General features: G+C 35.1%; 1 protein-coding gene and 1 pseudogene across 1 annotated transcript; one reads left to right on the top strand and one right to left on the bottom strand.

Annotated features, from left to right (window-relative positions):
- Positions 1-40,853: 40,853 nt before the first annotated feature.
- On the top strand, positions 40,854-42,110 carry LOC138354187 (S-adenosylmethionine synthase pseudogene; annotated as a pseudogene).
- Positions 42,111-42,516: 406 nt separating this feature from the next.
- On the bottom strand, positions 42,517-43,925 carry LOC138354186 (uncharacterized). Its single transcript, XM_069308080.1, has 2 exons — positions 43,825-43,925; positions 42,517-42,982 (listed from the first exon to the last, which is right to left on the bottom strand). The coding sequence occupies exons 1-2, from the start codon at positions 43,923-43,925 to the stop codon at positions 42,517-42,519; spliced, it is 567 nt and encodes a 188-aa protein (XP_069164181.1).
- Positions 43,926-72,089: the final 28,164 nt, after the last annotated feature.

The following is a 72,089-nucleotide window of genomic DNA, read 5'->3' as shown; positions in this document are numbered from 1 at the left end:
TTATACAGTGGAAGGCATTGGGAAAACAACCAACTCGGTTACACATTTTCGTCTTGATCATCTTTAGAAGTCTATAGAGACAAATTACCGTCTTCATTACTGTCGAGAAGTGGACTAGGGACAATTAATTAAAATATGTTTTCTAATAACACCTGTGGTAGGGATGACATCTTTTAGACTGGAGTTTGTATTGATTTACACATGATATATAAAGTGTTCATCAGTAAAAATAAGTAGTTAGGTAGTAGTATTTTTTTTATCTGGGACGTGAATTTTTTTTTTTTTTTTTGGGGGGGCGCCCAGGTTGAGAAAAAAATCTGTGTAAAAAATGTAGTAAAATTTCCACAATTAAAATTTCTATTTTTATTACAGAATTTCCACTTGGTTCCCTATATTTTTCTTACCATTATTTCAGCTTTTTACTAAGGGATTTGGTAAAGGATTTCAGCTGATAAACTCTATAGTCCCAATTTTAAGTCTATGAGTCAACAGGAAGAGGAGGAGGAGAAGGAGGAGGAGGAGGAGGGGGAGGAGGGGGGAGGGGGGAGGGAGATTGTGTATTATATAAAGATAGAGAGAGAGAGATGCCTCTCTCAGTCACTAACTAGTCAGTCTAATACAACACTCACATTTTGTTTTCATAGCAATGAGAGAAGAAAAAAATCGTTTGGAGATTTTTAAGGACTGTAACTTCAGTGTAAACAGTCATGTACTTGCAAAGGCGGGTTTTTATTATACTCATAGAGCAAATCTTTTAGAATGTTCAATGTGCCATTTTCAAATTGATGTCACGAACGTAAACCAAGATAAAAATAGAATCATTGCTTTACATAAGAAAGAGAAACCAGAATGCACATTTAATCAGAACGTGAAAAGATCTATTTCTAAGAAGTTTGATTCATATGACAGTTTACGGTTTGAAAAGGAACGTTTGAATACCTACATAGATTGGCCACTTGAATGGTTAGAACCATCTGATTTGGCTCGTGATGGCTTTTACTACCTGCGAACAAATGACCACGTTGCTTGTGTCTTTTGTCGAGGTATTGTTAGTTCCTGGGAAAGAGGAGACACTCCCAGAGGCGAACATCAGTGGCACTTTTCCCATTGTCCATTCATTCGAAACCAACCAGTGGGAAATTTTCCACTGATATTTAATGAAAAATTCGAGGGTTATTCCGTTCCACTGAGAAATAGTAAAAATTCGTCCTATAGACAAGGAATAGATGTCTGTGGTCTAAGTCCTATGACAGACAATGGAGTACACCAGCATACCATCGCCAAGCGAGAAGACTACTTAACTCTTGAAAGTCGCCTAGCAAGCTTTAACAATTGGCCTGAACGTGTAACACAGAAACCAACTGAATTGTCAGAAGCTGGATTCTTCTATTGTGTTTTAAGTGATCATGTGCGCTGTTATCATTGTTGGAATGGACTTCGAAATTGGGAAACTGATGATATACCTTGGGATGAACATGCTCGCTGGTACCCAGAGTGTACCTTCCTCTTCTTGACGAAAGGAAAAGAATTCATTGATCAGGTATGTCAGCTACAGTAACTTGAAATGAAGGTTGACTATTATTATAATCTTTATAAAAGCCATTTGTAACATTAACTTTATTCTTTTTTTTCAGGTTCAAGGGGAAAGGCCACCTTATGAGACAAACCCTTCAATAACCCATATCAATGAAGATCAACACAAACTTATTAAGGAACTAGACATAACTAAGCACCTTATTTCAATGGGTTTCCAGGAAGATCATGTGATGACAACGTATCATAATCAACTCAAAGAGAAGGGGTTACCTTTCTTTAACATTGAGCCATTTATTGAAGCAGTCTTACAGTACATAGAAGACGAAGTTAGAAAACGTCTAGTAAATAAATTGGCATTGGCTGAAGTTGATGTTGTCCCAAGCCCACCAATGTCTGATGGAAATGAGTTGGCTTCTGACACAAACCAACAAGTAGAATCATCTACAACTTTAATACAGGAATTGGCATTGGCTGAAGTTGATGTTGTCCCAAGCCAACCAATGTCTGATGGAACTGAGTTGGCTTCTGACCAAAACCAACAAGTAGAATCATCTACAACTTTAATACAGCCTATAGTAGATGAATTGGCATTGGCTGAAGTTGATGTTGTCCCAAGCCAACCAATGTCTGATGGAACTGAGTTGGCTTCTTACCCCAATCAGCAAGTCCCGAAACGCCCGAAACGCTTTGCGTAATAGTGGCTTTAGGCATTGTATGTACTAGCTCTACCTATAAGTCAACCAATCCTTGTATAAATTTATTGTATGTATGTACCTTACCTAAATAAAATTGTATTGTATTGTATAAGTAGAATCTACAATAGTTGATGAATTGACATTGACTGAAGTTGATGTTGTCCCAAGCCCACCAATGTCTGGTGATTCTAACCCACAACCATTATTTGGTAGAATAACTGATCAAGTTGCCGCTCTCCCAAAGTCAGAAGGTACAATTAGACACAGAGTGATTGAGTGTAAGATTTGTATGGAGAATGAGAGAGAGTTAATGTTTTTACCTAGTAAGCACATATGCACTTGTTTCAAATGTGCATCAAACATATCCACATGTCCAATTTGTAGAGCTGAGATAAAATATACTATTAAAGCAATTATATCATAGTAAAGAATGTTTTAGATGTGTGATAATGATATGATATGTACGATTCGAGAGCAATACTGCAAAGCCTAACATGTTGGAATTAATGGAAATGAACGTACAGATGTGCTGGCAGCTGAAGGTGCTGAGGGAAACCATATTGATAATACTTCATACCCAAGACTCTTCTAAGAAATTAGAAAACATCATCGTCAAGAAAGTTGAGTTGGATACAAAAATATGTCCACACCTACAGTAATAAGGATGATTTTAGACCATTTGCATAACATAATGTATCCTATCTATCAACCCGGCTGGAAATATATGAATTTCAAATCTTATTATTCCTATAATAAATACCTTATAATTATTATTGACGAAATATTATTCCTTTCCCCAGATATAATCTCAGATGAGGAAAAGTTGTAGTTTAGTTATACCAATGTGTGTGTGTGTGTGTGTGTGTGTGTATCCTTTCAAAATAGATATATTTTTTTTTTTTTTTTTTTGTCTTTAAGGTAGTATAAAAGTGTCACTAAGGTAGCCTGCAGCAGAACACAGTTTATGGATTAATTAGTGGTAGAGTTGCAATCCAAGCACACTACACTACATACTACCTCTTGATATAACTTAGTAGACAGTGAAAGTAAACAAACAAGCAGTGGTAGTTGCAGTACTACTCAATCTCTGGTTGAACTGAAGAAGCAAACAACCATCCCACAAACTGGTCAAGCCAATCAACCAACTTGTCTGTCAACTGATCTACAACCACCCAACCAATCTGTCCATCAACTGGTCTACAACCACCCTTTTTCTGTTGGAAGTTTCTTTCTAGGGAAGTGGATAACAATTGATCATATAAAATAAGAGAGCACATACTGTTTTTCATAATGGTTGCACCATATGAATTTGATGACATGCAATTGTCAAGGTCTTTAGTACGTGTCTCAGGCAGCGCCTATAACAGAGGAGTCATTTTAGACTTAAGCAGAACATCCACTTTCGCTGCTACAGTTCCAGTGGACCCATTGCCTCCGAAATTAGCAGGACCCAGAACACAACAGCAACTATTACTGAATATTAATAAGCTGAAACTTGAAAACCATATTATTCAACAAAATTTGTCAGTTTTGTATAAAATGTTTAAAGAACAGGAGAGACAAATTTCTATGTTGAGAAGGGGTATAAGGGAATGGAGCATCCAAAAAAGTTCCTTTTCCGAAACCACTATCTCCTCCTACTTACTCAATACACCCACCATCTCCTCCTCCTCCTCCAATTAATTCTCTCAATCCATCGTCCCCTACAATTTCTATGAGAATCAGGTAAATAAATAAATAATTTCTTTTATGAAAATGAAGCCCCACTCATCCTTCTTTTTCTTGCTTAATTTTTGTCACCTGATCGTAGAATTATATTAAATCAATAATTTAAAAAAAAATGAGTGAAATTGTTAAAATAATCGTGAATACTATAACATTCCCAGAAAATGGTTCCTCGGGTTTGAGAGAACGTATATTCATAAAAACTCTTATTAACAATTTTGTTGTTGTGAATGATGATGATAAAAGAATAATTCTATTATTGAATAAAATGCTTCATTTGTTTACTATCTCTGATCGATATATTAAATTAATAACCGAAACATACCCTCTTAAGAGTCAGAATCAACAAAAACAAACAATAGCTCTTTTGAATAAAAAATGTAATGAATGCGAGAATGAAAAAAGTGAATTAGAAATTAAATGTGGAAATCAAGATGCCACAATAACAGATTTAAATACAAATGTGAGAGATTTAGAACTTACTATTGTGCAGCTTACAGAGAAATTAGGAGACCAAGAAAATGAAATAGAGAATTTAAAGAAGGAAAATTCAACTCTTCAAGATAATCAAATGAAGCTTAGAATCCAATACGATGATGAAAAGAAACAGTATGAAACAGAATATGCATTTATGTTAGATGAGAAAGATAGACAAATTCAACATATCTCCGAAGACAAAGACAAACAAATAAAAGACTTAGCTGATGAAAAAGAAAAACTAACTGATTTAATAAATTCAAATAATACTAGTATAAGTCATCAACAACAAGAAGAATTAAATAGGAAAATAAATATAAATTTAATGTCTCTTAAGGAATACCAACTAAAATTAGCCGCATGTGAAAACGATATAAGGTTCCAGAATATGCAATTTCTGGAATGCCAACAAGCCCTACAAAAATGCAAAGATGATAAACTATCAGAAAAAGAAGAATATAATAATTTATTAGTATCCCAAAACCATTATGTTCAAGAATGCCAACAAAAACTACTAGATTGTGAAAATTCTAAAAAAATAAAGTTTGACGAATATAATACATTAGTAAAGAATATAAATGAAGCAAATAAATATAATATTGAAATATTAGAGCGACTTTATACAAAACCTACATTATCGAATAGCGATATAATTCATTGTTTTTCAAGCATATTTCCTTTAGATGATGATAATGAATCGAAAGCAACAGGAAAATCACAAATTGAAGCAATATTAAATAAGTTCATTCATCAGTTAAATACCGAACGTGATAACTACATTCACGAAGAACGTGAAAAGGACATTAGAGACAGGATTTCCCGTTTAAATTATATTAATAATAATGATCCACACCAAAATAATAATATTCTTAATATTTTTACTAACGAGGAAGAAAGAAATTTATTTAATCAAATATTAGAAAAATTTAAAACTAATATTATCGATGAAACAGTATATGAACACGAACGTCAAATAATACCTTATGTAAATGAAAATGATCATTTAAAACGCCAATTAGACGAACCTAATTATGTTGCTAAATTGTTAATAGACGCGGTGGCATCAATAGTTTTAGTTAAAGAAATTATAACCAAACGAATTGTTGACCTGGAAAAAGATCATAAAGGAACGAATGAGGAAGTTATAAAAGTTTATGCATTCGTTACTATTCTATATACATTATTCCAGAAGGAAATAAGGCAAGATTTGAATGCAAATAATGTACAACGCTTTTATTACATTATCTTGAACGTGATTCGTAAGTCCCCTTCTGATAATATTCATGAAATACTGGCTTTACAACAACAAAATGATTTACATGGCAAGACCTTACAAGAAGAAAATGAAACAATAACTTCTAACCTGTTGACCATTCAACAGACAAATGCTAGTCTCCAGGATTCCAACAAACAAATGCTTTCAGAATTAAGTGAGACAAAAATGCATTTGTCGATGATTAACCATGATGAGACTTCGGTGGACCCCATAGAATATGAAGAAACTCAAATGAATAAATTCACATTAATCATCCAAGCTGTCACTACTCAGCTCGATGCTTACTTGGCCGGGACATGCAACAATAAGTATTTAAGATCAGCATTCGAAAAACTCTCAATGAGAAAAATGTTTTGCAAGAATGAAATGGCGAAATCTGAAATGATGCAATTATTTATTTCACTTTCAAATCATATCTTCAAATTTATATTCTGCGCCCAGTTCTATAAGAATCTTGTCACGGTAATAAACGATAATATTCTTTGGCGTTCCATTCAATTAAACCTTTATTTTTCAAGAGAAATGTATAACCACCAAGATATGCTATCTGAAATATTGAACATACCGGTGATAAATGAAGCTATAGAAATAGCACCCGTTTTCCCAATTCTATACAATATTAGTAAATTAACCCTGGTAAATGGTACGTATTCTATAAGCAACAATGAGGATAATAATCAAATAGTGTCTATCGATAACGAAAAGAAGAATTTAAAATCGATTGCGTTATTACACGAGGCTAATATGGAAGCAGAAAAATCTTGGTTCCTTAAAAACCTAAAAGTTAAGTACGAAAGTGTATTGGGTGATGACAGCATTTTAAAAGCAATCGCCTCTCAGAAAGTTTCTTCGCCTGAAACTGTTGAGAAAACAACCACACAAAAAAGAGATAAAACGAACTTAAAAGACGCAAAACAAAGGGCGAAAGATAAGACTCAAGGCAGGCGACAAGTCGAGGCATTAACAGAGAAAAAGAATCTAAAGGATAGACATATAAACATTATAAGGGGAGGAATAGTTGAAAATAAATAAGAGGATGTCGATGGCAAGCAGTCAACTCATTAGAGAAAGGAATTTTGTAAATACCTCCCCCCCTCAAAAAAAAAAAAAAAATAAGAGACATCAGAGATTGGAAAAGGGGTTCAAGTTCATAGTAAGTGTGAGTTTGTAAAGATTTGCCACCATTCTCCAGCGTGTAATAAGCCAAATCAACTCGATGAGGATCTTTGGTGTTATGGCCAATTTTCACACAGGCATTACTAACTTTGTAATTAACCGAGATTTCAAATGACAAGGTATATTTTAATTGTTTTGGATTTCATCTAGATCAGGTGTCTGATACTTTTGAGAAAAAATAATATATCATATTATATTTGTATGAGGAATAAGCTTACATTCTAATTCCATCTGAGGAAACAGCGTGAGTTCTTTCTGAAGAGAGCTTTTCGTACCACTTTTTTCTCTTTGGAAGAGCAGCGAAGAGTGTGTGGCTGGCCGTCAGTGGATGGCCGGCGGCCACGAATACTTATATATGGCTCAGCTGACACAGTGCTTAGTCAGAACTGGGACTTTACGTGGTACTAGTCTAAGGAAGATCAGCAGGCAATTCCCAAAAAACAACGAAAACATTGTTGATATTTTCACACTTTATTTTATGTCATATCCTATATCAAAATGGCAATTGTATAAAATGATGATTCTTCAGTTATCACAAAAATATATTTATTATGAAAATGAACATGAGCTTCTGATCAATCACATCCATCGTAAAGGTGAGCTTATATTGTCGATTACTTTAAAGAAGTTATAGCCAGTGTAGTTTTGAAGATGGTATGGCGGCATTCAACTAAGCGACTCTCTAATTATTGAGTCACAACTGCAATATACAACAATGCTCAGTTGGGGGATGAGGGGGGGGGGGGCTAGAAGGGCAAAAGATAAGCGAGTGATGGTAGGTGGCGACGGAAATACTGCAGTTAGTCTTACTCAACTCCTGCTAAGAGGTCCACACCTTCGGGCCAGGCTCCGCATCATATCGAAAGGTTATTATAGATGGCTCTCTCAGCTACAGAGATATTTATTTATACTAATGTATGTGTCTTATCCTTTTTCAAATAATTTTTTTTTTCTTTCACGGTAGTAACCTGTCCATCAACTGCTCAACCACCACCCAACCAACCTGTCCATCAACTGGTCTACAACCACCCAACCAACCTGTCTATCAACTGGTCAACAGCCACCAAACCAACCTGTTCATTAACTGGTCTACAACCACCCTTTGTCTGTTGGAAGTTTCTTTCTAGGGAAGTGGATAACAATTGATCATATAAAATAAGAGAGCACATACTGTTTTTTCATAATGGTTGCACCATATGAATTTGACATGAAATTGCTAATAAGGTCTTTAGTACGTGTCGGAGGCAGTGGCTATAACAGAACAACTGATGGTTCGGTTTGTTTAGACTTAGGCAGAACATCTACTTTCGCTGCTAGAGTTACAGTTGACCCATTGCCTCCGGAATTAGCAGGACCCAGAACACAACAGCAATTATCTAAAAGAAGCAACATTGGAGTAAATTCAACTTGAGCGGCAACTCCATCATCTTCCATACTAGGTCAGACTGTTGTTGCAACAACTTCCCATGAACTCAGTGCAGAAAATGCCAGTAGAAGTGTAAGACCCGCCAGACTCAGAACACATGGACCTACCAGTATTTCCCAAGGAAGCGACATTGGAGTAAATTCAACTGGAGCAATAGGTCAAGAAAATGCTGGAAGAAGTACCAGACCCACCAGACCCAGAACCTATGGACGTACCAGAATTTCCCAAGGAAACGACATTGGAGTAAAGACTGTTTCAACTTCCCGAAAGCGTCCTTGTCCCCAAGACCCCAGTGAAGAAAATCAACCCATAACAACAATGAAGGAAATTCTTAGTAAACGGTCCCGTATTTTAATCTTGACCCACCAACAGGTTCATCAATTACTTGCCAATACGTTGACCCCAGAACAACTTATGCTGGATATGAATAATCTGATCCAAGAAAACAATGTTCTTCAACATAAAGTGTCACTTTATCAGGAAATCTTTAGAAACAAGGAGAAATTAATTTCTATTATTAAGAAAATGGGAATAAAGGTTGCATAAATAATTATATGAATATTTAAGATGATTTTTTTGAATTCATAACATGATAAACTCTGTCAATGTTTCCGAGGTCTATAGCATATGTTATCACAGAATACTTTATGCTGTGTCATATATCTTACTTTGTAATGTGAATGTGGATTTGTGTGTATGGTTCTAGTTGAACCAAGTTTCATTAATAGTATATAAAAAAAATATTAATATGCAGTATATATATCTGGGCAAACTATTCCAGATTTAATCGATATAACCAATAAATTTTTTTATATTTTTCCCCCATCATCATATTCCTCACCTTTTAATCAAGATATGAAAAATATTATGGCTTGTGTGAGTATTTTAGTTCAAAAATTATTTAGTGAAGCTAATGTAAATCAAGCAAATATATATGTCATAGATAATAATGATAATAATGATAATAATAATAATAATAATTATAAAACTCTGCCAATAAATATATTTAATATAAATTCATATGTGGAGGTAGGTTTACTAAGAAAAAATAAAGAATCAACCAAATTAAAAATACATTTTTTAATTACTAGTGATGAAATAAAAGCTATTTTAACTATTCAGTAAAAAGAAAAAAAAATATTTCTTTTATGTTGATATATAGAAGAAAAGACACAAGGATTAATCAGTATAAAAGATGCTGTGTATAGACAATGATTTAAAATACGAGCAAGAGCGATTAGAAACATTTATTAATTGGCCTGTAAGTAACCCAAAGCCCAAAGAGTTGGTAACTAATGGCTTCTTCTATCTGAAAAAAGGAATAGAATGCGCTTGTGCATTTTGTTATGTCTATGTAAATTCTTGGGATGATATTTTAAATAATGACGATTATTTCAATGAAGATATAATACTCATTTTAAATAACAACACTATTAAACTTAGTGAATTTCATAGTAGAATAAGCCCTGAATGTCCATTTTTGAAGGGCGAACCAGTAGGTAATATTCCTATTGAATTTTCATCTTATCTCATAGAACCCAAGTATATTAAGTATAATAATGCTTTGGAATTTGAATTAGATCAAAAAAACAAATTACCCAAGGGGATACTCTTGCATAAAACTCCACATCATGAAAAATATAGTGATGTTAGAGTTCGCTTGTCTAGTTTCAAAGACTCGTGGCCACTTTCAATAAAACATCCCAGCCCAAAAGAGTTAGCCCAAGCTGGGTTTTTTTATAAAAAACCACCTCGTGGAGATGAAGTAATCTGTTTCTATTGCAATATGCATTTTCGAAATTGGAAAGAAGGTCATGATCCATGGATAGAACATGGGCGTTGGTCAACACAATGTTATTATATATTGATCATGAAAGGGCCTGATTTTATTAAAAAAATACGTTCATCTACAATCACTAAATATCCCCCCAAAATATTTTCTAATGATATAATTATGCAAATGATGAACAAATTAGATATTTAATAACTTTATCTAAAAGTTACAAACGCGATATTGTTAAAAGAGTATTTAAAGACCTAGTAATACTCTATGGACGATCATTTAAATCATATGATCAAGCTATAACTATTATAACAAGATATTTATATATTAACCAAAGAAAATTTAAAAGGGTTAAAATCATAGAAGAAAATAATCAAAACCAAAAAGATGAAGTTGAAAATATATTTTTAACCTCAATGAATAATGACACAGTAACATTAACCAGGACTTATAATGAGCCTAATACAACTACTTATTGTATATCTGATCCCAAATGTGATCAGATATTGAGCTTTACTATAAAGAATTTAGGGCGTCAACAACCCACAGTTTCATCCGATTGTCAACATGATAAGAATTTAATGAATACACGCTGTAATATCTGCCAAGATAAAGAACGTTGTGTTCTCATTTTACCCTGCCAACATTTTTGTGTCTGTGAATTGTGTCCTTTACAACTTAGTAACTGTCCAATATGTCGCAATTTAATTAGTCACGTAACAAAAGTATATTTTTCTTAATCTGAAATAATTTAGAGTAAAGGAGTTATTAAAAATGAAATAAAAAATATATATCTCTTTGATTTATAAAACAACAAATGAAATATATTTTTTGGTTTAACTAACTAATCTTTTATAACTTTCGTTTTACTTAAAAAAAAAAAAGTCGCCTCATGCTGTAATGATGGTATTGTGGTAATTGATAATTCTCCAATCTGAACTATTCATTAAATTCATGGTGATGTCCACCTAAACTAAAGTTTCCGTTCTAAATAATAAGGTTGCGACATAGCTAGCTGGTTGCCCAGAGTAGATGGCAGCACTGTGTCAGCTGAACAAGAGAATATGAAATTTACGAACAATGGCTGGCTTGTGCCAAACACAGCCAAAAATATGGATCCATTTATTTAGAAATGATTATAAAGCATTTTTTCTTGGAATAATAGCGAATGTATTATTATTTTTTTTTTTGACCTGAAATCTTCAACTGTTTATGAAAATATTTCAAACTGGGGAAAAGGATAAAATTTTGGGGATACTGAAACCGAATGTTGGAATGTAGCTACTTTGCATAAAGAGATGGATACTCATAACAAAAATACATTTCAGTTTTTATAATTTGATTTATTATATACGATTTTGTACAAATTTATTATAAAATTTTTTAGCTATCAGATATTCACGGAAGCTACATGTGACTGATTGGCAAGTAATCGGCCCAGTATTATAGATACCATTTTGCAATCCTTGTTCAGTTGTCACAGTCCCAATAATCACATCCACATGAGAACGTTTAATTTGAAGCTGTCGTCCAGCAAGATGATTATCATGTAATATTACTGGATGACTAAACATGTAATCACCTTTTTCATTATGAGATAAAACATTCATTCTGGTGAGAGCGTCATATTTATTTATTTATTTATTTATTTATTTATGCATATACAAGAATGTACATAAGGAATGTGAGGATACAAATATGGTAATTACAGTCTTGTAAAGCCACTAGCACGCGCAGCATTTCGGGCAGGTCCTTAATCTAAAAAAAATTTAAGGAGGTAAATACTTGCAAAATTTATAGACAAAAAAATGATAACAGATTACATGAAATGAAAAAAAAAGATGAGAGAAAATTGTAGGTACAGTATATTAAAGCACATAGGTAGCTAAGATTGATTGCAATGACAGCTTAATTAAAATGGTAGTTGACAACAAATTGGTAGGCACAATACAGCTGAAACAATATAAGATTGATTGCAATGACAGCTTGAATGGTAGTTGAGAAAAATTGGTAGTCACAATACAGCATATGGCTAGCACATAAAAGAAGACAGCAATGAACACAATGATAAGGTTGTTTGATATTACATAAAAATTAGGAGATTGGGTAACACTAGGTACAGAGCAAATTTAAAGCTCAGTGTAGGAAACTAAGAAGATGAAGTTAGGTACTTTTTGGTTTTGCTTTTAAATAAGGCAAAAGTTTTACAGTTTTTCAATTCACTAGGGAGTGAGTTCCATAGACTAGGTCCCTTAATTTGCATAGAGTGTTTACACAGATTAAGTTTGACCCTGGGGATATCAAAGAGATATTTATTTCTGGTGTGGTGATAATGGGTCCTATTACATCTGTCCAGGGAGAGTTTCAGAGCATGGTTTGCATTTAAGAACAGGGTTTTGTAAATGTAGTTGACACAAGAGAATGTGTGGAGGGAGTTAATATTTAGCAAGTTTAGGGATTTAAACAAGGGAGCTGAGTGTTGTCTGAAAGCAGAGTTAGTTATTATTCTGATAGCAGATTTTTGCTGTGTGATGATGGGCTTAAGGTGGTTTGCAGTGGTAGACCCCATGCACAGATACCATAATTAGGATAGGGGTAGATTAGTGCATAATATAGTGAGAGGAGAGCAGAGTTAGGAACATAATATCTGATTTTGGAGAGTATACCAACTGTCTTAGAGACTTTCTTAGTTATATGTTGAATGTGGGTGCTGAAGTTGAGTCTCTTGTCTAGGAATAGGCCAAGAAACTTGCCATCATTTTTATTACTGATGTTAATGTTGTCTATCTGTAGCTGAATTGCATTTGATGATTTGCTTCCAAATAAGATGTAAGTCTTTTCGATGTTTAATGTTAGTTTGTTCGTTGACATCCATAAGTGGACTTTTTTTAATTCATTATTCACAACATTATTTAGTGTATGTGGGTTGAGGTTTCAGTAGATAAGGGTAGTATCGTCAGCAAACAATATAGGTTTGAGAATATTAGAGACATTAGGCAGATCGTTTATATATATAAGAAATAGAAGAGGTCCTAAGATGCTGCCCTGTGGCACTCCAACGGTAATTGGTAGAGTGGAAGAAGTTGTATCATTGATGGTTACATATTGGTGTCTGTCACTAAGATAGGATCGGATGTAGTCAAGGGCAAGGCCTCGGATTCCATAATGCTGGAGATTAAGTAAGACGTAGTTGTGATTAACAGTATCAAAGGCTTTTCTTAGGTCAATGAAGAGTCCAATCGGAAACTCATTTTTGTCAAAAAACTCATTTTTTTGTTTTGTCAAGTAGATAATGTCAAGGAAACTAATGATTGCATCGTTGGTGCTCTTTTGGGACCGGAAGCCAAACTGGCAGGGGCTGAGTATGTCGAATTTTACGAGGTAGGAATAGAGCTGTTTGAAAATATTTTTTTCAAATATTTTTGATAGAATGGGTAGATTTGATATTGGTCTATAATTGTTTATTTCCGCCGGATTGCCTCCTTTATGGACTGGCGTTACTCTTGCTTTTTTGAGGATATCAGGGAAGGTGTGATACTCTATAGATTTGTTGAACAGTAGTGCTATGGGTGGGGCAAGGGCATGGGAGGCTCTCTTGTACACAATGGACGGAATTTCACTGGTGTTCCCTGCCTTGGTTTTTAGAGAATGTATGATGGACACAACATCTGCCGGGCTGATTGGTGAAAGGAGAAGAGAGTTTGGATAGCTGCCTGAGAGATATGTGTTAATATGTGTCTGAGTCTGTGGGATTTTACTGGCAAGATTAGCACCAACCGATGAAAAGAAACTATTAAATTCATTTGCCATTTCTAAATCAGTTGACGGTATATCCCCATCCTTGTAGAGTTTTATTTGGTTATGTGAGTGTTGTTTAGTTCCTAGGATACTAGAAATAGTTTTCCAAGTGCTTTTCATGTTGCCTTTTGCTTCATTGAATCTATTCACATAATATGCAAGTTTTACCTTTCTTTTGATACTGGTAAGCATTGATGAATACCTTTTAGCTACTTCCTTTGAAACTAGGCCAATCCTAACTTTCTTTTCATATTCATGTTTCTTGTTGATTGAGTTGAGAATGCCACTTGTGAGCCATGGATTGTTTAATCTTTTGTCAGTTACTTGCTTGGTAAGAAGGGGACAATGAAGGTTGTAGAGGCTTAGAGTTTTGGAGAGGAAGAGGTTAGCTAATGAATTTATATCATGGGTATTATTGAATTCAGAATCCCAGTTAATATTGTAAAGTGCCTCTGTAAGATTGTCTAAAGCTGATTCACTGTGTAGCCTAAATGAAAGTTTCTTGCTTTTTGGTGGTGTTATGTCCATGTTCGCTATGAGAAAGGTAGGATAGTGGTCAGTTGTTCTGTCGTAGATTATACCAGATACAAGGGGAGCTGTTATGTTTGTCCATATGTGGTCCAAGGTAGTGGCTGATGTTTGAGTGACTCGGGTAGGTTTGGTGATTGTGGGGATTAGCATACAGGAGTTCATGCTGTTAAGGAAATAGTCAACTTGAGAGCAATTTTGTTGACTGTCATGTTCACAGAAAATGGTACCATCCGTTTTCTATGTGCGGCGGAGCAGACGCCAGAGAGTAGGAGGTAAACAAGAGAGTGTACAGGACGCCAGCCAAGCTTGGTAGCTACTAGTCATGTAATCATATTAAGTATTAAAGTCAGTAACCAAGTCATGACTTTACATCAACCCTACAACCAAGACTTCCTCAGTAACACACAAACACCACATTGGCGACGAGGATGAACTGTGAACGCAGGTATTTGTTCAGTTTCAAACACAAGGGAGAAGCATGCTGCCTGGAGGAGGAAGAGAAGCTGTGAGCGCCATACCCGATGCTGTATGCTAACCGATGCTGTGTGCTAACCAATGCTGTGTGCTAAACGATGCTGTGTGCTAACTAATGCTGTGTGCTACCCAAGCTGTGTGCTACCCAAGCTGTGCTGAAGAAACAGTACTGAGGAATCTGCCGACGTTGTGTACGAAACGACGCATTGATGTGTACAAAACCTGATGTTTGGTTACGAAACGACGCTTCGTGCTACAAAATTCATCACACTGAATTGACTGCTGTACAACTGCTGCACCAACTGCTGTACCAACTGCTGCTGTACCAACTGCTGTGCTGCTGCTGTGAGTAGGAACAACACATGTACACAAGGGCTAGGTAAGAAGTCAGTTGCTGCTATATTGTGCACTGTTGTGAACTTTTGCATTAAAATGCTTGTGTGCTTTGCAAAATTAAAGTAATTACAGTGAATTCTTGACTAACATATACAGTGCAGTAAGTGTTTAATATTCTGAGGAACATTTAAGTGATAAGTTTACATTTATTCAGTAAAAATGGCAAATATACCTCAGTTTCCTGCATTTGATCCTGACTGTGACCAGACAAACCTGTCACAGAGGTGGGTCAAATGGCTTAAAAGGTTTGAAAATTTGTTGATAGTTTCTGACATCAAAAGTGCTGAAAGAAAGCGTGCCTTTCTACTTCATTATGCAGGTGATAGAGTTTGTGACATCTTTGACACACTGAAAGACACTGGTGGTGCCAAAGATTATGACACTGCCAAAGCCAAACTAACAGAGCATTTCAAACCAAGGCAAAATACTGCAATGGAAATTATGCATTTCAGGAGAGCAAAACAACTCTCTAATGAAACTATGGATCAATACCACACACGTCTGCAGGGTTTAGCAGCCCATTGTGAGTTTGCTGATGTTGACAAAGAAATCAAACAGCAAATAATTGAAACATGCACATCTACACGTCTCCGTCGAAGAGCTCTAGAACTTGTTGATGATGAAAGTTCTCTTACCAAGATACTGGATATTGCTCGTCGAATGGAAGATGCTGCACGTGATGCTCGTGTCATGGAGTGCAGTGCCAATAACGGTGCTGCCACTGTTACTAACAGTGATGAGGTACGTAAGGTTCAGGGAGGACACCGTGATCAAAGAAGATATCATGGCAAACCTAACAGTAAATTTAGCCGAGAACCACGTCACAACTGGGGTCAAGGAACAAGGCTCAAGCAGTCACAACGACCCACATCAGAGGGTGTCAACAATAAATGTTACAATTGTGGAGGAGACTACCCACACCAAGATAATGTTTGTCCTGCTCAAGGTAAGAAGTGCTATGAGTGTGGAAAACTAGGTCATTTTGGTGCTATGTGTCGTTCAGCACTAAAGAAACCACAGTCAATGAATAAAAGCACTGTACGAGGATCAGGTCATAGGGGTCGAGGTGGTAAACACAATATTGCACCTCATATCCAGAATGTTAATAATGTACAAGACAACATTTCATTACAACCAGTCTCAGATGACAGTGAATGTGATTATACTTATGGAGTACAAGCAATCACAGAATGGAATGATCTTCCAAACAACCCAGAGACATGTGTATACATTGCTGGTATTTGTCTCAAGGTTCTCATTGACACTGGATCAAACATTGACACCATTGCTGAGTGCCACTATGAGAAATTTAAAAAACAGTTCCCAAAGCTTGAGAACTATAATGGCAAAGCCACTGCCTATGCTTCAAAGGTAGCCTTGCCAGTGATTGGAACTTTCACTGCAGAGATTAAGTCAAAGAATGCAATGCTCATTACTACATTCCATGTTGTTAGGAATGCAAAGGAGTCTTTACTCAGTTACAAGACTTCAACCAAATTGGGGCTACTTCAGCTTTCTAATGCTGTAGCAGTGGAATCTGCAAACAATGTTGATGGTATTGTTGCTGAATTTTCTGATCGATTTAAATCCATAGGTTGTTATACTGATAGCAAAGTACATCTGCATATCAACCCAGATGTAATTCCAGTTGCCCAACCACATCGCCGACAACCATTCCATACTCGCAAGAAAGTTGATGCCGAACTGGATAGGCTGATGGAACTAGATATCATTGAACCAGTAACAGGCCCAACACCATGGGTAAGCCCAATTGTCACTCCACCAAAGCCGAAGAATCTAGATGAGATACGCATTTGTGTGGACATGCGTGTTCCCAACAAGGCAATAATGCGTGAACGCCATCCTACACCGACTGTAGATGATATGATCTACCGCTTGAATGGTGCAACTGTATTCAGCAAGTTAGATTTAAACAAGGGCTATCATCAGCTTGAACTTGATGAGGAGAGTCGATTCATCACAACGTTTACGACACATCGAGGTCTGTATAGGTACAAGCGCCTGAGTTTTGGTATCAACAGTGCTGCCGAGGTATTCCAGCACATCATCAGCCAGGTATTGCAAGACATACCTAATGCTGACAACATGTCTGATGACATCATTGTTTATGGCCGTACTCAAGCTGAACACGACAAAGCTCTTCGTGCAACATTGCAACGCTTACGAGAAAAGAATTTGACGCTAAGCCGAGCAAAGTGTGAGTTCAATCAACATAAAATTGAATTCTTTGGACATGTACTTAGTGACAAAGGTCTGTCTCCAGATCCTAAGAAAGTTGCAGATATCAAGAATGCTGCACCTCCTTTAACGTCCACTGAAGTACATAGTTTTCTGGGAATGGCAAACTACTGTTCTCGCTTCATTCCAGATTTTGCTACCATTACGAAGCCTCTACATGAGCTCCTGAAGAAAAATGCATCATGGTACTGGAGCGATATCGAGCAAAATGCATTTGATGCTGTGAAAGATGCACTAGTAGAGAATGCGACTGCTGCATACTTTGATCCATCAATGGACACTGAGTTAACGGTGGATGCTAGTCCTGTTGGTTTAGGTGCTGTTTTAGCCCAACACAAACCTGGTCAACCAGATTCCAGAGTAGTAATTGCCTACGCCAGCCGTTCTCTCACAGATGTTGAGCAACGATACAGTCAGACAGAGAAGGAAGCTCTTGCTCTTGTATGGGGCTGTGAACACTTCAATGTGTATCTGCTTGGTGCGCCCTTCACCACGATGGTCACTGACCACAAACCGTTGGAGACCATCTTCAATAATCCAAAGTCCAAACCACCAGCTCGCATTGAGAGATGGGCTCTTCGTCTGCAACCATACAACTTTACGGTGAAATACAAGCCGGGTGCAGGCAATCCCGCTGATTACATCAGTCGACATCCTGCCAACAGTTTCACCATCACCAAGCATCAGCAAGTTGCCGAGGAATATGTACACTCTGTAACCTGTGATGCAGTCCCTAAGGCTCTTACTCTTGATGAAATCCGTACTGCAACCCTAGAGGACCCAACTCTGCAAGCAACAGTGGATGCATTGACTAAGAAAAAGTTTCCACGCATCCCACCCTCAGGAGTTGACCAAGATGCATTCAAAGCACTTGAACGCATCCAGACAGAATTAAGTGTTACGCAACAACGCGACACTGTGCTGCGAGGTACTCGTATCGTTATTCCAGCTGTTCTCCAGCAACGTGCTCTGAAGCTTGCACATCAAGGACACCAAGGTCTTGTTAGGACCAAACAGCTGCTACGAGAAAAGGTGTGGTTTCCTGGCATTGATCGTCAAGCAAAGGATATGCATGATGCCTGTGTCCCTTGCCAAGCTGCAGTGGATACTTCAAGACCAACACCTCTACAACCTTCACCACTACCTGCTGCACCATGGACGGAAGTATCGATGGACTTCTGCGGACCGCTACCAACTGGAGAGTACTTGATGGTAGTCATTGATGATCACTCACGTTATCCAGAAGTAGAAATCATCACTTCCACGTCTGCAAAGGCCGTCATCCCGAAACTCGACAAGATCTTTTCAAACTTTGGCATTCCCGAAGTTGTCAAGACAGACAATGGACCGCCATTCAATGGACAAGACTTCGTCAACTTTTCTGAGCATATTGGATTCAAACACCGCCGTGTGACGCCACTACATCCCCAAGCAAATGGAGAAGTTGAGAGATTCATGCAACCTCTCATGAAAGCGGTACGCTGTGCTCATGCCGAAGGACGATCCTGGAAACAAGCTATGTATGCTTTTCTCAGGAACTACCGTGCAACACCGCATGGAACACTGGGCAAGTCACCTGGTGAACTTTTATTTGGACGTCCTATGAGAATCGCACTACCCGTCATGCCAGCCGAGGTAACGGATAAACGTCTCGCTCAGAAGGATGCACTAGCCAAGGGCAAAATGAAAATTGCTCATGATCAACGTGCAAAGGAACAGTTCATAAAGGTTGGTGACACTGTTCTCGTTAAAAAGAAAAAAGAGGGAAAGTTAGATATGCCGTATGATACAAAACCATATAAAGTGATTAGTGTAAAAGGAACTATGGTAACAGCTAGTAATAGAGATCATAGTATAACACGTAATATGGCTTATTTCAGTGATTCCAACTAGTGTAGAAAATGATGAAGTGCAAAGTCGTGCAAAAGAAAAAGAAAAAAATAGTTATAACCCGACAAACAATTCATCAAGGGATGTTATTGCATTTAAGGACTCTCGTCCTAAACGTCATGTTAAACGCCCTACACGATTTGATGATTAATTGTGTTCCTATGTAATGAAAAGTATTTACTTATTGTGCTAAACTAAATTTAATATTGTTTGAATAATGCAGATATCTCATTCAATATTTTGTAACTTTGTATTACAGTTTCTTTCATGTTTGTTTAACATTGCATATGTATTTTTAACATTGAAATCCTTTGTGGAAAAGATTAAGTTGTTTAAATTCTTTGTGTGCTTAATTAATGTTAAATGTATGCAGTATCTCTTGATATGTTAATAACTTACTTTGTGTCAATAACTTTGCTTTGTGCTACAAGCATGGTAGACATCCTGTATTCATTCTTTTTAAAGAAAAGGAGGGATGTCATGTTCACAGAAAATGGTACCATCCGTTTTCTATGTGCGGCGGAGCAGACGCCAGAGAGTAGGAGGTAAACAAGAGAGTGTACAGGACGCCAGCCAAGCTTGGTAGCTACTAGTCATGTAATCATATTAAGTATTAAAGTCAGTAACCAAGTCATGACTTTACATCAACCCTACAACCAAGACTTCCTCAGTAACACACAAACACCACATTGACCTAGGTCAATATTAAAATCTCCTCCCAGAATGATGTGGTTTTTGTTGAGATTGTTGTTTATAATAAGATTCCTTAGGTTGTCTGAGAAAGAAGCTATGTTAGTATTGGGAAATCTATAGATGGCTCCAATAGTCTGGAGGTCCAATAGTCAATAGGCTCCAATATGTGTGCACTGGATCTCTCAAGTAAGACAAACAGGGGTTTACATAAGTATTTTGGGTTAAAGGAACCGTTGATACTTTTTCCCAATACCTATCTAAATTGAAGAGGTTATAAATCATTTTATCTCCTTTACCATGGACATTAATAAGCATGTCCACTATTTTCTTCACTTTGTCTGTAATTATTTATCTGAAGAATTTCTCATTATGGATACATTTTTTCTTGACAATTTTTTGTTGTTCTTTTTTTGATGATGATACCATGACTATTATGATTGCCTTGGAACTTCCTGCCTCCTCTTATACAAAAGTATAATTAACATAAATCTATATCAGATTCCTTAAATATATATGTGTGGTGAAAATAAAAATTGATTATCTTGTTTTAGCAACTGATGTGATAAAAATATTTTCATCAATAATATAGTTTGTATATTATTTTAAATTTTGAATTATATCCTAGTTAGTAGATGAATAATTGGTGTTTCAGGGAGAAAAGTAATCTGTAATCCCCAACTCATTATGATATAATTCAAATTGGGGAAAAGGATATAATTTATAGTTTTATCTTATAAGATAAAGGTATATTATCATCTCAGAGGATAAGTTATAGTTTGCACTCTGTAATTGTATAATTTTTGTAGTGATGCTGAAATAGACTGTATAAAGAGATTGATATACTCACACTCATTGAAGGTCCCGAAAATCTAGGAGCTGTGGAAGATTTAAAATCAGTAGTTAACAAGAGTAATAATATACACGATTTTTAGGATCTGGACCAGTGAACATGGATGGTAGTGTGAAGTAAGTGTGACCGAAGTTTATTAGGGGGTACTTCTTTCTTAATGTTGATGATGTACTCTGGGTCACCTGATCTAAAAAAAATAATAAACATTATGGCTGATAAGACAAGCTGAATAAGTCAACCTAAGCTCAGTTTAATATAAAACTCGACCAAAAAGATAGTGGAAAGTGTTCTTCACAACCGGACGCCCTGGAGTCTGGCTGAGGTAGCCTCGCTGTATATAAGATGGCGCGTGTCGCCGTCGTCGCCACCACAGTGTTAAAAACCACAGCAGTCTAACCAACATCCTACAAGAAAACTCATTCTCCTACAACAGCACCCGCTATTTGAGAGAATTAATTATCTGCAGTAGAATAATAAGAATATCCAGTTATTTGAGAGAATTAATTATCTAAAGTAGAATATAATAAGAATACCCACACCGTGGAGAGAGCAGGCAAAAAAAAAAAAAACTGCTCATACACGTTTGACAGGGCCGGCGCCTGCTACTCTGACAGCATCTCGTGCTGGGTTTTGTAGAGCATGGAAGGGGAAGTATTCAAGATAATAGTCTTGTGTCTACTAGTTTCCACGAGAGTTGCGGCTGACACAATGGTCGGTCCCGAGAAGATCAAGGTCAAGGGGGACACTGCCGATTACATCCAGATCTCTGCTAATAATGACCTCATTGTTGGACATCAGAACCAACAATCAGCTGCAGGTAAGATCAGTCATCCATATATACACACATACTCCAATTGAAAGTTTATTTAAAGTCAATAGTTATGACCAGATTCTTAGACACATTAAGTAAGATAACACAAATCAAGTGGTAATTTCTATATAAGAGAGACAAAATATTAACCTTACTTATGCCTTATTATCTGTTTTACAGGACTGTTTCTATCAGCAACGTATGATTCTGTCTCTCTGGTCAGTCACTCGGCCGGCTTCCCCAGTGCAAAAGAAGAAGAAGAAGAAGGAAGAATAAAATTATTTACCGATTGCATAACACACATTCTTCACTTACTCTAATTCTAACACAGGTTATTTCCTTGTGGCTAGAGCCAGTTTTTATAGCTGAGGTGATTTCCAGTCACTGCAGTTATTTTTCCTTGTGGCAAAGAACCAGTTTTTATAGCTGAGGTGATTTCCAGTCACTGCAGTTATTTTTCCTTGTCGCAAAGAGCCAGTTTTTATGGCTTAGGTGATTTCCAGTCACTGCAAGTTATTTAGAGAGCTAGTTTACTAGTGTCACAACAATTATTTCCCTGTGGCAAAGAGTCAGTTTAATAAATAATAAGGCTTAGGTGAATGTATATTATTAAACAAGCATATTTAACAATAACAATATTTTTTTTTTTTTTTTTAAATTTCTTCAATATTTACCATGGATGTACATTTGTATGCTAAGTTAATATTTGCTAACATTAAATCGTCATGATAACGTTGAAGGTATTTTGATCCACAGATAACTCCACTTTCATTTTAATTTTTTTCTGTTTCTGTTTCATTATTTGGAATAGTTTCCAATTCAATGTGTTTCATGTCTGAGTGTATTTGAGTCAATTCTGTATGAATTCGAGCAGCTCCTATACTACGGATTGATACAAGTTCCATGGGTCCTGTGGAAAGACCACCACGTCGTCCTCGAACTGGCGCTCCGGTCAGTTCAGAAAATACAACTTCATCTGCTGGTGAAGTGTGCATCGTAGCATTTGCACGGTGATTGGTAACACACATATAAGAACCTTCATATAAACTAGCTAAAACTGGCTCATTATCTCTATTTAAATATGGTTCACCCGTATAGGGATTCATAAGGATTCCAGTACAAGTTTTTCGACCCCACTGTAGATGTTCAATAACATTTTCAAAAGTGAGAGTAAAAGCTGCATCCATGTAATTCAAATTATCAAAGGTATTGCAATATAAATCTGGAGCTTGTCTTTTAAGTGAATGAGAGTTAACTAAAACATCAATGGGTACATTTGATGAAAACATATCACCCTGACTCATTAATTTAATGTAAGGCATATCCTGTTCACTAACTAATCGCCCAATTACACATTTTTGTGAAGTGGGTGTTTGTAACTTATCACCTAAAGATGGTATATATGGTGACACTGTTATCAGAGAAAAACGCCAACTTTGTAGTACTGGTAAATCTACACTATCTATTTTAAAGTACCTAAATGTAATGTAATTAGGATGATGTTCTTTAAAAGCTAAAGAATATTGAGATTTCTTCAACCGTTGTTGCCGTTCAAGGGAAGGGTGGTGTGGATCATTTACTGTAACTCGGTAGTCATTTCGACTCCCTTTTCCATTCTTCATCCCTGTGGATACTGGAACAGAATCGTCATATATAGGCTCTTTTAAATCCCCAATTTTACCATTCCAAATAAGAGCAAGAGTATTGGCATCTATGTGAACGAATTCTATTTCTCCATTTGTAAAATTAGGCAAACTATTATCTTCTTGACACTTGGGATTAACCCCTTTTAAAATTCCCAACTGAACACCACGTTGAAGTGGGGTATGCTGATCAAAATAGGTCTGACAAAAAGTTGGTAGTGCATTCTGTCCTGATCCATAATTATATCGAACAATTGATGTTTCATAAGAAACACCTGAAAATAACCCACGGTCTATACTATCTTGTTTTACTGTAATACTGTCTTCAGGATTGTGCCAGTTTACTATTGCCACCATAGGATTTTGACAAGGAATGGGTAAAAGTTTACTCATTCGAGATGTTGTGTATAATGTATGAATAACTGTCTTTTGATGAAATTTACCTACAGAATGAGTATTGACAGAAATACCAGCATAATGACGATACGATTGCAGACTGTTACTAATTCGAGGGGGATGGGCAGCATTAGGACGGCTAATCGCTCGAGCATTTGGCCCCATAATATTAGGTATTTTTTCCCGGTCATAACCAATATAGAGTAATTCAAAATCCTCTTTGAGATCATTATTTTCTTTTCTGAGAAAAATCTGAGGTTGCATTTGAGGTGGTAAATAAAAAAATGGATTAGCCTCCATTTGAAAAGTGTCTATTTCCTTAGACGTATAGAGTTGGCCATTGGGTAAAATTTTATAAGACATACGTGGCAGACTGGTGCATATCCACAGTTGATTTTTTTTGTATTCTAATAATTCTATACAGGCGATGTTTAATTTCAAAATATATTGAACAAATCGGTATAAATTGTCTACTCCAAATAAACAAACATATTCCCATTGAACTAGAGGCAAATGAGGAAAAAAATGTTGAGCTGCAGAACCATTCTTGATCGAATCTAATGGGAAATTAAACAGTTTATTATGAATAATTATGTAGACATATTTAGATTCTAACTGATCAAGTTGTGAAGGATTTCCCACTTGTCTTAGTTGAGGGAGATATGTAAATAAGAATTTATCAGGTTGTGAATTACACATGCTGGTAGAGGCGATTATCACATCAGGTATCATTTCTAATATGATACCACATCGTTGAGGAGTATCAGGTGTATTGAGTAAATCAATGAAACCGACCTCACTTACCGTTATAGAATTAGGGTCTTTGGCTTTGGAATCTTTAGGCAATAATTTTTGTAATCCACATGCCACCAGACATATATTGGCATATGAATTAGATGAATAATTCCGACTAAACCGACCAATTTTATTTCATTCATTATTCCCGCTATTATTAAATGAATTACCACCATTATTTTCATTTAAAGTATTTATACTTGCAGAATTGCTTAATATTTTTGTTTGCGTATTACTCTCATCAATATGACCACACCGAATAGCAGTGGCTTTAACTTTCAAAGGATTAATTGCAATCATAGCTACTCGTGGTCCTGATAATTTTAATCTTATATCATTGTTCCCTTCATTCATATTATTATTATTGGATGTATAATTTTCCAGAATTTTAAGATTATTTTTGTTGGCATCGCTCCTTTTTAATCGATAATATTCCATTAAAACTCTTAAATTTTCTTGAGAAAGTGAATGGTTAAGATCTTTCAAAATTTTAACCACCTTGTTATGGAGTAGTGTAGCATTTACTTTGCGTATAGCTAGATTTAAAAAACAATTAATAAATATTTCACCAGTTATAAAGATTGCCATATTTCCTAAATGATTAATATCCTGGTTTATATAGGAAGAGAGAAAAGGCCATTTTTTAATCTTAGATTCTTCATAAATAATAACTGCTTTTTCTTTTCTGCTAAAATGAGGACGTCGACGATCTGGCCATATTATCGACTTGATGGAACATACAGATTCACTCACAATGAAATTGCCCGGATAAACGTCAAAGGGGAAGTTTTCACATATAAGACATTTAAACGGGAAATGTGTATTTGGGGGGATTAGGCGATTACTTTGCCAGCACTTCCATTGTTCATAATCAATAGGTCTCTCAGGATCTTCTACCAACATTTGCCACATTTGACCACTTTTCATTACAGGCACTGCAAAATTATACTTGGCATAATCTGCTAGTCGCTTGTCATTATCCCATTCAGGAAGTTATAGTCCTACCCCTAGTACCAATTTGCGATCTAGATAATATTTTATAAATTGGGATTCATCACTTTTGGATTTTAGTAGATATGGTTGATTACTCAGATGAAATGTTATGCCAGGGTAAATTTTAAATAACTTTTCAAAACTATCATTTTCGATTTGAAGCTTATTGTAGAGACTGTGTCTAAGAAATAATTCTAATTCAGCTTCGGCTGAATCAATGATCAAACATTTAGGACAGGGTTTAAGGTTTCCACCAGGTAAAGCCCATTGTCGATGCCGATAATTGAAAATACCTCTTGTGTTAATCATTATTATATAATAATTATATGGAAATGAAATGTAATTTATATTTTAGTTAGTAAAAAAAAATATATATTGTAAGTATCTTTTATCCCTGTAATTGAAATACATAGTAAATAGATTTTGTTGAGATTTTTATTACAACAAAAGTCTTAAAACGTAAATAAAATAAAAGTGTAACAATTTAATTTTAATTCGGCCTATAAACAATTATGTATTTTTTTTTTTTTTTTAGTCGTTCCGATTTGAAATATCAATGAGCCATCCTGCTATTATTTTACTAAGGATAGGTTTAATAAAAAAATATAGTTAGTAAAATAATTATTCCCAAAATCCAATTATTTTCCCAAAGACTTACTAAAAATAGAATAAAAATAATTAATAATATTTTTTCCATCTGATAATTTATGTATGAAGTTATTTTCTTTTCATTTAATGATCTTATTTCTGTTTTAAAAGAAGGAATTTCAGTTTCTATTACAGCATTTTCATGGTCACTTATAATTTCAGTCTCTAATAGATCTTCATTTTCTCTTGATGGTGATGAAGATTGTGTGAGATTTCTTTTTCTTGTTCGTATAGAATTTTCATGGATTAAATTGGGTGGTATACTTAGTGTGTCCAATGTCATTGTTTTCCTATTTTTTATAGTATAAAAAAAGTTACATAGAACCCACGAGTGTGTGTACGGATGGTGTGAGTGGTGGGTAGGTAGGAAGGATACAATGAGGAAAGTAAAGTTTATTATTTAGGTAGAACCCAAACGAGTGTGTACTTGCTGCAGACAGGAGGGATGGTGTGGGTGGTGGGTAGGCAGACGGGATACGATGAGGAAAGTTAAAGTTTATTATTTGATTATACTTCCAAAAAACTTTCTTCTAACTTTTGAATACCCAATATAATATTAACTGTTTTAAGTGGATTCGCTCGAGATTTATCTGGGCGATGTCGGCAAACCTTTATAATGTTTCTGTTGTTATTTAACAACACCTCATATATCTCACCATCATGAAAATTTTCAAATGGTAATGATGGGGATATTGATGGTTTGGATATGCTTGATTCCCCTTGAAAGAAGATGTAATAAGGTGCTAAATCATTTCTAAAATGGGCTCGTAATACTTGTAATATATTCATCCTTTCTGCAGCATTAAAAGCCATAGAGACAATGTCTATAATGGCAACTGGTCGATAATTATGTACCATAAAGGAAGATGAATTGTTGTTTATAGAGTATAGATCAGTTTTTACTGTAAAAATGAAATCGATCAAAGAATGGAGAATATGTTGGGGTATTAAATGTGGATGTGATGTCGATAACATCAGAGGATTTGAAATAACAAAATGACTTGGGTAAAAACGTAAAATTCCATTATTACCATCCAACTTAGGGAATATATAAACAGGAGATTGATTCCAACTCTCAGACGGAGTTGGATGATGGGGAGTACTATCTTCATGAACATGTTGATACATACTAACATTTAAAGGAAGTTGAGCTTCTAATCTCCAAGAAGTATACCAGTAAATTGAAGTTCCCGAAGGCGGTGATATTGTAGGTACACCCTCAGTATTCATTGTTAAAGCAGGTTCCGTCTCGCTTTGTTGTAAGTCTTCTGTTTCTAAAGTGAAAGGGAATATTTGGGTATGATCATTAGGAATGTATCGATGATATAGAACTGTTTTGGTTGAATAATCTAGGAGGTAAGATGTTTTTATACAAAGGTCACTTCCATCAAGAAAGCTAGCCATACCTACAAACATTCTTTCCCCACTGCTATCATCACTACTATTATGTTGTATATACTGGGCATCGTAAAAAGATTCCCCTTCATCACTAATATAAACAAATTCTAATATGAGGGAATCTAAACGAAAAACCACTTTTTTGTTGCGGAATTTCTTATATTGAATAAAATATCTATTCTGTTGTGGTTCAATAATTAGGCGATAGTCTCCAATCTGCATTTCTAAAACCCTATAAATATATTGCATGGATGGTTCACCCAAGGGAGCTAAATGAGCTTGAATAAGTGGATGTGCAATATCCACATGACGCCGACATTCACGTTCTGCTACAAAATGAGTATTTTTACAAATTAAATTTTGGTCAGTATTCTGTCTTACCGTCATTATAGCCTCAAATGAAATAAAAATTTTATGAGGGGGTAGGTTACGATTAGTCTTGATACATGAATGTATAATTTCCGTAGCAGAATACAATTTACCATTGTTTTTAAACATCGAATATTTATGAGCTGCATAGGCCATTAAAATTTTATTTTGTAGAATTTCCCTACCATTCACAAAAATAGCATTTGCTAATATTTCATCGATTATTAAATTACATTTAACTTTCATTTTCGGGTTTAATTTTAATATCAATACAATTTTGAATTATCCAGTTATAGACTAGTATACTTGAATGTTTAAGACACTCTAACAGCTGTTTAATATCGTCGCTTGATGATTGATGTCTAAGAAAATTTTCAAATAAAAAATATGGATAACTTTTAGAATTAACTAGCTTAGTTAAATCTTCACAGAGTTTTATTCCATAAACTTCTGTAATTATTTTATGTATTGTTTTCAAAAGGTATTTCAAAACGGTTGAATGGAAGGAATTGAAGAGTTTGATCATATCTACAGTTTCATCGTCCTTTAATATTGGTGGTAACTGTATTTTTTGTTTTTTTGGTGATTTTGATTTCATATGTTGATTTACAATACTATCCTTAATACGATTATATTCATTATGAAGAGAAAAAATGTTTAAAACTGCTTTCACTAAAATTTCAATTTTAATTAATTCATCCTCTTCATTTGATAATATGTTTTTTTTTTATTTTTATTTTGGGTGTTGGAACAGTTGACAATGGTACATTTTGACTTCTATTATAATAATAGTCTAATATATTATTAGTAACAGAATCCAGTAATGTATTTACAAATTTATTTATTTATTTATGCATATACAAGAATGTACATAAGGAATGTGAGGATACAAATATGGTAATTACAGTCTTGTAAAGCCACTAGCACGCGCAGCGTTTCGGGCAGGTCCTTAATCAAAGAAAATTTTAAGGAGATAAATACTTGCAAAATTTATAGACAAAAAAATTATAACAGATTACATGAAATGAAAAAAAAAAAAGAAGATGAGAGAAAATTGTAGGTACAGTATATTAAAGAACATAGGTAGCTAAGATTGATTGCAATGACAGCTTAAAGTGGTAGTTGACAACAAATTGGTGGGCACAATACAGCAGAAACAATATAAGATTGATTGCAATGACAGCTTGAATGGTAGTTGACAAAAATTGGTAGTCACAATACAGCATATGGCTAGCACATAAAAGAAGACAGCAATAAACACAATGATAAGGTTGTTTGATATTACATAAAAATTAGGAGATTGCGTAACACTAGGTACAGAGCAAATTTAAAGCTCAGTGTAGGAAACTAAGAAGATGAAGTTAGGTACTTTTTGGTTTTGCTTTTAAATAAGGCAAAAGTTTTACAGTTTTTCAATTCACTAGGGAGTGAGTTCCATAGACTAGGTCCCTTAATTTGCATAGTGTTTACACAGATTAAGTTTGACCCTGGGGATATCAAAGAGATATTTATTTCTGGTGTGGTGATAATGGATCCTATTACATCTGTCCAGGGAGAGTTTCAGAGCATGGTTTGCATTTAGGAACAGGGTTTTGCAAATGTAGTTGACACAAGAGAATGTGTGGAGGGAGTTAATATTTAGCAAGTTTAGGGATTTAAACAAGGGAGCTGAGTGTTGTCTGAAAGCAGAGTTAGTTATTATTCTGATAGCAGATTTTTGCTGTGTGATGATGGGCTTAAGGTGGTTTGCAGTGGTAGACTCCATGCACAGATACCATAATTAAGATAGGGGTAGATTAGTGCATAATATAGTGAGAGGAGAGCAGAGTTAGGAACATAATATCTGATTTTGGAGAGTATACCAACTGTCTTAGAGACTTTCTTAGTTATGTGTTGAATGTGGGTGCTGAAGTTGAGTCTCTTGTCTAGGAATAGGCCAAGAAACTTGCCATCATTTTTATTACTGATGTTAATGTTGTCTATCTGTAGCTGAATTGCATTTGATGATTTGCTTCCAAATAAGATGTAGTAAGTCTTTTCGATGTTTAATGTTAGTTTGTTCGTTGACATCCATAAGTGGACTTTTTTTAATTCATTATTCACAACATTATTTAGTGGGATCTAGTGGGATTTTAGAGGGATCTTCTTTCATTTTTAAAACAATAAAATTACTATCAACATTTTTATCAGACCCAGAACCTAGATTACTTAATGGTTCAATCACCTCCTGAACTATGTCATCAACAAGGTCTTTACAAATTTGTTGACGTCGATTCATTGTTAAGTTTTATAAGACTAAAAAAAAAAAAGAATTAATCTCCTTTTATGCCCTTCTAAAAAAAAAATACTATAGAAATTTAGTTTTCTATTTACCATTCCAAATATAATTATTTAGGACAAAATTCCAATAAAACCATGATTATATATGTTCATTGCCATTTATTTAAATTGTTCAATTGTATTACACCAAACTGCCGAATTTTATATTGCTTACTAAAATACAATATAACTAGGATGTGGAATGAAATCAGTCTCTCTATTTTTTCAAGCTCCTTCTCTCATATATTAAAAATATTTCTATCAATCTTAAAGTACTATACAAAACAGTATGTTATCATTCAAATAGCCATTGATTGAGGTGCTTATCAGAGTCAGTCTCTGAAAAATCTTCAAATCAAGTAACATGAAGAAAAACACCATAACTAAGTATTTACAATCACATATAGTTGGGAGAAGAGCTGCTACTGTGAAGTTCGGAAAGACTGTTGTTGGACTTTACATCTTTAACTTCATCTGTTCACCAATCCCTGAAAATTAAAATACTGAATTTATGATTTTTCAAGGATTTTCGTAAACCCATGAATCCAGGAACATTCATTTTTAATAGCTTAATTTTCAACAAATTTCAAATAATAAATATATTTGGATGTCCAAAACTAAAACTAAAATTCACACTTACTTACCACAACCATTTCCTTCTGATAAACTTTCTGTGTCTGAATTCCATAATATCAGTGACGATGAATCTTCTTGGGTCTCTGGCGCAGGGAGAGGGTTGTACTTATCTGATTAATATTGCTGTTGTTTGATGCTTTATGTAAGGTTGTGACGAGCTGCAATGTAAGGTTTTTGGATAATGAAGCTGTCGATTGAAGGTGAAGATCATCATCCTCCCATTCATGAGGGGATGAAGGTGATGCAGAATTGGTAGTTTTGTTAGAGATTGGGAAAGATCTTGGCACCTTCCCTAGCCCTCGTTCAATGATGATAACTTAGAAGATGAGAAAGAATATTTGCATTGAGCATCAGGAGTACGCTTGTGCTGGAAGAAGGATGGTGGATGGTTTGTTGTCCAGGGAGGAATCATTGTGATTTAATGAAATCCATAACTATAAATAATTTTCATTATTATACTCCATATTAATACAGTTTAGAAATTATATTCCTAACTAGTAGTTAGCTAGCTTAGTCGTTTTTTTACCATATTCGACAATATGATATATGTGTGATTGGTAAGAGGAAAATCATGACGAGTCAGGTGAACATTTTCATGACGGGTTTGTAAGAAAAAAAAGGGTGACTGGTTGCAGACCGGACCCAGGGGTTGCTGGGCCCCGAGGTTGTCCTAATATCGCCTCAAGCAATTTGACCACCACCACCAGGACCAGGACCTTCAAGAACAATACTTCCACTACTAGGACCAGAACCTCAAAAAGCACCACCACCACCACAACCAGGACCAGAACCACCAAGAGCATCACCATTACCGCCAGGACCAGTGCATCCAAGAGCGCCATCATCACCGCCGCCAGAACTTGCGCCTCCAAGAACAACACCACTAAGGCCATCGCTGCAAGCACCAGCTTCTCCATTGTAATCTGTGATAGAATGAGAGAAAGATATTCTTTATCTGTATATTTTTAATGGTTTCACGAAATTAATCACAGATTGGATGGGGTGGAGAGCCAAGTGCAAGTACCATAAAAGAAGTATCTATCTTACATTGTTAAGATAAAATTTGGGAAAATCATAGATACCACTACTCACGCTATATCTAAACCAGTGACAACTCCTACCAGAACCCCCATCATCATCTTCTTCTTGTAAATCATCGCTGTTGTTATTTATTTGAAAATTATGCAAGGATTTTTGGTTTCAATTATATACATTTAAACTTCCCACCTATGTCTTTTTCTTCCTCAAAATGTAACATATTTTTTTTTTAAGTGATTGTTTCTTATAAAGAAAAATCTATTGTAAATGGGATATAAAAAAAACTATGAATAAAAAATATAGAAATATTCCTTTTGGAAAATTTAAGAGTAAATTAGAATATCGTGTATATAAATACACGATATTTTATCATTTAACAAAAAAACAAAAAAATAATAATATCAAAGTAGATATAAACAAAAGAGGACTATTAGACAAACTATTTGAAATTGATATATATTTCTCAGATTTACAATTAGGTATACAAATTCAAGGTCCTACTCATTATATAGACATTGAACAAATTAACAGAGATTTAAAAAAAAAAATGTTTAATAATATTGGGATTATTTTGTTATATATAGGATTTAATACTGTAAAGCATGATATACTAACTTGTTTAAATATTATTACTAAAAAGATAATTAGTTAAAAAATAAGGTATGTAAATCAAATCATATATAGATTTTTCAAGGAAATCCGGCTGTCAGTCCATTTATCAGCTGGGCAAGTCTATTGTGATGTATATGATGACAGGATGTAAGAGAGATACCCACACTGTCTTATGCATTCTAATAAGGGACGGAGAGGAGATATGTCGGTCTGAGCTGGGTTAAGAGTTATTCCAACACACATCTTTAGCTAATCCTTAAAATCATCTCTCGAAGGTATTGTATGACATTTACATTATTTATATTAAAAAATCATAATCTTGTTATTTACCATTGTATTATATATATATTTCTGAGCTTATAATATACAAAGACCTATTTTTTTTTTGTCATTTTCAGATAATTATAAAATGATGGTGATGTTGGTGGTATTGTGGGTGTTGGTTATTGGAACTGTAATCAGTCAATCTTCATCTAACAAACAAGATGTGGGAAGTAAATCAATCAATGAAAATGAGATGATGTGTAAAATTCACAAAGTTTTGGCTTTGTTAATAATTATTATGTTGATATATTGGTGTTATAATAATGGTCAGATGGATAACGAAGACATGATCAATATAATATAATGTTAAGACATATTGTCCTAGTGTTAGGTGGTTGCCTGTTTTGGGAGATATGAATCTAAGTACAACTTTGCTTGCTTAACAAACTTTTAAATAGTTTAAATGATACAACCATTTCCCCCCCCCCTCTATACTACTAAATTTTATAAGATAGGAATTAAATAAAGGATATTTCATTTCTATATCTCTTTTATTCGCTCTAAATAAACCTTTTCTCTATGATCCTTGTCAAATATTCTTGCATCATTTAGTATTTTTGAAGTGCTCACACATCGCATCTTGAAACGATCCCGATCTGCAGCAGCTGTGTTTCACATTTTACCATCTATTCTAGCTTTCTGATAGGCATATGCCCATACATATAAATATCGTATCATTATATGTGGATTAAATTGAACTTCCTTTTTTCATTTTTTCTTTCTCTCCTCCATTATCCTCTATTTGACAAGTACACGTTTAGGTTCAGGTCTGAAAAGAAAACATAAATAAAGAATCACACTCCCACGATGATTGATTGATTGTGAAGAAACAAATAATATTTTAAACTAACACTTGGAGAGAGAGAGAGAGAGAGCAGGTCTAAATAAACCCTTGCTCTTCTTGTTGAGGGCAGTCACCTACTACTCAGGCAGTGTTATTGTGTTGGGTTTTTCTTTGACAAAACACATCCCAGTGAGCCATCCTCTTTTCTTCCCTTCATTGTAAATATATAAATATATAACATAGGGTAGGAGAAAGAGAGAGAGAGAGAGAAAAAAAATATATTCTCAAATGGTTATTGATCAGTTAAATAATTACAAAAACATAATGAAAAATACGTCACAAATAACTGAGGAAACGTTTTTAATTACTTCATGAGCATGAGCAAAAATAATCTTTTAAATATATAACTATAGCCTCTCAAGTCTGTATCAGTCTGACTGGATTGGTATATAAAAGAGTTTGCCAGGGTCTGCAAATCATTACAGGTTCGCCATACTTCATGGACACTTCATTCTGAGTAGTAAAACAACAATCACACAATCTAAAGCACATTCAACATTTAATGTTTCTTCAACCCCAACCCCATACGTATGTTGTATAATTTACTTAAGTCTATTATAACAAAGTTAATTATTAAGTAATAAAAATAAAGTATATCATATTACTATAATGTAATAAGAGTCAATGTATATATTATAAATCAGAATAATTATATAAATTAATTAATTTTGTTTTCTTTTCAGGTGGAAGTGAGATAATTCTCTTAGAGATGTCACTTGATCAAACAAAAACCCATACAACAAAAAACTTTTTTTTATGTGATGTATGTGGAAAAAAATATAGTACAATAAGAACACTAACAATCCATTTCACAACTCATACAAAGAAGACTATCCTTTTTACAATTCATACCGGTAAAACTCCAAAGTGCAGTGAATGTGAAAAAAACAAAAAACAACACATTAGAGAAAAATGGTTTTCATGTGAAATATGTAGAAAAAAAAATCATTAAAAAATGCGACTTGACTAGATATATGGGAACACACAGAGTAAAACGGTTAAAATGTCAATTGTGTGGGAATAGATTTAGGGATGAATATAACTTGACCCAACATTTGAAATCAATCCACATGATTCAGCCTTTGAAAACAAACAGTGAAAAAAAATATGATATATGTGAAAACAAACAGCAAATCAGTCCCAAATCTTTAAACAACTTTTTTACTTGTTTTGAATGGGGAACTGTATTTAAAAGCATAACCAGCCTGGATGAACATTTGTTGGAACAGTTTACCAAAGATATATCAGCTTTAGATTTGATAACTCCAGACATTCATTTTCAGACGTTTTTTTTGAAAACTAATAAGTGTATTGGAACATTGACCAAATCTTTAAACAACTTTTTTACTTGTTTTTGATGGTAACTGGCACGTCAAGGAACATATAAAAGGAGTAGAAATATTAATGAGATTATTAATTCTGTCGGAGTGAGAGTAAACACATATATATCTCTCCTACCCGAACTTCTTTTCTATTACCACCACATTTTCTTGGCTTATATTATATCATGTATAGTTGGAATTTACTTTTTTTTTTTAATTTATGACTTATTTATATTGAAATATATTTTAATTACCATATATATTTAAATATATTTTAATTAACAATCTACCTTTTGCTTCAGTGCTGCCTACGATGTTACTGTGCCAGCACAAGGAAAAGGTGTAATCAAGATAGATATTCAAGTAAAAGTACCAGAAGGTTGTTATGAAGAATAGCTCCACGATCTGGTCTTCCTTTTTTTTTTTTAATCACATTGATGTTAGAGGTGGTGTCATTGATGGTGAAATGTTTCTGTGGTTCTCTTCAATCATTCTAAAGTAGATTTTAATGTGAAAAAGAGAGATCGAATTTCACAACTAATTTGTGAACGAATATTTATTCCTGATTTGTTAGAGGAAGTTTAGGACATTGAGCATACCAAATGCCCCTGTGCCGCATATCGTTTTTTTTTTTTTGAATCAACAGAAATTAGTAGTAGTAGTAGTAGTCAAACAACTAACTAAATATACAGTGTGAATTAGTGATTCTCAACGATTACAGTGATAAGAGTGAGTAACTTGTGTGTTGACGAAATGACTGAGGCGGTCTGCCCAAGGAGGCGGTTGTTATTTCCTAAAACATGCCTACTGAACTTCAATGAAAAGATGGTGTGGACTGTACGTTTAGCTATGGAGTATTCAGATTTCAAACCAGTGTTCCAGGAGGGTCAGGGTCTTCATCAGCCATATATCACAGTTGGAACAGAAGAGGCCTTTAAACATTTAACTACAGATGGCTTTCAGAATATTGTGATGGTTGTTCCAGAAGAAGGTATTTTCACAAAGGTCATACTTTTCAAATATCCAACTTACTTGGATCCCGATCATCTCCTTTACAATGATAGTGTTGTTTGGGTAAAGAGAAACATTGTTCATTTTAAAAAACAAAGTCAGGTTATAGCTTTAATAAAAGGTGAGGGTCCTAAAAAAATTTTTGTACAAGGACTAGGCTATAGAAAAGTTTCAAAATACAAAGAGAAGCCAAAATTATGTCTGAAGTGTTATTATTGGGGGCATTTGGTTTGGAAATGTCAGTACGACCCCAGGTGTAAGTACTGTGGTAATAAACATGACTCTAAAGAGTGTACAAAGAAACAAAAATTTCCATTTTGTTGTAACTGTCGAGGTAAGCATACTCCTTGGTCTTATCTATGCCCCATGAAGCCTATAAATGCTTTTGCAGGGGGGTGGTATTCTGCCAGCTAAGAGGAAACAAACTAGCTAGGCCCACACAACTGCAACAAATATTAACAAGGCTCAGATTGAAAGTCCTAAAGTCTGTAGTATACAAATGTAACCTAATTACTACTATTATATTTATTTATTTATTTATGCATATACAAGAATGTACATAAGGAATGTGAGGATACAATTATGGTAATTACAGTCTTGTAAAGCCACTAGCACGCGCAGCGTTTCGGGCAGGTCCTTAATCTTAGAAAATTTTAAGGAGGTAAATACTTGCAAAATTTATAGACAAAAAAATGATAACAGATTATATGGAATGAAAAAAAAAAAAGATGAGAGAAAATTATAGGTACAGTATATTAAAGCACATAGGTAGCTATGATTGATTGCAATGACATCTTAAAATGGTAGTTGACAACAAATTGGTAGGCACAATACAGCAGAAACAATATAAGATTGATTGCAATGACAGCTTGAATGGTAGTTGACAAAAATTGGTAGTCACAATACAGCATATGGCTAGCACATAAAAGAAGACAGCAATGAACACAATGATAAGGTTGTTTGATATTACATAAAAATTAGGAGATTGGGTACCACTAGGTACAGAGCAAATTTAAAGCTCAGTGTAGGAAACTAAATAGATGAAGTTAGGTACTTTTTGGTTTTGCTTTTAAATAAGGCAAAAGTTTTACAGTTTTTCAATTCACTAGGGAGTGAGTTCCATAGACTAGGTCCCTTAATTTGCATAGAGTGTTTACACAGATTAAGTTTGACCCTGGGGATATCAAAGAGATATTTATTTCTGGTGTGGTGATAATGGGTCCTATTACATCTGTCCAGGGAGAGTTGAATATTGAATTTTTTGTAGTAAGTTTACTAAACTAATCTATGCCTTTGAGATATATATGTATGTATGTAAGCTTCTTTCCCATTCAAAACAATATATAATTAACAAATTACAATGTTCGATAATTAAAGAAGGATAATTGGATTAATAAAAGAAAACAAATTAAAATAAATATTTTTTATATATATATATTTTATTTATAGAGGGATATAAAAGATGATGTTCTCCTGTTCAATTCACTTGACACAGATGTTAGTAGCATATTATATACCTTGGGCAAAAGTTTATGTTGTGACCACCGGGCACACTGATTACCACTGTCGACATGAACAATTTGAGAAAGAATGAGTCAAATAAAAGAAGGTGGTTATCACTCAGACGAGATATGAAGCCAATCTTCATAGGCAGGATGAATGACTGGTTCAGGGAATACCAAATCCCAGAAGATATTGATACATTTGTTGATGACCTTAATCACCAAATTGAAAATTGTCTTAGAATTCAGCGCCGTACGACTCGGCGAAGACCCCCTCGGAAGAAAATGCCTCGAGGCAAAGATCCACAGAGTAAAGCTGAAGAATTAATTCACATGTGGAGTAAGGAAACATCCTCCTCCTCCCTCTCAACGGAAATCGTCATGGAACAGCTCCTGCTACACAATTACAGAAGAATCAGAATAGCGAGAGCACAGTCTAGTGAGGACGAATATGGAGAACCTATCACAGCCCAGGAAGTAAGGACGGCTGTGAAGAGAGGTAAAATTACAGCACCTGGTGAGGATGGCATTACCTACGACATACTTAATGCACTGTGTGAAGTGTCTGGGAATCCACTACTCCTATTGTTTAACAAATCATTCCTAAATGGAGTTCTGCCCACACAATGGAAACACGCCAAAATTGTTCCCATACCAAAACCCAATGACCCTGGCAATTACAGACCTATCAGTCTCGTGTCATGTACTTGCAAGATGCTGGAAAAGATCATCCTACAACGACTGTTGCACAAAATAGGTAGGTTTGGGGAAGGAGTCAATGGATATGTCAAAGGACGGAGCACAGCCAATTGTATAATTAATTACCTGGTTAATGACATGGCTAGGTACTCTGTATTTGTTGACATAAAAGGAGCCTTCGACAAAGCCCAGGGAATAGCGATCCTGGACGAGCTTGCATGTATGAGTGTCAAGGGGAGACTCATGAAATGGATTGAAGACTACCTCACAGGGAGGAAAGCTAAGGTCTACTTCAATGGAGCAATCTCAAGAACAATGAATATGGAACTCAGGACCCCCCAAGGAGGAGTCTTAAGCCCTACACTATTCAATGTACTTATGAATGCAATTGCCAATATTGATTTTCCTGAAGGAACACAACTATTGGGATATGCAGATGATGTCCTAATACAAGCTCCCACCTTTGATAAAATAAAACAGGCCATTGAACTCCTTGGAAGGTAATGTATTGAGCTCGGTTTCACTCTCTCCACAAACAAGACAAAAGCATACTCCCATCACAAGCGGAGAGAAAATGAAGAGCTGCAAATTAATGGTGTAACACTTGAATGGGTTGACCACTATCGGTACCTTGGCGTCACCGTCGGCTCAAACAAGGGAAAGAAAGAGGAGCTCAATCAAATCATAGGAACATGCAAAAGTCGACTCAGGGAACTGAAACTGAAAGCTATGACTTGGAATGATGGCCATGGAGCCTCTATTGCTGTACTTAAAATTATGTACACAAACTATGTACGCTCCATCATTGACAATGCAGCACCTGTTTTATGTACTTATTCACAAAGCGATATGAATAGGCTAGAAAGCATACAGGATGAAGCTATTTCAATCATTCTTGGAGTTCCAAAGAAAAAAACTGCTGAAATGTCCAAGCTACAAAAAGAGTTATCCCTTCCCAGTATTAAAGAAAGAATTGTGGAACTGAATGCTAAGCTTGCAATTAGGATTGCCAGAGATCCCCATTATAATGACATGGCTAAAAAAAAATTGAGCTCTGTGCTACTTTCAGGGGTAAACAAGAGAAGCAAAAAATGGCATCACAGAGCAGTCTGCTACCTTGAAGATCTTCACCTACTTCAACAAGCTCGTGAACTCATGCCTGTAGAAAGATTACCTCCCTGGGTTGATCCCCTGAATGACTCGTGCAGGATTATCATCAATGATATGGTAAAGAAAAAAACCAACATGGTACCCCAAGAAATAAGCCACAAGTATCTTAAGGAAATTTATAATGAAGCTGGAGATGAACTAGATCAAATCTTCACTGATGGGTCATCTAATCCTATTAATGGCCGGGCGGGTGCAGCATACACGGTAATTAAGAAGGATGATGTATTTTTTCCACCAAAAAATGAGGAAAAAACGCGCATTGAGAACTATACCTCTTCAACACAAGCAGAGTTAACTGCCATTGCTATGGCGTTAAGGTATATTATTGAAAAGAATACTACTGGTGCAGTGATTTGCACCGATTCGAGAGCAGCACTGCAAAGCCTAAATAAAGATCGGGACGAGAATCTTTCAATAGTCGCTGAAATTAAGAGAGTTGTGAAGGTACTAACCAACCAGGGAAGAGTTATCAAGTTCCTGTGGATTCCCTCCCATATTAGAATCTATGGAAATGAACGTGCAGATGTGTTGGCAGCTGAAGGCGCTGAGGGAGACCATATTGAATACTTTATACCCAAGACTCTTCTAGAAATTAGAAGTATTATTAGGGAACATCATCGTCATCTCAATCATTATGAACCAAAAAAAAGAGAATGTGGTGGTTGTGGGAGAGAATTAATAATAGAGAAAAAACGTCTTGGATACAAATGTCCACACGTACAGCAGCTTTTTGTTAACAACATATAATAAGGATGATTTGTAATGTATCTTATCTACCATTTGACAGAGGCTGTTTACCTTAGAGACCGGTTGGAAATATATGAATTGAATTTCAAATCTTATTGTTCCTTCTATTACATTTTTATATATGACAATTATATAACTATAATAAATACTTCTATAATTATTGATACAATATTATTATTATCCCTTTCTCTTTAGATGGAATTATGTTCATTAAGAGTTAAGGATTACAGGTTACAAAATTATACATTCTCTCTTCCAATTAGAATGAGTAATAATTTTCTTTTTTGTTTATAATCATTTCAAAATAAAATAAATGATCCATATTCTTTTTTGACCCACAGTTTTGTTATAAGACAGAGCAGCTGCACACTTGCTTTACAGTTGCTCAGTTGCTCTCTTTCCACGTGACCAGGTTGTGTTCTCTCTCTCTCTCTCTCTCTCTCTCTTCACACAACTAGGTCAATTTTTTTAATAATATTCCTTTACATAACGGATTTTTATTTAGTTAAAATCTAGCCAAGGAAACCTGGTCCCAAATTCAAGAGTATTTAGAAGTAACATTTTCGTTCCCCAGGATAGTGCGCTGAGAGCATGGATGGAGATCATGAGACGTTCCTCTTCACCAGTGAGAGCGTAGGCGAAGGCCACCCCGACAAAATTTGCGATCAGATCAGTGACGCAGTGCTTGATGCCCATCTTAGCCAGGACCCTGACGCCAAAGTTGCTTGTGAAACGTGTACCAAAACTGGTATGATCATGATCTGTGGGGAGATTACGTCCAAGGCCCAAGTTAATTATCAACAAATTGTGCGTGATATTGTTAAGAAAATTGGTTTTGATGATTCACGAAAGGGCTTTGACTACAAGACCTGCAATAGTCTTCTGGCCCTGGAGCAAAAGTGTGCGGAGATTGCTAATGGTGTACACATTGGGCGCAGTGATGACAACATTGGTTCAGGGGACCAGGGACTGATGTTTGGTTATGCCACTGAAGAGACCGATGAGTGCATGCCCTTAACTATTATGCTGGCACACCGTCTCAATCAGAAGATTGCAGAGCTGCGAAGAGATGGGACGTTCTGGTGGCCGCGACCTGACTGTAAAACTCAAGTCACATACCAGTATGGCTTCGATCAAGGAGCTGTTATTCCCAAAAGAGTGAACACTGTTGTCGCTTCTGTACAGCACTCGGAACAAATTACTGTCGAAGCTTTGCGTGACGAGGTTATAGAGAAGGTCATCAAGGTCATTATTCCTGAAAAATATATAGATACTCAAACGAAATACCACATCAACCCTTGCGGAGAATTCATCATGGGTGAACCTCAAGGTAACGCTGGGCTAACTGGTAGGAAAATCATCGTCGACACTTACGGTGGGTGGGGAGCTCACGGTGGGGGAGCTTTCTCTGGCAAAGATTACACAAAGATTGACCGCTCAGCGGCCTATGCCGCCCGATGGGTTGCCAAGTCACTGGTGAAAAACAAATTATATAGACGCTGTTTGGTTCAGGTATCTTATGCCATTAGTGTTGTGCACCCCATAAGCATCAGCATCGTCCACTATGGCACCTCACAGTACACATCAAAACAGCTTCTGAAGATTGTTAACCACAACTTTGATCTACGACTAGGACATATTGTCAAGGAGCTGGGCTTAAAGAGACCAATTTACAGTGATACCTCGTGTTATGGACATTTTGGACGGCAACAGTTCTCTTGGGAGCAGCCCAAGAAGTTGACCATCCCTGAATTTTACAGTCAAATAGTTCTTAAGGATGACTATGGCCAGTTTGCTGATATAGACAAGTATTGTTCGGTGGGAACCTTTAATTTTATATTCAATTGATAATTTTATATACTTTTTTGACGTTTTATATACCAGAGTATATAAAATCTCCGGGCCTTATATATCTCCGAGTAAATAAAATTAAAATGACCCTATGGAAGGGCCCAAAAATTAGAGGAGTATAACGACTATTTCTTTTCATTTGATAATTCCACGTTGACATCCATTTGTGGAAATCCAATTACACAATAGATTCCATCGTTCATGAAACTCTGTATGTAACCATTTCCACATATTGTAAGAGAGAAGGGGGATAATATTATTGATATATTATTATTATATACTTACTAAAAAATAGATAGAATTTGGTTTTATCTTATTGAATGTTTATTGTGTGTATACAAAGGAAAGGTGACTTAGCAGGGTGTAAGGTGGCATCAGCGTCATCAGAGAGATAACTGATGACCTATGGGTCAAGATTATATATAAAGAGTCCAGGAACGTTTTCTTCCTTGTAGCTGAATCCAGTTTTTATCTTTTCGGTGGGGGGTTCTCCTCCTACTGTTTGTGGTTCTCCTCCTTCTCCTCCAACTGTTTGTGGTTCTCCTCCTTCTCCTCCAACTGTTTGTGGTTCTCCTCCTCCTCCTCCTTCTCCTCCAACTGTTTGTGGTTCTCCTCCTCCTCCTCCTTCTACTGTTTGTGAAGTTTTTATCTTTTCTACTCCTTCTCCTGCATCTTGTAATTCTCCTCCTCCATGTGATTCTTTTGTTTGTTCTTCTTTCTTGACATAAATGTTAAATTTAATGCTAGCAAATGTATCTGAGGAATTAATATTCTTAGCCAACATTTTACATTCCACCTCATTATTACCATCTTGGAGTTCAAGTGTCATAACCACAAATGGGGGTAGTGAATTTTCTTTCATTGGGAAACTGTCCGAATAAAATCCACAATTAAATATATCGTGACTTGCAGCATGGGTACATGATATCAACAATTTGTTCATGTCAAATCGTTTTCTTTCCTTTTGTAATTTTATACGTGATGCATCTAAATTGTTCTTTAATTTGACGTCTTCTATTTCATTTAGATCTGTATAATTATCAGGTATAAAATTAAGGAAATTCCATGGAAATATTAATATAATTGGATTTTTTGTATAATATCCCCTATCAGTATTAGAATTTTTATATAGTTTATTTATGTAATATGCAGAATAACCATTGGTAAAGTATTTGTGGATTCTATTATAATAACTAAGGAATTCATCAAAAGGTTGAATTATTGTCTTGTCAGTTTCGGCAGTATTTTTAGGATTATACGAAATTGGTGGTTTGGGAACAATAAAGAGACCTTTATAAGTTTTTATGTCCTCGATAAATGGCGAGAATAATGATTCTACAAGTTTGAATTTCATAAGTTCAGACGAATCTGTTTGACAAACTAATTCTTTTGTTTCTTGGGCATATTCTTTTGTTTCCTGTGGTAGATTAGAGAAATCTGCTTGACAGATGGAGGATTGTAATAATTCTTGAAGTAATTCATGAGGTAGTTCGACGGATTCCATTTGACTGATGACGTGAGGAACGCCAGAGGACTCATTTTCACTTGTTTGTAATTCTCCTCCGCCTCCTCCTTCTCCGGCGTCTTGTAATTCTCCTACTCCTCCTCCTCTTCCTTCTCCGGTGTCTTGTAATTCTCCTCCTCCTCCTCCTCCTTCTCCAGCATCTTGTAATTCTCCTCCTCCTTCTCCGGCATCTTGTAATGCTAATACTCCTCCTCCTCCTTCTCCGGCGTCTTGTAATCCTCCTCCTCCTCCTCTTCCTTCTCCGGCGTCTTGTAATCCTCCTCCTCCTCCTCTTCCTTCTCCAGCATCTTGTAATTCTCCTCCTCCTCCTCTTTCTCCAGTGTCTTGTAATTCTCCTTCTCCTTCTCCTCCTTCTCCAGTGTCTTGTAATTCTCCTCCTTTTCCTCCTCCTCCCTCTCCATCGTCTTGTAATTCTTCTGCTCCTCCTTCCCATGTGTCATGTAACTCTACTCCTTCTCCTGCGTTGTGTAATTCCCCTCCCACTCCTCCTACGTCTTGTAATTCTTTTCCCACTCCTTCTCCTACATCTTGTAATTCTCCTCCTCCTCCTTCTCTGGCATCTTGTAATTCTCCTCCTCCTCCTCCTTTGACTGTTTGTGATTCTCCTCCTTCTGTTTGTGATTCTCCTCCTCCTCCTCCAACTGTTTGTGGTTCTCCTCCTCCGCCTCCTCCTCCTTCTACTGTTTGTGGTTCTCCTCCTTCTACTGTTTGTGGTTCTCCTCCTCCTCCTCCTTCTACTGTTTGTAAAGTTTTTACCTTTCCAACTCCTTCTCCTGCATCTTGTAATTCTCCTCCTCCATGTGATTCTTTTGTTTGTTCTTCTTTCTCGACTTCCACATAAATGTTAAATTTAATGCTAGCACATGTATCTGAGGAATTAATATTCTTAGCCAACATTTTACATTCCACCTCATTATTACCGTCTTGGAGTTCAAGTGTCATAACCACAAATGGGGGTAGTGAATTTCCTTTCATTTGGGAAACTGTCCGAATAAAATCCACAATTAAATATATCTTGACTTGCAGCATGGGTACATGATATCAACAATTTGTTCATGTAAAATCGTTTTCTTTCCTTTCAAAATTTTTTACATGATGCATCTAAATTGTTCTTCAATTTGACGTCTTTTATTTCATTTAGATCTGTATAAATATTAGGTATGAAATTATGGAAATTCCATGGAAATATTAATATAATTGGATTTTTTGTATAATATCCCCTATCAATATTAGACTTTGTATATAGTTTATTTATGTAATATGCAGGATAACCATTGGTAAAGTATTTGTGGATTTCATCATAATAACTAATGAATTTATTAAAGGGTTGAATTAGTGTCTTGTCAGTTTCAGTAATATTTTTAAGATTATACGAAATTGGTAGTTTGGGAACAATAAAGAGACCTTTATAAGTTTTTATGTCTTCGATAAATGGCGAGAATAATGATTCTATTTCATTTGGGATTTTCGAAGTTCAGACGAATCTGTGGAGGATTGTTATAATTCTTGAAGTAATTCATAAGCTTGTTCGACGGATTCCATTTGACTGATGACGTGAGGAACGCCAGAGGACTCATTTTCACTTGTTTGAGGTAGTTTAGAGGCCTCGGTTGTTAATGTTTCTTCAGAGGTCTCAGTTTGTAATGTTTCTTGAGGCAGATCGGGGGCCTCAGTTTGTGATGTTTCTTGAGGTTCTTGAGGCAGTTCGGAGGCCTCAGTTGTTAATGTTCTGCTGACTGATGTTAATGATTCTTGAGGTACTTTAGAAGCTTCTGTTGGACCGAGGGAAAATTGTTGAGATAGCTCAATGGACTCTGGTGTTGTGTCCAACGGTGTTGTGTGGTGTTGTGCTGATGGAATTGTAATTGTTTTCCTTTTTATATAATTTTTTAGTATTTTTAGATTTTGTCCGTGAATTAATGACTACTATAACTGTTAGGAAAATAATTAATATTATTAACATAATAATTGTTGACAGTAGATTATTCATTCTTAATTTTATCTTTTTTTAATTAAATGATTTTTAATTCAGATATTTTTAGAAAATAAAGTAATTATTCAACCAAAGTCAAATATGTTATTGTTTTTATCCTGTTGAGTAGTTTTCCAGTATTAAGTGATATTGGATATTATATTAAATATTGGAATACCATTCAATATTGAATGAGTAATTCAATGTTGAATGAGTAATTCAATGTTGAATGAGTCATTCAATGTTGGATTGTTTTCCGGTATCCAGCACTATACTATATACTCTATACTATGTCGATATTGATTAGTTTTCTGGTTAGTATCCAATGATATTGGATAGTATATTCAACATTGAACGTGTGCAGATGTGACAACAGTCACAAACACCCTGATGGATAGTTGAAAAAAAAGAGATTTGAGTCCCTGATTAAAAAAAAAAAGACTACTACTACTACTACCCTACTTAAATTACTTACTGTTTTGCTTACTGAACACTGTAATACAACAGGTGTTGATGCAAACTCTAATCCAAAAAATGTCGTCCCTACCACAGGTGTTATTAGAAAACATATTTGCACTGGTTCCATATCGTCATCATTTAATTATTTGTTCCAGAGTTTGTAAAATTTGGAGCCATGTTATTCTTGACTCGTCATACATGCCATTCCGCACTCTTTATCATCGATTAATATGGGATTCGTATACTCTTTTCCATAGTCCACTTCTACACAGCAATGAAGATGGTAATTTGTCTCTTTACAATGCATCCTATATTGTGGAACAATTATGTTACATCAAATACAACATAACCGATGGAAGATACTGTATGAGAGGCCTTCTAAAGATGATCGAGACTAAAATGAATAACTGGTCGAAAATGGGTCAAGAAAAAAAAGACTCTGAACTATTTGAGTTATTGAATGATCATCCTATGTTTACATCAACATTAAAAACAATGACGAGTGTTAATCATCCTTTAAAAGGTATGATAAACAAAAACAAACTGTGGTCTTTAGTGACAGCTATGACAATGTTCTCTCGGGATACAGATGAAATTTTACAATTGTTAAATATTTGTCTTCGAATGTATCCCACGTCAACTGTTCTGGATATTTTTTATGGATATACAGTTATTTTTCTTTTTTCTTTTCAAAACTTACAGCAATCTAATATTAATCATTATTAGGTACATTCTGCACTCTATCTGACCGAAAATATAATTCTTCAATCGTCAGAACAAACATATTATTGTGAACAGGCCCTTCTAATCAATCATGTTCCAAGTAAAGGTGAAATTACACGTGTCGATTATGTTCCTGGAGTGGATATAGTCAGTATAGTTTTGAAGATAGTAAAGCGGCATTCATCTTTGCAATTTTTAATTATCGAATCGCAGCCACAATCACCACTTGTACAACAGTTACCACAAAGTGCTATTTGTTCATTTTCTATGTTTAATTCTTTTTCTTTTTCTTTTGATGTATTGGTGCTTGTGCTAGATTCTTTTGACATTAATAGGGAGGAAGACTGGAGAAAAAAAGTGAAAGAAATTTCAGTAATCAAATTTAGAAACATTTTATCTGAACAAAATAAACCCTGTTATAATTTAAATATTAATGTATATCTACTAATGGTAAGTAAGAGGAATCAGGATTTATGTTGGATTATGTATTGTATTTTGGGACTACGTAACTTTATAATTCCTGTAAGTACTGAAATGTGTCAGGTGCAAGAAAGGAGTTGTGAAGACAATGTTTTAGTTATTTGTTCATCTATTTCAAGTATATATATGTACTGTTATGACCATTATTGTAATTCTTCTATGGAAAAATTTTGTGTTATTACAATAAATGGGAGTTTTGAAAGATTTCTAGATGATGTTCTCTCTATATATAATTTATATGACCGACATGAATATGATGGTGAATGCAATTGTTGGTTACCACCTCCGTTAACTTACAGTGAGATTTATAGTGCCTATGCATTATCTTATCATAGAACACCAGATTTTATATTTTGGTTAAAAACAAAATGCATCTTTAATGGTGAATATCATCCAAGTTTTAATTATTATATCATTTATACAGATATGTTAATAACATTTCAAACTATGCCAACATTTTCATTAGTTCGATTATTTAAAGGAAAAGATGTAATTTGTGAACATCATATGATTGCAACAATCACTAACAATTTAAAATTTGATGTATTGGAAATTGAACTGAATAATTCATTTGAAAAAGATATTAATACACTTCTTGGACAACAATTGGCGACATTTAATGAAATTAATATAAGTGAACGCCACTACTGTCTTCATTGTTCTAAGTCTCTAAAGGATGAATATTTTGCTCTAAAACAAAAAATCAATTGATGTGATATGGTAGCGGTAAGATTTACACGTTTTAATAGTTTTGATTTAATATGTGCTCAATGTGCAAATATCAATGATGAGGAATAACTGTATATTAATATTTTATTTCATCCTATTTTGTATAAAAAAATGCGCATTTAAACTGACCATATATTAATTATTATATTATAAATATAGATATGTTACAACAGGTTGTTAAACTATACCAACTAACTTTCTATTTTAGTTACCATCTCAATGAGGTTTATAGTGTTTATACATTATCATAGAACACAAATTTTTATATTTTTGGGGGGTTAAATTAAGTTTTGAGTCGGGGTCAAGGATGGCAGTGACAACACTTCACTGATGAAGAAGATGATGTGTTCATGGACGCTTGCAAAAATAAGGACGTCGACAATCTGGCCATATTATCGACTTGATAGAGAGATTCTTGGATGCACCCCCCTCCCCCTCCCCCACCTCCACGTCTTAGTCTCACTATATTTATGGAAAGATAATAATAACACATATGAGATTATAATATGTGTAATTATTGTATACCTGGGATGGAAGGTATATAAACAGGCAAACTATGAGGGTTTATAGACCAGTTCATCTGCTCCTGTAATCACAGTAAGTACTGTTACTGAGTGTAGTCGTATACCAAAAACAAATTTATTTACCATACCATTTGATTTTTTATTAAATAAAAAAATAATGGGAGATGTTATTACTGAATCACAAGTTAAAATTTTAGTTGGTAAATATTTTATTGATATATTAAATTATTCAATTAATCTTTATAATTATAATATAAAGCATATTTATTTGCCAATGTTTGATATGTTAGATAGTGAATTTAGTAATATTATATCAGTTATGTTTGACACATATATAGATATATGTCAAAATATTGGGTTTTTAATAATAAATGGAAAATGGGATCATTACCGATGTGAATTTATTCTTGATTTTATTCGAAGACAATTCAGTTATTATTTATACAAACTCCTAAAAAGAATTCATATTATCAAATTATTCATTATTCTCTTAGAAAATACGTTACGATATCAAGGATGGGCTCTTATGGAATCTATTTGGACTATACAAGGAAAAATACCTTATTCTCTAATTAGAAAACCTATATTGAATGAAAGATGTATTAAACCCATTCTTCTGTCCCATACCGATATATATGACCTAAAAGATAATTTAAGTAATGTATATAATCGATCACCTACTGTAAAATATGTAAATGAAGTAACAAGAATTGTTATTTATAATTTGTATAATTTACTTATGAAAAAATTTAAATGTGTAAATTGGTTAGAGACTATTCTTCTCTGTTCTCTCCCCAAACAAAATCTTAAAAGATTAAACTGCCTTCCGAAAACAAAATCTGAAAACAATTTAGAATGTTTAGGGGATATTCTTCGAACTATTGATCTTCATATATATAAAGATGGGGAAGTCTATAAATATAAGAAACATCGCTGATTTATGTATGTGTGTGTTGTATGGTGTGGAAATAATCTAAATCTATTTTTTTCTTTTGTCTACAGGATGTTTAAGTAAGAATAGACTTATTGATTGGCTTCCATCATCATCATTATCATCATGATGTTGCTGTTAGAAGATTTCATTTGGCAGCCACTTTCATATGAAATTCAACTGTATTTAGATGATGTTTACAGTACACACATATTTAACCTGTGGACAGTTCTTTGTGGTCTTTTTTGGTATCATTCAGGGCTTAGAGAAGTGAATTTTGTTGCACTTGTTTTTTGCCTAATATGTGAAAGAAACAGAGAAGTTTGCAGGAAGCAAGTTCAATATATGGTTATATATTTCTGCTTAGGAATTGGTATATGTACTATAGATGACACAAATGTCTTATTTCTAGTAGCATGTTTAATGATTACTTATTTTATGTGGAAATTAATCTATGGAGTGCATGGTTATTATATGGTTTTAAGTATGGGATTAATGTTACTCCTTTTTTTTATATGAACTGTTATCAGGTTATATTAACTTTATTTTATTTAATTATTCTATTTTACAGTACATATATCATAATAATCAAAGAATTTGCTGAAGGCAACCAAACAGATTTATTTCATGGTGCATTTTTACATTTAATAGTGTTAATGATACACCCAAAAAAAAAGAAATCCTCTCTACCTAAGTTAGTAAATATTGAAGTTGATTTAGATCACATTCTGTTGCAAGATCTTTCAGTTGCACATATTCCATTCTGGGGACATCATATAAATAATAAATTTTCACCTCAATTCCACCCTGAACTACCAATAGATGGTTATCCACGTTCATCTTTCTTTTCTGAAGATGAACGATTATCTTGGCAAGGTGAGATTGCTTATTTCCAGCCGAAATCTACTGTCTTAAATTGTGCATCAAAAATAAGATTAGAACATCTTCAAAATATTTGTAATCATGCTAACGATTATTATTGGCAAGAGCACATTTTTATTTTTGGAAAGCATATACTTACCAAGAAGGAACTTGATGAAATAATGAGTTTTATAAACCCAAAGGACACTGTTGTGTCTATTTATGCTCGTGGTGGATGGGTTGAGAGTTTTTTGCTGGATCGAGGTGTGAGCATTATTCCAACAGAAAACACAGAAAGATTAGAGTATATAACTGCAGTTAAATGGTTACCAAACGGGTATATTAGGCATATACTTAAAGAAACTTGTATTAATAAAGAATATTCAAATGCCAATATACTTATAATCAATGAACCTATTGGGAATTTTTATATGACTATCGCTAGTATACTTAAAAGTTTCAAAGGACGACTAGTGATAATGTTTGGTTTCAACTTTCCTATAGTTATTAAAAGTGTTTTAAATGAAAAATACATTCATGTACAAAACTCTAGTGTGCCCATTTTTATTAGGTCTACTGTTCATTTTTATATGAGAATAGACAATATCATATGATTATTGGAGTTGTTATTGTGTGGAAATATATAATAAGAATTGATGACATTAATAATAGTTTTGATTTTTAAAATTATGCACCCACAAAAAATTCCTGGCTTGTACTAATGTGAGGTTTAATTTAATAAGGAATTTATTTATAAGGTAAATAAGTTAATAAAGGATGATTCTGACTTTAATTATATACAGTTATAATTACCCACAACATCTCAATGGTAATAATGATTTAAGTAAAGCCAGTGACAAGTCAGTCAGTCAGGCAGAACAAGCACAGCCAGTGACAAGTCAGTCAGGCAGAACAAGCACACCCAATGACAAGTCAGGCAGAACAAGCACAGCCAGTGACAAGTCTGGGCTAAGTTTTTATAATTGCTGTTATACAAAGCTTAAAAGAACAAGAGGTCATAAATTTTTAACTAACTCAAAATGAGATATAAAAAAACATCATTACTTAAGTATTTATCAACCACACGAGATTTAATGGAACATTATTTTATTTTATTTTTTTTAATTTCACCAGGTCTGAAAATGAATGTCGGAGTTATCAAATCTAAAGCTAATGTATCTTTGGTAAACTGTTCAAACAAATGTTCATCCAGGCTGGTTATGCTTTTAAATACAGGGCGTGTCTCCATTATGATAAGGAAATACGAACACTGACATAAACCATTTGTGATGTGTGGACGTAAATGCTAGTCAATTCACACGCCTCACCCTGCCCGCCATGCAAGGCCCCACCCAATAGGCCAAGTTTTTGTGATGATTAAAATTTTATTAGAAGAGCTGTTTTTTGTAAGTTTGTAAAGCACGTTTCAAGGATATTTTCATCAATATATATCAAAGGTTAGAAGAGCTTTAATTAAAAATTAGGTAACTGTTACTTTAAGCACTGTAATCTGAATGAAGTTCATCTTGTGGGTGAGCTGATAGATAATTTATTACCAAAGTTTTCTTAAGACCTCTATCCTTAACAACTTTCCAAGTGGTTTTTTTAAAGCTGGTCTCCTTATTTCTTTTCGCCTGATGCTCTTTCAACTGCTGTACTTCGTCCCGTAGGTAATTTAATTCTGTCCTCAGAGCTTCAACTAAAACCAATAGTTCAATCATTAAAACATCCATAATGTATAATAAATAGCTTTAAAACGGAGCTTTGGCTAGCACACTCTCTCAGTCTAGGATGAAAGTAAATGTTCATCGAAAAAAAGGTTTCATTTTATTCTTTTGTAACAAAAAAATTTATTATATTCTCGAAACTCCACTACACCCAGCTTCTACATTCGAAGGACTATACAGCTCTATTTTTGCTGCATATGGTAAAAATATTTCATACTATTATAGTTGCACTTGAGCTTTAGCAGATTCCAATTCTTTAGTAGATACATTACTATAAATTTGTTAATTTGTACTAAAAAATATATACAGTACATGGTTTAACTGCACAATGCATCCTGTAATTCAAATTATTCTTTTATTTATTTATAAATCCTACTGACAATGAAGAAAATTTTACTTTCCATGTCTATAAATTTAACAATCAAAACCAACTAAATTTTAACAACTATTTTTTTTTTCTTTTTTTTTGAGGATGATGATGATGATGATGATGATGATGATAATGATGATGAGGAGGAGACTGACAAAGTCAATGGGGTTGGAGGTTCTTCAGATAATATTGGGAATGATTGTTTTATAGTTTGTATAACCAAATATTTTATTCGCTTTGCAGAAAGTTCTTCCTTCTTTCTCTTTTTCTCTTCCTTCTTCTTCTTTTCTTCCTTCTTTTTTTTCTTTTCTTCCTTCTTTTTCTTTTTCCTTTCTTCCTTTTTCCGCTTCCTTGTTATTTTCTCATCTTGGTTTGAAAGAGATAATAAACTCACTTCCCTTGTTATTTTCTCATCTTGGTTTGAAAGAGATAATAAACCCAAAGTGGATGATGAATTTCCAGATGTGGATCCTGCTCCTGAGATAGATGGTGACACTGTTGGTGGCAATGAATGTACATGCTTTAAATTTCCATCAGCATGTATCTGAGGTACATTGTAGCTTGTATTTGTATTTGAAAGCTGTTGATCTTTAGATACCAATAATTGTTGTTGTTGTTGTGGTTGATTAACATATACATTTTCATTCAAATCTGAACTTGAAATTGTAATTATTACAGGTAATTACAGTCTTGTAAAGCCACTAGCACGCGCAGCGTTTCGGGCAGGTCCTTAATCTAAGAAAAATTTAAGGAGGTAAATACTTGCAAAATTTATGGACAAAAAAATGATAACATAATAATAATAATAATAATTTTTATTTAGGCAAAGGTACATACATAAAGAGATTTTACAAAGTTAGTTGGCTTTAAGATAAGAGCTAGTACATACAATGCCTAAAGCCACTATTACGCAAAGCGTTTCGGGCAGGAAAAAGCACTACTGACTAAAGCTTAAAACTAATGGGTAAAAAGAAAAAAATGCGTTGAGTACAAATAAAAATAGAGGTAAAAGAGGGGGGAACATTGTTGAAAAAACAGCACAAATACAATTACAAATTATTACAGAAAATTACATTAAAACAGCGTTGAATTGTATAAAAAAAAAAAAAAAAAAAAACATACATGGGTTGACAATAGAGAGGTAAGGTAGGTTACAGGGAATTTATAAGGTATAGCTTCGTTTTTAACTTAAACTGGTTGAGAGAGGTACTGTCTTTAACATGGTTGGGAAGGTCATTCCACATCCTGGGCCCCTTGATTTGTAGAGCATTTCTGGTTTGATTAAGTCGTACTCTAGGAATATCAAAACTGTATTTATTTCTGGTGTGGTGCTCATGGGTTCTGTTATAACCTTCTATGAAGCTTTTGAGGTCAGGATTGGCATTACAATTTAGCGTTTTGTATATGTATAGTACACATGAGAGAATGTGCAGTGACTTAATGTCTAACATATTCAGGGATTTGAATAGGGGTACCGAGTGATGTCTGGGGCCAGAATTGGATATTGTCCTAATAGCAGCTTTGTGTTGAGTAATTAGAGGACGTAAGTGATTTTGGGTAGTAGAGCCCCAAGCACAAATACCATAGTTGAGATATGGATAGATAAGGGAGTAATAGAGAGTCACCAGGGCAGGGCGTGGTACATAATATCTGATCTTAGAAAGAATGCCCACAGTTTATGAAACTTTTTTTGATATGTTTAGAATGTGTCCCTGGAAATTCAGCTTGTGGTCAATGAGAATGCCAAGGAATTTGCCATCTAATTTGTTACAAATTTGGGTATTGTTTATTTTGAGATTTATTTGATTAGAGGATTTATTGCCAAACAGAATATAGAAAGTTTTGTCAATGTTAAGGGTGAGTTTGTTGGCAGTTAGCCACAGATGGACTTTATTTAGCTCAGTATTTACTGTGGCATTTAGAGCAAGGGGATCAGGACTGGAGTAAATGAAGGTTGTGTCGTCAGCAAATAGGATTGGTTTGAGGTGTTGGGAGGCATTTGGAAGGTCATTAATGTAGATGAGAAAGAGGAGAGGGCCAAGTATGCTGCCCTGGGGAACACCAATGTTGATGGGTAGGGTGGGCGAAATTGTATTATTCACAGAAACACATTGGAGCCTGTCAGTAAGGTAGGATTTGAGGTATTGTAGGGAGTGTCCTCTGACACCATAATGATGTAATTTAAGAAGAAGGTTTTGGTGGTTGACAGTATCGAAAGCTTTACGCAGGTCCACAAATAACCCAACAGGGAACTCATTTTTATCAAGAGCTGTATGAATCGAGTTAAGCATACTAATAAGTGCATCGTTAGTGCTTTTTTTGGGCCTGAAGCCATATTGGCAAGGGCTAAGTATATTGAGTTTGGTTAGATATGAGTAAAGCTGCTTATAGATTAGTTTTTCAAAAATTTTTGACAAGTTTGGCAGGATTGATATAGGTCTGTAGTTGTTAACATCTGTGAGATCACCACATTTGTTTACAGGCGTTACTCTCGCTTTTTTTAGAATATCTGGAAAGGTTTGGAGTTCAAGTGACTTGTTGAAGAGCAAAGCAATAGCAGGGGCTAAAGATCTGGAGGCTTTTTTGTAGATTAAAGTTGGTATCTCCTCAAGGGCACCAGACTTGGTTTTAAGGGAAAGGATTATCTCATTGACGTCAATGGAATTAATAGGCTTTAGGTACAGAGACTGGGGATAGTTCCCTGTAAGATAGTCCTTAATGTCAGTACTGGAAGATGGAATATCATTAGCAAGGGATGAACCAATGGAAGAGAAGAACCTATTGAACTCAATAGCAGAATCAGAGGCTGAAAGCTGACCATCGTTATTAGACAGGAGAGTCGGTTTGTTATTTAAAGACTTTTTTGATCCCAATATTTGTGAAATTGTTCTCCATGTTTGTTTAATGTTGCTTTTTATTTGGGTAAATTTATCTTCGTAGTATTTAGTTTTGGCTCGTCTAATTATCTTAGATAGCAATAATGAGTAATTCTTTGAGAATTCTTTGGAGACAATCCCTAACCTATACTTTTTCTCAAGGTCATGTTTTTTATTAATAGATTTAAGTATTCCCTTTGTAAGCCAGGGATTGTTAAGCCTTTTGGTTGTGACTTGTTTTGTAAGCATAGGACAGTGGGTATTATAAAGGCTAAGAGTTATTTGAAGAAAAGATTGAACTGCTAGGTTGATGTCCTCTATGTTACCTAACTCGGACTCCCAGTTGACATTATCAGTAGCAGTTATAAAATTGTCTATAGCAGTTTCATTGTGTAGTCTAAAACGTATCTCTCTTGACTCAAGAGGTGGTTTGCTAATGTTAGTTAAGAGAAATGTGGGGTAATGGTCTGTAGTGCTATCGGTGATTATACCTGAAGTAAGCGGAGAGGTTATATTTGTCCAGATGTGATCAAGAGTCGTGGCAGTGCTATCAGTGATTCTAGTTTCAGTCACGCTCGAACGATTCTAGTCATCACGCTCGAACGCTCATCCGCTCCTGACGACCCTGCTCCCCCTCCAACTTTATCAGCTGCTCCTTGAGCCCACAACATCCCTAACATGATGTAACAACCCCAGAAGGCAGCTAAGTACCCAGTGACCTAAATGTGACCGAAATATTCGACAAAACCTAACCTACTACCTCATCTCGACCTCATTAGTGTTGCTCCCTGGAGGAAGCTAACCTGACGTTTGCTGCTGCCATATCAACAAGTCTACCCCATCTGCTGCATACATCTCTGCTGCTACCATGCTAAACAATTCTAAGCTCGGCAAGGCCGTAAAGAATGATAGCACACCTATCAGGATGAACCCAACCATCCAAGCTAGCAACAGGAATAATGCGGCTGTCTCCCCATTAGGGGCTACCGGGGGGAGTACCGACCCTCCCTGCGTCAACAATAACAAACCTTCCCAGCTGATTGAAGCGTCGTCACTGACTCGAGCCTTACAACAGTTATGTAACCATATGGAGCAACTTAAACGAGCTGCCTCCCCATGTACTGACTTTAAGCGTCCCGCTGATAATCCATGGCTCAGATTATTGACTCAAATACATGACGACCAAAAGTCTATAATCCGAGAGCAGTCGGACCTGATAATGAAGCTTCAGAGTGATGCTTTGGCAATGCACAAGGCTAACCAAGATCTGTCTGCCAGAGTCGGCCACCTCGAACATGAATTAAGCTCTCTTCGGATCTCGGTTACTAACTTTAAACCAGCAGAAACCTCTAAGAAGCAAGAAGAGATGTTACAAAAGTTAGAGAACCACTTTAACTCCCTACAACAGCAACACACTGCAACCCAAGACGAATCAGACCAACTTAAGCTCCTTGATTCTGTCATCATCTCATCACAGGATTTTCCCCATGAAACTGACAGAGAAGACTGTACTGCCATCGTGATCCAGGAATTGCGTACTAAGTTGAATTATTCAATCGAAGCAAGAGACATTAAGTCAGCTTATAGAGTGGGTACCAAATCATCTGGTGCAAACAACAGAAGGATACGCGTGAAGTTAGATAGCTGCTCCCGCAAGTCAGACCTTATCACTGCTGCAGTCGCTAGGAAATCCAATGTTTATGTGAACGAATGTCTTACCAGATTCAGACAAAATCTCTTATTTAAACTACGTGGAATTCGCAATAGATCCACTGCTATTAAACATTGTTTTGTGCGCGATGGTAAAATAATAGCTAGGAAGACTGACTCTGGAAAAACTTATGTCATAACCACTGAAGCACACCTCACTTCTTTCCTGGATGACTGTGGGATATCAGCTGAATAACCAGAACATAATTTGTAGTCTCACATACAACCAAAGTGTACTTAAGCTCTGCCTTTCCTTTCCAAAGGTGTTTATTTTTATTTTTATTTTAATTTTTACTTTATTTTTTGTTTGTCATCTTTGCCTGTTTTATACTCTTAATTATTTGTTCTTAGTTAATCCCCTTGTCACTAAACCTAGGGCTTTTTATTTCCCTGTTAATTAACCATTACTAAGCTAATTATCTTCAAGATCATTTTTTTTTTATGATTATTATTTTTTTTATTTTTTTTTTATTTTACATTTATATTGTCAGTCTCTACAGATTTTTTGTGTTTTATTTTATGTAACTTCTGTGTCCTCCCTGGCTATCTATTGGATCTTTATTTTACTTCTAAATTGTTACTATTTTATTGTATCTGCTCTTATTCTTGTGTTTTGCTTTATCGTGTATCTTGTATCGTGATCCCTCTGCATCTCTATGCACACTGATATTGATCCTGATCAAAATCTTCTGTCTCATATCTATACCAACCAGCACATTGATCATCATTATTGTAAGTATTTCACAGCACACCAGGCTAAAAACAAACTCCAAAATAGCACCTGTCTATCAGTTTATAACCAAAATGTTAGATCACTTGGTAAACATTTTGACGATTTAAATGCACTACTCACAGCACTAGGTACTAACCTATCGTTCATTATTTTAACAGAAACTTGGCTAAATAAAGACTATACCCAACTCTACAACTTAGCTGGTTATAAAGCCATTCATAACTGTAGGCCTAATAAAAAAGGTGGTGGCACAGCTATATATTACCGAGATACATTTATCTGCAACAGTGTTATTAGTGACAGAGATGACTACTGTGAATATACTTTTGCTCAGTTTACAATTAAATCCCTTAAATCCTCTTTGACTATTGGAGCCATCTATAGATTTCCTAATACTAACATAGCTTCTTTCTCAGACAACCTAAGGAATCTTATTATAAACAACAATCTGAACAAAAACCACATCATTCTGGGAGGAGACTTTAATATTGACCTGGGTCAACAAAACTGCTCTCAAGTTGACTATTTCCTTAACAGCATGAACTCCTGTATGCTAATCCCCACTATTACCAAACCTACCCGAGTCACTCAAACATCAGCCACTACCTTGGACCACATATGGACAAACATAACAGCTCCCCTTGTATCTGGTATAATCTACGACAGAACAACTGACCACTATCCTACCTTTCTCATAGCGAACATGGACATAACACCACCAAAAAGCAAGAAACTTTCATTTAGGCTACACAGTGAATCAGCTTTAGACAATCTTACAGAGGCACTTCACAATATTAACTGGGATTCTGAATTCAATAATACCCATGATATAAATTCATTAGCTAACCTCTTCCTCTCCAAAACTCTAAGCCTCTACAACCTTCATTGTCCCCTTCTTACAAAGCAAGTAACTGACAAAAGATTAAACAATCCATGGCTCACAAGTGGCATTCTCAACTCAATCAACAAGAAACATGAATATGAAAAGAAAGTTAGGATTGGCCTAGTTTCAAAGGAAGTAGCTAAAAGGTACTCATCAATGCTTACCAGTATCATAAGAAAGGCAAAACTTGCATATTATGTGAATAGATTCAATGAAGCAAAAGGCAACATGAAAAACACTTGGAAAACTATCTCTAGTATCCTAGGAACTAAACAACACTCACATAACCAAATAAAACTCTACAAGGATGGGGATATACCGTCAACTGATTTAGAAATGGCAAATGAATTTAATAGTTTCTTTTCATCGGTTGGTGCTAATCTTGCCAGTAAAATCCCACAGACTCAGACACATATTAACACATATCTCTCAGGCAGCTATCCAAACTCTCTTCTCCTTTCACCAATCAGCCCGGCAGATGTTGTGTCCATCATACACTCTCTAAAAACCAAGGCAGGGAACACCAGTGAAATTCCGTCCATTGTGTACAAGAGAGCCTCCCATGCCCTTGCCCCACCCATAGCACTACTGTTCAACAAATCTATAGAGTGTCACACCTTCCCTGATATCCTCAAAAAAGCAAGAGTAACGCCAGTCCATAAAGGAGGCAATCCGGCGGACATAAACAATTATAGACCAATATCAAATCTACCCATTCTATCAAAAATATTTGAAAAAATTATTTACAAACAGCTCTATTCCTACCTCGTAAAATTCGACATACTCAGCCCCTGCCAGTTTGGCTTCCGGTCCCAAAAGAGTACCAATGATGCAATCATTAGTCTCCTTGACATTATCTACTCAGCCCTTGACAAAAATGAGTTTCCGATTGGACTCTTCATTGACCTAAGAAAAGCCTTTGATACTGTTAATCACAACTACCTCTTACTTAAACTCCAGCATTATGGAATCCGAGGCCTTGCCCTTGACTACATCCGATCCTATCTTAGTGACAGACACCAATATGTAACCATCAATGATACAACTTCTTCCACTCTACCAATTACCGTTGGAGTGCCACAGGGCAGCATCTTAGGACCTCTTCTATTTCTTATATATATAAACGATCTGCCTAATGTCTCTAATATTCTCAAACCTATATTGTTTGCTGACGATACTACCCTTATCTACTCAAACCTCAACCCACATACACTAAATAATGTTGTGAATAATGAATTAAAAAAAATCCACTTATGGATGTCAACGAACAAACTAACATTAAACATCGAAAAGACTTACTACATCTTATTTGGAAGCAAATCATCAAATGCAATTCAGCTACAGATAGACAACATTAACATCAGTAATAAAAATGATGGCAAGTTTCTTGGCCTATTCCTAGACAAGAGACTCAACTTCAGCACCCACATTCAACACATAACTAAGAAAGTCTCTAAGACAGTTGGTATACTCTCCAAAATCAGATATTATGTTCCTAACTCTGCTCTCCTCTCACTATATTATGCACTAATCTACCCCTATCTTAATTATGGTATCTGTGCATGGGGGTCTACCACTGCAAACCACCTTAAGCCCATCATCACACAGCAAAAATCTGCTATCAGAATAATAACTAACTCTGCTTTCAGACAACACTCAGCTCCCTTATTTAAATCTCTAAACTTGCTAAATATTAACTCCCTCCACACATTCTCTTGTGTCAACTACATTTACAAAACCCTGTTCTTAAATGCAAACCATGCTCTGAAACTCTCCCTGGACAGATGTAATAGGACCCATTATCACCACACCAGAAATAAATATCTCTTTGATATCCCCAGGGTCAAACTTAATCTGTGTAAACACTCTATGCAAATTAAGGGACCTAGTCTATGGAACTCACTCCCTAGTGAATTGAAAAACTGTAAAACTTTTGCCTTATTTAAAAGCAAAACCAAAAAGTACCTAACTTCATCTATTTAGTTTCCTACACTGAGCTTTAAATTTGCTCTGTACCTAGTGGTACCCAATCTCCTAATTTTTATGTAATATCAAACCTTATCATTGTGTTCATTGCTGTCTTCTTTTATGTGCTAGCCATATGCTGTATTGTGACTACCAATTTTTGTCAACTACCATTCAAGCTGTCATTGCAATCAATCTTATATTGTTTCTGCTGTATTGTGCCTACCAATTTGTTGTCAACTACCATTTTAAGCTGTCATTGCAATCAATCATAGCTACCTATGTGCTTTAATATACTGTACCTATAATTTTCTCTCATCTTTTTTTTTTTTTTTTCATTCCATGTAATCTGTTATCATTTTTTTGTCTATAAATTTTGCAAGTATTTACCTCCTTAAAATTTTCTTAGATTAAGGACCTGCCCGAAACGCTGCGCGTGCTAGTGGCTTTACAAGACTGTAATTACCATAATTGTATCCTCACATTCCTTATGTACATTCTTGTATATGCATAAATAAATAAATAAATAAATAAAGTAGGTCTAGTGATTAAGGGTATGAGGAAGCAGGAATTCATACAGTTGAGGAAGCTAACAGCAGTAGGGTGTTCTGGCTCGCAGAGGTCAATATTAAAGTCCCCTGCGATAATTAGGTGGTTTTTGTTCAGTCTGTTATCAAGTATTAGATTTCTAAGGTTTGAGTTGAATTCGGAATTATGAGTTGTATTTAGAGATAAACCCAAAGTGGGTAATGGATTTCCTGCTCCTGAGGTAGATGGTGACACTGTTGAATCAAGGAATGTCAATGAATGTTCATGATCGATCCACTGCTATTAAACATTGTTTTGTGCGCGATGGTAAAATAATAGCTAGGAAGACTGACTCTGGAAAAACTTATGTCATAACCACTGAAGCACACCTCACTTCTTTCCTGGATGACTGTGGGATATCAGCTGAATAACCAGAACATAATTTGTAGTCTCACATACAACCAAAGTGTACTTAAGCTCTGCCTTTCCTTTCCAAAGGTGTTTATTTTTATTTTTATTTTAATTTTTACTTTATTTTTTGTTTGTCATCTTTGCCTGTTTTATACTCTTAATTATTTGTTCTTAGTTAATCCCCTTGTCACTAAACCTAGGGCTTTTTATTTCCCTGTTAATTAACCATTACTAAGCTAATTATCTTCAAGATCATTTTTTTTTTATGATTATTATTTTTTTTATTTTTTTTTATTTTACATTTATATTGTCAGTCTCTACTGATTTTTTGTGTTTTATTTTATGTAACTTCTGTGTCCTCCCTGGCTATCTATTGGATCTTTATTTTACTTCTAAATTGTTACTATTTTATTGTATCTGCTCTTATTCTTGTGTTTTGCTTTATCGTGTATCTTGTATCGTGATCCCTCTGCATCTCTATGCACACTGATATTGATCCTGATCAAAATCTTCTGTCTCATATCTATACCAACCAGCACATTGATCATCATTATTGTAAGTATTTCACAGCACACCAGGCTAAAAACAAACTCCAAAATAGCACCTGTCTATCAGTTTATAACCAAAATGTTAGATCACTTGGTAAACATTTTGACAATTTAAATGCACTACTCACAGCACTAGGTACTAACCTATCGTTCATTATTTTAACAGAAACTTGGCTAAATAAAGACTATTCCCAACTCTACAACTTAGCTGGTTATAAAGCCATTCATAACTGTAGGCCTAATAAAAAAGGTGGTGGCACAGCTATATATTACCGAGATACATTTATCTGCAACAGTGTTATTAGTGACAGAGATGACTACTGTGAATATACTTTTGCTCAGTTTACAATTAAATCCCTTAAATCCTCTTTGACTATTGGAGCCATCTATAGATTTCCTAATACTAACATAGCTTCTTTCTCAGACAACCTAAGGAATCTTATTATAAACAACAATCTCAACAAAAACCACATCATTCTGGGAGGAGACTTTAATATTGACCTGGGTCAACAAAACTGCTCTCAAGTTGACTATTTCCTTAACAGCATGAACTCCTGTATGCTAATCCCCACTATCACCAAACCTACCCGAGTCACTCAAACATCAGCCACTACCTAGGACCACATATGGACAAACATAACAGCTCCCCTTGTATCTGGTATAATCTACGACAGAACAACTGACCACTATCCTACCTTTCTCATAGCGAACATGGACATAACACCACCAAAAAGCAAGAAACTTTCATTTAGGCTACACAGTGAATCAGCTTTAGACAATCTTACAGAGGCACTTCACAATATTAACTGGGATTCTGAATTCAATAATACCCATGATATAAATTCATTAGCTAACCTCTTCCTCTCCAAAACTCTAAGCCTCTACAACCTTCATTGTCCCCTTCTTACAAAGCAAGTAACTGACAAAAGATTAAACAATCCATGGCTCACAAGTGGCATTCTCAACTCAATCAACAAGAAACATGAATATGAAAAGAAAGTTAGGATTGGCCTAGTTTCAAAGGAAGTAGCTAAAAGGTACTCATCAATGCTTACCAGTATCATAAGAAAGGCAAAACTTGCATATTATGTGAATAGATTCAATGAAGCAAAAGGCAACATGAAAAACACTTGGAAAACTATCTCTAGTATCCTAGGAACTAAACAACACTCACATAACCAAATAAAACTCTACAAGGATGGGGATATACCGTCAACTGATTTAGAAATGGCAAATGAATTTAATTCAGATTCAGATTCAGATTCAGATGTTTATTCAGGTAAGGTATATACATACAAGTGATGTTACATTAATGGATTGATATATAGATAGAGCTAGTACATACAATGCCTAAAGCCACTATTACGCAATGCGTTTCGGGCAAGAAAAAACATTAATATCTAGAACTTAATACTAATTGAGCATAAAGAATAAAAGATGTTGAGAACAAATACAAATAAAGATAAAAAAAAAGGGGGAACATGACTGAAAAAGCAGCACAAATACAATAGGTTGACAAACAGTGTTGATTAAAAAAAAGAAAAAAAAAAGAAAATAACAGACATGGGTTGACAATAGAGGAGTGAGGTAGATTACAGGGAATTTATTAGGTAGTGTTTAGTTTTTATCTTAAACTGGTTGAGAGAGGTACAGTCTTTAACATGGTTGGGAAGGTCATTCCACATTCTGGGCCCCTTGATTTGCAGAGCATTTCTAGTTTGATTAAGACGTACTCTAGGAATATCAAAACTGTATTTATTTCTGGTGTGGTGCTCATGGGTTCTGTTACAACCTTCTATGAAGCTTTTAAGATCAGGATTGGCATTATAGTTTAGCGTTTTATATATGTATAATACACATGAGAGAATGTGTTTAGTTCTAATAGTTTCTTTTCATCGGTTGGTGCTAATCTTGCCAGTAAAATCCCACAGACTCAGACACATATTAACACATATCTCTCAGGCAGCTATCCAAACTCTCTTCTCCTTTCACCAATCAGCCCGGCAGATGTTGTGTCCATCATACACTCTCTAAAAACCAAGGCAGGGAACACCAGTGAAATTCCGTCCATTGTGTACAAGAGAGCCTCCCATGCCCTTGCCCCACCCATAGCACTACTGTTCAACAAATCTATAGAGTGTCACACCTTCCCTGATATCCTCAAAAAAGCAAGAGTAACGCCAGTCCATAAAGGAGGCAATCCGGCGGACATAAACAATTATAGACCAATATCAAATCTACCCATTCTATCAAAAATATTTGAAAAAATTATTTACAAACAGCTCTATTCCTACCTCGTAAAATTCGACATACTCAGCCCCTGCCAGTTTGGCTTCCGGTCCCAAAAGAGTACCAATGATGCAATCATTAGTCTCCTTGACATTATCTACTCAGCCCTTGACAAAAATGAGTTTCCGATTGGACTCTTCATTGACCTAAGAAAAGCCTTTGATACTGTTAATCACAACTACCTCTTACTTAAACTCCAGCATTATGGAATCCGAGGCCTTGCCCTTGACTACATCCGATCCTATCTTAGTGACAGACACCAATATGTAACCATCAATGATACAACTTCTTCCACTCTACCAATTACCGTTGGAGTGCCACAGGGCAGCATCTTAGGACCTCTTCTATTTCTTATATATATAAACGATCTGCCTAATGTCTCTAATATTCTCAAACCTATATTGTTTGCTGACGATACTACCCTTATCTACTCAAACCTCAACCCACATACACTAAATAATGTTGTGAATAATGAATTAAAAAAAGTCCACTTATGGATGTCAACGAACAAACTAACATTAAACATCGAAAAGACTTACTACATCTTATTTGGAAGCAAATCATCAAATGCAATTCAGCTACAGATAGACAACATTAACATCAGTAATAAAAATGATGGCAAGTTTCTTGGCCTATTCCTAGACAAGAGACTCAACTTCAGCACCCACATTCAACACATAACTAAGAAAGTCTCTAAGACAGTTGGTATACTCTCCAAAATCAGATATTATGTTCCTAACTCTGCTCTCCTCTCACTATATTATGCACTAATCTACCCCTATCTTAATTATGGTATCTGTGCATGGGGGTCTACCACTGCAAACCACCTTAAGCCCATCATCACACAGCAAAAATCTGCTATCAGAATAATAACTAACTCTGCTTTCAGACAACACTCAGCTCCCTTATTTAAATCTCTAAACTTGCTAAATATTAACTCCCTCCACACATTCTCTTGTGTCAACTACATTTACAAAACCCTGTTCTTAAATGCAAACCATGCTCTGAAACTCTCCCTGGACAGATGTAATAGGACCCATTATCACCACACCAGAAATAAATATCTCTTTGATATCCCCAGGGTCAAACTTAATCTGTGTAAACACTCTATGCAAATTAAGGGACCTAGTCTATGGAACTCACTCCCTAGTGAATTGAAAAACTGTAAAACTTTTGCCTTATTTAAAAGCAAAACCAAAAAGTACCTAACTTCATCTATTTAGTTTCCTACACTGAGCTTTAAATTTGCTCTGTACCTAGTGGTACCCAATCTCCTAATTTTTATGTAATATCAAACCTTATCATTGTGTTCATTGCTGTCTTCTTTTATGTGCTAGCCATATGCTGTATTGTGACTACCAATTTTTGTCAACTACCATTCAAGCTGTCATTGCAATCAATCTTATATTGTTTCTGCTGTATTGTGCCTACCAATTTGTTGTCAACTACCATTTTAAGCTGTCATTGCAATCAATCATAGCTACCTATGTGCTTTAATATACTGTACCTATAATTTTCTCTCATCTTTTTTTTTTTTTTTCATTCCATGTAATCTGTTATCATTTTTTGTCTATAAATTTTGCAAGTATTTACCTCCTTAAAATTTTCTTAGATTAAGGACCTGCCCGAAACGCTGCGCGTGCTAGTGGCTTTACAAGACTGTAATTACCATAATTGTATCCTCACATTCCTTATGTACATTCTTGTATATGCATAAATAAATAAATAAATAAATAAAGTAGGTCTAGTGATTAAGGGTATGAGGAAGCAGGAATTCATACAGTTGAGGAAGCTAACAGCAGTAGGGTGTTCTGGCTCGCAGAGGTCAATATTAAAGTCCCCTGCGATAATTAGGTGGTTTTTGTTCAGTCTGTTATCAAGTATTAGATTTCTAAGGTTTGAGTTGAATTCGGAATTATGAGTTGTATTTAGAGATAAACCCAAAGTGGGTAATGGATTTCCTGCTCCTGAGGTAGATGGTGACACTGTTGAATCAAGGAATGTCAATGAATGTTCATGATCGATCCACTGCTATTAAACATTGTTTTGTGCGCGATGGTAAAATAATAGCTAGGAAGACTGACTCTGGAAAAACTTATGTCATAACCACTGAAGCACACTTCACTTCTTTCCTGGATGACTGTGGGATATCAGCTGAATAACCAGAACATAATTTGTAGTCTCACATACAACCAAAGTGTACTTAAGCTCTGCCTTTCCTTTCCAAAGGTGTTTATTTTTATTTTTATTTTAATTTTTACTTTATTTTTTGTTTGTCATCTTTGCCTGTTTTATACTCTTAATTATTTGTTCTTAGTTAATCCCCTTGTCACTAAACCTAGGGCTTTTTATTTCCCTGTTAATTAACCATTACTAAGCTAATTATCTTCAAGATCATTTTTTTTTTATGATTATTATTTTTTTTATTTTTTTTTATTTTACATTTATATTGTCAGTCTCTACTGATTTTTTGTGTTTTATTTTATGTAACTTCTGTGTCCTCCCTGGCTATCTATTGGATCATTATTTTACTTCTAAATTGTTACTATTTTATTGTATCTGCTCTTATTCTTGTGTTTTGCTTTATCGTGTATCTTGTATCGTGATCCCTCTGCATCTCTATGCACACTGATATTGATCCTGATCAAAATCTTCTGTCTCATATCTATACCAACCAGCACATTGATCATCATTATTGTAAGTATTTCACAGCACACCAGGCTAAAAACAAACTCCAAAATAGCACCTGTCTATCAGTTTATAACCAAAATGTTAGATCACTTGGTAAACATTTTGACAATTTAAATGCACTACTCACAGCACTAGGTACTAACCTATCGTTCATTATTTTAACAGAAACTTGGCTAAATAAAGACTATTCCCAACTCTACAACTTAGCTGGTTATAAAGTCATTCATAACTGTAGGCCTAATAAAAAAGGTGGTGGCACAGCTATATATTACCGAGATACATTTATCTGCAACAGTGTTATTAGTGACAGAGATGACTACTGTGAATATACTTTTGCTCAGTTTACAATTAAATCCCTTAAATCCTCTTTGACTATTGGAGCCATCTATAGATTTCCTAATACTAACATAGCTTCTTTCTCAGACAACCTAAGGAATCTTATTATAAACAACAATCTCAACAAAAACCACATCATTCTGGGAGGAGACTTTAATATTGACCTGGGTCAACAAAACTGCTCTCAAGTTGACTATTTCCTTAACAGCATGAACTCCTGTATGCTAATCCCCACTATCACCAAACCTACCCGAGTCACTCAAACATCAGCCACTACCTAGGACCACATATGGACAAACATAACAGCTCCCCTTGTATCTGGTATAATCTACGACAGAACAACTGACCACTATCCTACCTTTCTCATAGCGAACATGGACATAACACCACCAAAAAGCAAGAAACTTTCATTTAGGCTACACAGTGAATCAGCTTTAGACAATCTTACAGAGGCACTTCACAATATTAACTGGGATTCTGAATTCAATAATACCCATGATATAAATTCATTAGCTAACCTCTTCCTCTCCAAAACTCTAAGCCTCTACAACCTTCATTGTCCCCTTCTTACAAAGCAAGTAACTGACAAAAGATTAAACAATCCATGGCTCACAAGTGGCATTCTCAACTCAATCAACAAGAAACATGAATATGAAAAGAAAGTTAGGATTGGCCTAGTTTCAAAGGAAGTAGCTAAAAGGTACTCATCAATGCTTACCAGTATCATAAGAAAGGCAAAACTTGCATATTATGTGAATAGATTCAATGAAGCAAAAGGCAACATGAAAAACACTTGGAAAACTATCTCTAGTATCCTAGGAACTAAACAACACTCACATAACCAAATAAAACTCTACAAGGATGGGGATATACCGTCAACTGATTTAGAAATGGCAAATGAATTTAATTCAGATTCAGATTCAGATGTTTATTCAGGTAAGGTATATACATACAAGTGATGTTACATTAATGGATTGATATATAGATAGAGCTAGTACATACAATGCCTAAAGCCACTATTACGCAATGCGTTTCGGGCAAGAAAAAACATTAATATCTAGAACTTAATACTAATTGAGCATAAAGAATAAAAGATGTTGAGAACAAATACAAATAAAGATAAAAAAAAAGGGGGAACATGACTGAAAAAGCAGCACAAATACAATAGGTTGACAAACAGTGTTGATTAAAAAAAAGAAAAAAAAAAGAAAATAACAGACATGGGTTGACAATAGAGGAGTGAGGTAGATTACAGGGAATTTATTAGGTAGTGTTTAGTTTTTATCTTAAACTGGTTGAGAGAGGTACAGTCTTTAACATGGTTGGGAAGGTCATTCCACATTCTGGGCCCCTTGATTTGCAGAGCATTTCTAGTTTGATTAAGACGTACTCTAGGAATATCAAAACTGTATTTATTTCTGGTGTGGTGCTCATGGGTTCTGTTACAACCTTCTATGAAGCTTTTAAGATCAGGATTGGCATTATAGTTTAGCGTTTTATATATGTATAATACACATGAGAGAATGTGTTTAGTTCTAATAGTTTCTTTTCATCGGTTGGTGCTAATCTTGCCAGTAAAATCCCACAGACTCAGACACATATTAACACATATCTCTCAGGCAGCTATCCAAACTCTCTTCTCCTTTCACCAATCAGCCCGGCAGATGTTGTGTCCATCATACACTCTCTAAAAACCAAGGCAGGGAACACCAGTGAAATTCCGTCCATTGTGTACAAGAGAGCCTCCCATGCCCTTGCCCCACCCATAGCACTACTGTTCAACAAATCTATAGAGTGTCACACCTTCCCTGATATCCTCAAAAAAGCAAGAGTAACGCCAGTCCATAAAGGAGGCAATCCGGCGGACATAAACAATTATAGACCAATATCAAATCTACCCATTCTATCAAAAATATTTGAAAAAATTATTTACAAACAGCTCTATTCCTACCTCGTAAAATTCGACATACTCAGCCCCTGCCAGTTTGGCTTCCGGTCCCAAAAGAGTACCAATGATGCAATCATTAGTCTCCTTGACATTATCTACTCAGCCCTTGACAAAAATGAGTTTCCGATTGGACTCTTCATTGACCTAAGAAAAGCCTTTGATACTGTTAATCACAACTACCTCTTACTTAAACTCCAGCATTATGGAATCCGAGGCCTTGCCCTTGACTACATCCGATCCTATCTTAGTGACAGACACCAATATGTAACCATCAATGATACAACTTCTTCCACTCTACCAATTACCGTTGGAGTGCCACAGGGCAGCATCTTAGGACCTCTTCTATTTCTTATATATATAAACGATCTGCCTAATGTCTCTAATATTCTCAAACCTATATTGTTTGCTGACGATACTACCCTTATCTACTCAAACCTCAACCCACATACACTAAATAATGTTGTGAATAATGAATTAAAAAAAGTCCACTTATGGATGTCAACGAACAAACTAACATTAAACATCGAAAAGACTTACTACATCTTATTTGGAAGCAAATCATCAAATGCAATTCAGCTACAGATAGACAACATTAACATCAGTAATAAAAATGATGGCAAGTTTCTTGGCCTATTCCTAGACAAGAGACTCAACTTCAGCACCCACATTCAACACATAACTAAGAAAGTCTCTAAGACAGTTGGTATACTCTCCAAAATCAGATATTATGTTCCTAACTCTGCTCTCCTCTCACTATATTATGCACTAATCTACCCCTATCTTAATTATGGTATCTGTGCATGGGGGTCTACCACTGCAAACCACCTTAAGCCCATCATCACACAGCAAAAATCTGCTATCAGAATAATAACTAACTCTGCTTTCAGACAACACTCAGCTCCCTTATTTAAATCTCTAAACTTGCTAAATATTAACTCCCTCCACACATTCTCTTGTGTCAACTACATTTACAAAACCCTGTTCTTAAATGCAAACCATGCTCTGAAACTCTCCCTGGACAGATGTAATAGGACCCATTATCACCACACCAGAAATAAATATCTCTTTGATATCCCCAGGGTCAAACTTAATCTGTGTAAACACTCTATGCAAATTAAGGGACCTAGTCTATGGAACTCACTCCCTAGTGAATTGAAAAACTGTAAAACTTTTGCCTTATTTAAAAGCAAAACCAAAAAGTACCTAACTTCATCTATTTAGTTTCCTACACTGAGCTTTAAATTTGCTCTGTACCTAGTGGTACCCAATCTCCTAATTTTTATGTAATATCAAACCTTATCATTGTGTTCATTGCTGTCTTCTTTTATGTGCTAGCCATATGCTGTATTGTGACTACCAATTTTTGTCAACTACCATTCAAGCTGTCATTGCAATCAATCTTATATTGTTTCTGCTGTATTGTGCCTACCAATTTGTTGTCAACTACCATTTTAAGCTGTCATTGCAATCAATCATAGCTACCTATGTGCTTTAATATACTGTACCTATAATTTTCTCTCATCTTTTTTTTTTTTTTTCATTCCATGTAATCTGTTATCATTTTTTGTCTATAAATTTTGCAAGTATTTACCTCCTTAAAATTTTCTTAGATTAAGGACCTGCCCGAAACGCTGCGCGTGCTAGTGGCTTTACAAGACTGTAATTACCATAATTGTATCCTCACATTCCTTATGTACATTCTTGTATATGCATAAATAAATAAATAAATAAATAAATAAATAAATGATATAAATTTACATCATCTACCGGAGGTGCATTGTAATAGGTATTTGAAAACTGTTGATCTTCGTGTACCAATAATTGTTGTTGATTAACATATGCATCTTCATTCAAACCTGAACTTGATATTGTATTTTCATGAAACGACACCATTAGTTGTTGATAATCATTATTAATTGATTCACCTGTTTTACAATATTTGTCAATTATATAAGTCAGATCTGTTTCTTTTTTTTCTTCTTCTTCTTCAATTTGTATGTTAGGTTGATGATAATTACACTTCAAATTGGCTGCTGGTAAATTGGTGGTTTCTGATATTAGTTGATAATTTGAGCTTGAAGTAGATGGCAAATAAATGTTGTTATTTTTTTCTCTTCCTCTTGTGGTGTTAGTTTCTGAGGAATAGAGGACATCAATGAAATCAGGAATTTGATCCAAAAAATATTCTTCTCTATGTTGTTGCTGTTGTTGTTGTTGAACATGATGAACTCCATTTTCCAGAGTTTTGTTTGCAATTCTTTTAAATGTTGTTGTATTCTTCTTCACCTTATTTTCCAAAACTGATTCTTCATCATCAGATTCCAAAGCAGCAGGAGCAGCAACAGCAGTGGCAACGATGGTGGTCAGGGTAGTACTAGTAGTAGTGGTGGTGGTGGTGGTGGTGGTGGTGGTGGTGGCACTAGTGGTGGTGGTGGTGGTGGTAGTAGTAGTAGTAGTAGTAGAAGTAGCAGATTTATCTAAATCTTTGTTTGTCAATGACCCTAATTCTTCCTTATTGCCTGTATCATGCTCATTATTATCTTCTTTACTGTTATCACTACCACCATCATCATCATTATTATTACTATTACTACTACTACTACTACCACCGCCGCCACCACCACCACTACTACTACTACTACTACCACCGCCACCACCATCACTACTACTGTTACTGTTACTGCTGCTGCTGCTTCTTATGCTGCTGCTGCCTCTTCTGATGCTGATTCTTCTGCTGCTGCTGCTGCTTCTTATGCT

The sequence above is a fragment of the Procambarus clarkii genome, chromosome 61 (assembly GCF_040958095.1).
Source record: "Procambarus clarkii isolate CNS0578487 chromosome 61, FALCON_Pclarkii_2.0, whole genome shotgun sequence".
NCBI lineage: Eukaryota > Metazoa > Arthropoda > Malacostraca > Decapoda > Cambaridae > Procambarus > Procambarus clarkii.
The sequence above is the reverse complement of the archived record's forward strand: the minus strand, read 5'-3'. Positions and strand labels throughout refer to the sequence as shown.

Bases quoted from the DNA above. Each gene is read 5' to 3' on its own strand.
- LOC138354186 (XM_069308080.1), bottom strand. From the start codon at position 43,925: ATGCTGGAGAAGGAAGAGGAGGAGGAGGAGGATTACAAGACGCCGGAG. The intron at 42,983-43,824 runs GTATTAGCATTA...TTATTCGGACAG, and splicing joins CCGGAGAAGGAGGAGGAGGA to TTTCCCAATGAAAGAAAATT.